The sequence below is a fragment of the Camellia sinensis genome, chromosome 13, assembly GCF_055761805.1.
Source record: "Camellia sinensis isolate YWXY chromosome 13, ASM5576180v1, whole genome shotgun sequence".
Classification (NCBI taxonomy): Eukaryota; Viridiplantae; Streptophyta; class Magnoliopsida; order Ericales; family Theaceae; genus Camellia; species Camellia sinensis.
This window is the reverse complement of record NC_138973.1, coordinates 5,553,341-5,611,772: the sequence shown is the minus strand read 5'-3', so window position 1 is coordinate 5,611,772 and position 58,432 is coordinate 5,553,341. Positions and strand designations below refer to the sequence as shown.

Sequence of the window (58,432 nt, the reverse complement as noted above, 5' to 3'; positions counted from 1 at the left end):
ATAAAATTAATTATAAAAATAAAAAGCACCTAAGTTAATACCGCATGCTTTTATAATCGATATGAGACCACCTTTTCATGTTTTTCTTTGTGCTTTGATCAATATTTGATGCTTTGCTTGTCATGCTCACAACTGATACTTTGCTTGCAATGCCATCATTTGGGGAAAAAATGTGGACTCTAAACAAACTTGCCGTCAAATAAGGTAGTGGTGTGGACCATATAGATGGTTAAATGTGAATGGGATGGAATAACATTAGGAATGAATGATAAGAAGATGCATGATAAGAAGATGCGTACAAAAATTAAGGATCTATTTGCTTATTTATTTTAATATTTGTCATTTGCTTTTACTAATTAATACTTTGAGCTTGAAAATCATTTTTGTATTTTAAACATACAATGGAAATGATATAAACTCAAAAAGCTACTAATATATGTATTGACGTTAACAATGTATCATTCATAAATTATAATTCACATTTAAATCAAACGGAAGATAGTGATAATAACAAAATATTTTTTCTTCACGAGTTAAATTGATACTTGGCATGAGTCAAGTTGTTAAATTAATAAATGAATGAGCTGTTATAATTGTATTTGAGTTTGAAGTTTTTAGTATTTTTTTTTTACTCTCTGTTACAAAATAAAAAATGATTAATGTGTTTAGAGAGTCGTTAAAAACAAATTTATATTTTTTGTGAGTATAAAATTTAAGTTGTTTTTTCAACTTTTTAATAGACTAAATTATTTAGAAGATATATATTTTTTTAATTGCATCTCAAATATCCATAATTGAACTGTCCACGTAATTTTATGGACACAAAAAAAGCCGTCAATGTAATTAATCACGATCAGTTTAAACTAATTATTAAAAAGGTTGACTTTAGGTTCGTTTGGCATGTAAGGTTTGGGTTGTATTGGGTTTGGATTATTTTAGCACAAAAAAATAAAATATACTTTTTAACTCAATAAGATAAAATGTCACATTCAAACTATAATCATTTTATTTTTTCTTTCATAAAAATCAAAAAATACATCCCAAACGAGAGTTTTTAACTCCAGGTTAAAATAGTTAAAATATCAAAAAATCAACTCACATCCCAAATAAAGGAGTGTCTCTATCCACACACCACATTTTATCTCAAGGCAAACCATTACTCAAGACACACCTATAATAATTTAATAAATTTATATTTTACTCAATACACACAACCTTCCACCTTTATCCTCACTCACTCACACACCCCATCCAAAATTTACCCACAATCTTCCATCTCTACCCTCACTCACACACCTCACCCACCCACGATATTCCATCTCTCCCTCCATTCTCTGTTCAAACGGTGAAGACCCATTTGTTGAATACACTTTTTTCCTCATCAAAGACGTCGTTGGTGGTGCTCAACACAGCTTGAGACAACTCACATTAGAGATGCAGTAGGTGAGTTCTCATTTGGCTTAGTTGTAAGGTTTTAGGTAGTTTTTTCCATTGCCATGAAATTTGTATTTACATGATTTCGTTTTTGAACCGTTCGACATTGGAATTTCGAACCCCAAACATATGTTCGGTCAATTTCTGTCGAACAATATGGAGTTTGGCACTTGACTTTCGAACAAGAGTAGTTTGTCCGGTTCATTTTCTATCGAACAAGAGCAGTTTGTTCGGTTCATTTCTTTTGAACAAGAGTAGTTTGTCCGATCATTTATGGTAATTATACAAATGGTGTTGTAGTCATTTCACCTAAGGTTAAAATTGTAATAAAAAATAAATTAATTAATGGTGTGTCTTGAGAAAAAATGTGGTGTGTAAATAGAGTCCCCCAAATAAAGGCTTTAAAGGTTGTTTGGCATAACCTATATATACTTGGTAGTTGTTTGGCATGTGCTATTTTAGCTCATTATCTTATTTAAGTCACATCATCTCTTTACCACATCACTTCAAGTCCAATTCATATTTCATATTTTTTTTTTTTTTATAAAAAGTCAACAAAATATACTAATCTAACACTTTCCAAACAAACCCTTATTTAGGTCGCATCGGGTTTTTTTGGTTTGTATCTCAAGATATAATTTTTGAAAAAAAATTATAAAATTTTGTTTGGTTCAAATTTAAAAAAAAAAAAAAATTCAAAATCACTTTCTCTCTGCTACACATCAATCAATCACTTTTTGTTTCTGCTTTTTCCTTTTCAATTGTTTTTCTCTCACACGCATCTACTCAACTACAACAAAATCTCAAATCATTCTAAACTCCAAAACTCCAAAACTATTTTCAAAATATACAACCAAACAAACAAAAAAAATTATAAACTCTCTCCCAAAAAATATTTTTAAAAATTTATCTCAAAACACAAACTAAACACACTCATCATCCCTCTATTTTCTTATAATTTTTTTATAAAAATATTTAAAAATACATTTATTTAAATTATTCCAAATATCATTTTAAAAAGTTACGGGGATCCGGTTGGAAAACACTCGACCGGGGAAACTGGGTGTCCTTCTTGGGCCGCCAAGTGGACACAAACGTGTCAGTCATTAAAGCCTCCAGATCTTTTTTCTCGCCTCCAATCAGACATTGCTCCTCTTGCTCTCTTGCGCATTTCATCGAACACTTGGTTAGCGTTTACGCTGATCGCTCTTACACCCCAATGCAGTCTCTGAAGCTTCATTCAATGGCTTCGTGAAATCTATCAAGGCTCTCGTTTTTCAAAATCTCTCCTCATGAGGAATGTCGTCGCGGGTCTGAAACGCCATCGTTTTTCAGTTCCCGCAGGAGGTACCTATCTCTTACCCTTCCTATCGCTTCCACTGCGTCTCAGTGTGTTTTTTTTTTTTTTAGTGTTACTCTTAAATTCGTTTGATTAATTGTTGTTTCAATTAATTAAATATTTGTATTTTCGATGATCTTTTGCTTTAATTTTCATTTTAATCAGTGAAACTGCTCACTTAGATTGGATTTTATTTTCCTGTGGCTCCCTGTTTGTTTGTTTAGAAAATAGAGGAAAATGAGATGGGAATGGGAACATAAATCCGTGTTTGTTGACTTAGAAAATAGAGGAAAAAGAGATGGGAATGGGAACAGAATTGGGAATTTTATGCCTTCTGTCGTGTTTGTTTCTTTGAAGTGGAAACACTTGAAACCAAACGTAGCGAAGATTAGTCGTGTTTGGCTCATCCCTTCTTGTGGGTTTCTCATATATATATATATATATATATATATATTTGGTAGGGTTAAATTTTGATTCAAGAAACAACAGAAACACAGCATTTACATGCCCAAGAAGAGGCAAAACCATAAGCAAGAAAACCAGAAAATAGCCAACTAATTCCTACTACTGCTACTCAAGATTTTCAATGCAAAATTCCAAGCTTGACAAACATCCCAATTAGGTTGAAAATTAACCACCCCAGTCCATGAACAAATTATATCTCTTAAATCTTTCTCGATAGCTCTAAAGATAGAACAGGCATCAGAAGTTTTATCACTAAACATCCTTGCATTCTTCTCTATCCAAACATGATATATGGCAGTTGAAAGAGTGCTTTAAAAAGTGGCAGGATGATAGAATTGAGGCAAATCTTAAGAGCTATAAATTGGCTAATAAGGAGGGCAAAAAAGTAGTGAGAGAGACTATGATAACCGATACACTAGACTAGATAGTAAGGAGGGAGATAAGAGTATATACAAACTTGCTAAAATAAGAAAGAGGAAAACAAGATACTTTAATCTGGTTAAGTACATCAAGAGTGAGAACTTTAAGGTGTTGGTGAAGGACGAAGAGATTAAGGAGAGGTGAAAGAACTATTTTGAGAAGTTGTTAAATGAGGAACATGTAGGTAGGTCAAAAGGGGAGAAAGTAAGTAGTAATAAAATAAATCAGGATTACGGGTTCTATTGTAGGATTAGGAACTTTGAAGTGGAGATTACATTTAAAATGAAATCGAATAAGGCTTTAGGAACTGATGATATCCATATTGAAGCTTGAAAATGTTTGGATAAGAAGAGGTGGTTTGGTTGACTAGGTTATTTAGTAAGATTTTGTTGATTAGGGAAATTCCATAAAAGTAGAGGAAGAGTATCTTAGTGCCAATCTATAAGAATAAAGGAGATGTCTAGAACTGCAATAACTATAGCAGAATCAAGCTAATGTGTCATATAATGAAAGCGTGGGAAAGAGCGATGGAACGTCGATTGCAAGATATAATAGAGGTGTCAGATAATCAATGTGGATTTATGCCTGCTAGGTCAACAATGGAAGCGATCTATCTTTTGAGTAGAGTAATAGAAAAATATAGAGAAAAGAACCATTCATATTGTTTTTATCGATATTGAGAAAATATATGATAGTATCTCGAGATATAATCTGGTGGGTGTTAGAGAAGAAAATGGATGACAAAATATTATATTGATGTGATTAGGGATATGTGTAAAGGTATGGTACCACTATTAGATTGCCGGCTGGAGAGACAAGTGAATTTTCAATTACTATAGGGTTACACTAAGGATCAACATTAAGTCTTTATCTTTTTGCTTTAGTTATGGATGAGTTGACAAGAAATATTTAGGATGATGTGCCATAATGTATGTTTTTTACAGATGATATCATGTTAATGGATGAGACTAGAGAAGGAATTAACACTAAATTGGAGACTTGGAGAGAAGCACTTGAATCTAAAAGATTTATGATAAGTAGAACTAACACATAGTACATGAAGCGTAATTTTAGTAACAGTAACAATGGAAGTAGAAGAAAAGTGAAGATTGAGAAACAAGCACTACCTAAGAGTGAACATTTTCATTATTTAGGATCAATTATTACAATGGCTGAGGAGATTGGAGTGGATGTGGTCCATAGAAGTAAGGCAGGGTGGCTTAAGTGGAGGAGTGCGTCTGGGGTATTGTGCGATAAACGAGTACCCACTAGACTAAGAGAGAAGTTTTATAGAACGGCTATTAGACCAGTGATGTTGTATAGGACGGAATGTTGAGGCAACTAAGAAACAACATATAGATAAGATGAGTGTTGCGGAGACGGGGATGCTTAGGTGAATATGTGGCAAGACTAGAAAAGACAGAGATAGGAATGAGTATATTCGAGAATGGGTAAGAGTAGTACCGATTGAAGATAAGTTGAGGAAGAATAGATTGAGATGGTTTAGTCATATACAATGGAGACCAACAGAGGCAGTAGTGAAGAGATGCGACATAGTGACGGAAGATGAAAGTGTTAGAGTCGAATGGAGAAGAAGAATTTATATAGCTGACCCTATTTGATGAGATTAAGGCTTGATTTGGTTTGGTTATCCATCCCCAATCATATATCTAAATAGAGGCTTAGCAATACCCCTTAATTTGAAACTTCCTAACTGTCCAAGAAGAATCCTAAGGGAGCATCATATGCCACAAGTTTTTGTGCTTAATAACTAGCATATGGATCCGTTTTACCCAAAAGAGTATTTGTTTTCTTGCTAATGGCCCACAAATGTCTGAGCTTGGATGCTTTATTCCAAAGCTTGAGAGGTTTGAAACGTAGGCCTCCTTCGAATTTCAGAGAGCAAACAAAACCCCGACTAATGTTAGCACCAGTTTTCTTTTAAGATCTAATCACTCCTTCCATTTCCTTTAAAGTACTTTGAGGCAGGATGAAAGGTGGCACCAATAAACCTGCATACTCCATACAACGGACTGAGCAAGCTGTGATCAACCACTAAAGGACAACAGCTTATTGGACCAGCTTCTAATTCTTGGAAGAATTCGTTCTTTGAGTTGTAAGTAGTCTTTATAAGACAATCTAGTAGAGGTGAGTGGAACCCCAAGGTATTTCACAAGAAAGGTACCAACAGGGATAGGCAAAATGGCACACAGGACTTCTTGTAACTAAACACAAACACCAGAGAAAAACAAAGAACTCTTTTGCAAGTCAGCATATCTGAGCTCAAATAATCTCTTTCTCTAAATTTTGATATATAAAGTCCTAGTCTTTCTAGAGTTAGAAATTATGTTACATGGACTATGGTACTAGTGTCATCGGGTGTGGGTGCGTATCTAGAGCTCAGATCCATCAAATCATAAATTTAGGGTATGCGGGCTCAACAATAAGAGTTATATTTTTATATTTTTAATCTAATGTGTGAGATAAAATGGTGTTATATCAACATACAACGTGAAAAAGGCATTTTACTCGTTTATAGTAATTATGCCAAAATATATAAGTATAATGATAGTATTAAACACAAAAATATACGAAGTGTTGGATAGAAAGTTTCTGACACATATCCCACACCCTTGTCCAAGTGTTGAGTGTCTGACATGGGTATTTGATTTATTTTGAAGAGTCCATGTAACACAGGTTAGGAATGCCTAGAATCCTGTGTATGACAATGTAATTTTTTTTAAGTTAATAGAGATTAGTTTGGTTATTTTTCCAGTATAACAATGTTAATTTTTTTCAATTGATTTGTTGTGTTAGCGGGTCTAATTTGTATTGTGTCTTTCTCTGTGCTACATTTTTTATCCTAACTTCCATGTGGGCTCTTCTTGCAGCTTCACTCAATGATAGTTCAGTTGAGATCATTTTGTGGAGATGCTTATCAATAGGGGGCCAGAAAACTATAGAAATTGGAAGAAGGCATGATAACATTATTCCGTTACACTTGTTACATCGAAATCAGTAAGTGAACAATTATCCATGTTGCTGCATTCCTTTGCATGATGCATTTATAAATGGTACAAGTTTTGCTTTGGAATATCTTCACTGTTTGTTTGTTTGTTTTTTTTTTTTTTGTAAATGATGGATATGCTAAGCATTTCTCCTATGAAAATTTAATGAAAGATTAATCCATACCATTCAGTGAACTCCTTTCTCATACCCTTTTATAATTTTTGCACTATGACTTACATAGTGCTTTTGGTGTAGCTTCTCTACTGGCTTCACCAGTGTGCATGGTGGAAGGCCATCTGCTGAATATGCAAAGTTGAGAAAGGAGTCACTAGAAAGTGAATTTGGGCATGCACTTGGAACTTACAGCTCCAAAAGTGTTTCAATGTTCCACCGCTTTGGTCCATTTTTGGCTTTGTATAGAGCTGCAATTATTTCATTCCATGTGTTGAAGCTAACGGTTTGGCAATTTTTTGTTCGTGACATAAAAAAACGGTCAGTTAAGGTAATTTGTAGCTAACTTCTTTCTTTCTTCATTTGTTTTTATCTTTCTTATTTTCTTTTATTATTGCTATTTTGGTGCCTTCATACTCTATATTTTCTATCTTGGTAAGTAAAGCCTCCAAGGACAGTATAGAGGGCAATGGTGATTAATTGCTGCCACTCACAAAGTAGAAAATTTTAAATTGTCATAAAAATTATTTTTAATTTTAAGGGGAAAATCAGTCAAGTAACTATATGATTTGTAAAGTTTCCATGGAAGTTAAGAATGCAGTCAATGTGTAAAATAAATTGATGTATTATTGATTGATGTATGTTGTTGATTAATTTCTGTCTATTACAAATGGTTCCTTATATAGATGTAGGTGTAGTGGATGGTGGTAGTGGTGTAGTGGGTTAGGTTTAGTGGAGTAGGTGAGGTGGTAGTGGTGTAGTGGGTTAGGTTTAGTGGAGTAGGTGAGGTGGTAGTGGTGTAGTGGGTTAGGTTTAGTGGAGTAGGTGAGGTGGTAGTTGATGGTAAATTCTAACAGCCCCCGCAAACTCAAGGAGGATAGAAACTAACCAACTTGAGTTTGAAGAGAGGAACAAAACAAGAAAATACATAAAAATAAAAAAGGATAGGAGACACTGTATGGTCGTGTCAGACCATTGGTGAAGACACTGGATGGTGGTGTCATAACGTTGTAGAGGACACTGTATGGGGGTGTCATAACGTTGTAGAGGACACTGGATGGCGGTGTCAGACCGATGTAGAAGACAGTTTATGGGGTTATGTCGGACCGTTGTAGAAGACAGTTTATGGGGTCATGTCGGACCGTTGTAGAAGACAGTTTATGAAGTCTTGCTGGACCCTTGTAGAAACTAACCGGAATTAATGTCGAGACAGTTTACAGAGTCTTGTCGGACCCTTGTAGAAACTAACCGGAATCTATGTCGGGACAGTTTACAGAGTCTTGTCGGACCCATAAAGGAGCTAACCGGAATCAATGTCGGGACAGTTTACAGAGTCTTGTCGGACCCTTGGAAAAGTCGCACCCTCAAAAGGTGTGCCCAATTTTGTCAAAAGGCGTGCCATCAAAAGGCGTGCCCAATTCATCAAAAGGCGTGCCATCAAAAGGCGTGCCATCAAAAGGCGTGTCCACTTTATCAAAAGATGTGCCATGAAAAGGCGTGCCAGTTTGTCGGGCGGCAAGAGGCGCGCGATACGCGTGGCTGCCGCGGCTATTTAACCAAGACGAAGGCCGAGGCTGAGGCATACCATTCTGAAACCTCTGAAACCAACCCTTCGCTGAAAAACTCTGCCTCTGCGGAGAGAGAAACTGTGGAACACTTTGTTGCCATTCTGTCACCAACCCTTCCGAACATTAGCAGTCTGAAATTGCTATTTCGCTGAAACACTTAGCAACCCAAAAAACATGGCCTCTTCTTCCCGTCCAGTTACCCAGAACCTGCTCACGCTCTTTCCAGAACTGAACGAGCCCACAAGAGAAATAACTGGTGCGGTGGCCAGTGAACCGCAACCAAACACCTCTGGTTTTGCTCCATTGAACTTTCCGATGCGGTCGGTGGAGCAAAAAATGGCGATGCAAACTGATATTGAGGCTAATCAGTATACTCTGAAGTCATGCGTGGAAACCATGACGGCGGTCACAAATTTGTCGAACCGGCTGCAGAGTAGGATAAATGAGGTGCAGCATTTAAATTCCCAGCTGGCTCTGCTCCAACGCATGTATAAGGATGCGCGAGCAGAGATAAGCGTGCTAAAGGCGGAAAATAAGGAGCTGAAGCGGAAGGCCACCGTGATGTTCCGATTTGGAGGGCCGCCATATGCTGCAGTGGAGGAGCAAGGAGTAGTGATCGTGCCCAGTGGAGTGGGAAACACGGAGGTAGCACCGTCAAGGGCCTCTCAAGACGGAGGCAAGAAGAAGAGACCGGCGGCAGAGTAGAGAAGAAAAAGCCCACCTGTGAATGTGGTTGTTTGTGTGTATTTTGTGTTGTGTTGTTTTGTTTTGTTTTGTGTTTTTTTTTTTTTTTTTTTTTTTTTTTTTTTGTGTAAAATGGTGATCGGGGTTGATCCCGGAGATGAATAAAATATGGGTGTTGTGCAAATTTGTAAATTGTTTGATTGTTTTTTTTTTTTTTTTTTAATAAAAAAAAAGATATATATATATATAAAAAAAAGTGAGGAACAACATGATGTCTGAGAGCATCAATGAAGGTTTAGAATAAAAAAATAAAGTTTGATTGAAAAATAAAGTGGGTGGTGGATGGGTGTGATTAAACAAAGAAAAGTGAATTGGGTGTGTGTGCCCTACTAAATGTGAGAGAATGATGTCTGAGAGCATCAATGATTAAACAAAGAAAAGTGAATTGGGTGTGTGTGTGGTGGTGACTTTGTTGACCAACCATGTCCAAAGCGCCGAGCAACACAACCAAGATGTGAACTCTTTGGGCTTAATCTCTTCAAGAAAAACAGCTGAAGCTATTGACATACTAAAGCTCATGTCTTCCACTTACTTGGTAGCCCTATGCCAAGCCATAGACTTGAGGCACTTGGAAGAAAACAGTGGTGGATCGTGAACACGTCTTCACATACATCGATGATCCGTGCAGCAGTACTTACCCATTGATGCAAAAGCTGAGGCAAGTCCTAGATGAGCACGCTTGGAAGAATGGCAACATGGAACAGGACTTGAACACTTCTATTTTCCAAAAGAGTTGCGCTGCTATAACTGGAGCTTCCTTCCAGTGTCTTAATGGCTGAAGCGGTTCAGCCTTTGACAGAAAGCAGCAAAGCAGTTCCTTGCTGCCCGTTACAAGGACATAACCAAGTTCCATGACGAGGTTTATGAACTTGCCCCTTGCTGGAATTGAAGCAGTTTTCAATTGGTTGAGATCCGGCGGGCGGTCAAGGCAAGGTTGCCGCCCGCCGGAAGGCGAAGAACACCAAGATCTTTAACCTATGGCTCTGATACCATGTAAAATAAATTGATGTATTATTGATTGATGTATGTTGTTGATTAATTTCTGTCTATTACAAATGGTTCCTTATATAGATGTAGGTGTAGTGGATGGTGGTAGTGGTGTAGTGGGTTAGGTTTAGTGGAGTAGGTGAGGTGGTAGTGGTGTAGTGGGTTAGGTTTAGTGGAGTAGGTGAGGTGGTAGTGGTGTAGTGGGTTAGGTTTAGTGGAGTAGGTGAGGTGGTAGTTGATGGTAAATTCTAAATGAGACATGCCTCACAATCTAATTATTACAAAATCTGTATCAGTCAATCAACCATGAATTTGAAATATTGATGTTCAACTTGTTTGATTCAATAACATCCATGCATAATCTAACACGGGAAAAAATCCTCATATAGTTGCAATAGTAGATTGTATAGCGCATGCAAATTGATCAAAGGCATCAAATTTATGTTGTTTGTTGCAATTCTTTTTTACTTATGCAGCCCTTTTTTTTTTTTGATTTTATTTTTCAATAAATAGGAAACTTTCATGAAACTTTGTTAATATTACAATATCTCTATGCAACTCATTGCAGTTTCGTGAGACATTAATCAGCTTGGGACCTTTTTACATCAAGGCAAGTTGATCTTCTTTTCCTGAAATGCTGCTTTATTGTTATTTGGTATCCTACAAACTGTGAATTTGATTTGATTTTTTTATTTTTTAAAATTTTTATATTAATGTTTCATCCTTACATTGCAGACTCTAATATGCATGTAATTTCCTTTAGATGTATTATCTTATTCTGACATTTGTAGTCAGTTGTGGCAGAATTGAATAGTTTAACCATTTCTAGGATATGGACACAAACATTACATGTGTTATACTACTTGTGTGTCTTCTATGTGTTTCTTTCTGGATGTTCAGGTTTGTTTCAATTTCAATTTCATGTTCAAATTCCTTTAGCTGGTGTTGAAGAAGTGCTTGAGTGGATCATATTGCTCATTGTAGTGAAAATTAAAAGGGACAAACATCTTCTACGGAGAAAGGAAAGAAAATAAAAAACAAAAAGAAAGTTTTATGTTTCACTTTATCATACAGATTTAGATATACTGAGTACTGACTGAACATTTTGAATTTTGTGGTAACACTTATGTGGCTAGGAAATCCAAGTAAGGCCAGCCATCACAAAATTCATTTTTGTTTTGAAAAGCTTAAGTGTTTCCCTTCTCCACAAATAATTTGTTTTCTACATTTGTATGTTGGGAAAGAAGTGGGAACAAAAAACCTATATTTTACTTTTAGAAGCTTCAAGTATTTGCAAATAGATTGTAAGTTGCAAGGACTAAGGGCTTCGAGTATTAAAAGCCGAAAGAGCTAATTAATATGTATAAGTTCATAGTATTCTCTCCCTTAATTGTTATCTTTGGTTCCCATTTCATTTCTTTTAAACTTTCCAAGATCCTAGATTGTTACACACGTCTCCTAGCTCATGTCCTGCCCTGGGTGTTTGCTAATTTAAAAAAATCTAAAAAATAATAGGACATGGGTGGGCTCAAAGGTGTCCCTGTCTTGGAGGGGTTCCTTGTCATAAAAAAAAAAAGAAGTTGCAATGTATTCAATGTACATCTGTTCAATTTTCTGTATCTTATTTGCAAAACAGGCTCTGGGTGCAATGCAAATAGTTTGTGGTTCTGTTCTCCCATCTGGCTGCAAACTTATGTCCCAAAATCTGTTTTGTCTTGCTTGGGTTTTAAATGTATTGGTCCACGACTGTTATAAAGATTCTGTGTGTTAGATTTGAACTGATTGTCAACAAATTGATTACTGATACATACCTTAAGTGCTGGCATGCTGTTTAGTTGCACGAGGAAATTCCATTGTTTTAATCTAACATTCACTTACAGCTCGGACAAGCTCTGAGCACCAGACCAGATATACTTCCTACTGTATATTGTCAAGAACTTGCGAAGTTGCAGGTATGCCATCTTTGTCTAACATGAGCCTAGGCCAGCTTTTTGAATGTCTTGTGAACACTACTAACATCTAGCACTCTCACATCAAATGGGGTCTGTTCTGTTTCCCTTTCTCTTTTGATTCTCAAAGTTGGAACTTTTCTATGTGTGCCAGGATCAAATACCCCCATTTCCAACTCATGTTGCCATTAAATCTATAGAATCCCAATTGGGTGTTCCTGTTTCACAAATATTTGCAGACATCAGCCCAGAGCCAATTGCTGCAGCATCCTTAGGACAGGTGTATAAAGGTTAGATAATTGATGCTGTGGATGGGTATATCACATATTTTATTCCTGTCCCACTATCTTTTCTAAGCATCTATTTGGATTTCTTGCAAGTGATCTACATGTCTGATAAAAAAACAAAATGTTCTATATCTCAGCTTAATTCAATATGGAGATTTATTGCGTTTTGTATAACTTGTGGATTGATTTCTGAGAGGTATTTATATGTTTGATTCAAACTCAGACCAAATGTTTTCTCTTGTTGCTTCAAGTTTTGCAGCTCACTTGCATTCTGGAGAGCTAGTGGCTGTTAAAGTACAAAGGCCTGGTATGTCAATATCATTGACCCTTGATGCTTTGTTATTTCATATGATTGGAGGCCAATTAAAGCGATTTGCCAAAGCTCGGAAGGACCTATTAGTAGCAGTAAATGAGATGGTGAGCCTTATGCATTATCAGTGATAAATATCATGGCTATTTGATGAATGGTAAACGTCATGTTTGTGGCTTCTGTTCTTATTATTGAGAGTAACTCTGTTTGACCACACTATGAATCTGTATCTGATATCACAAATGGGTTGACAAAATATAATTGCCAATTAGTTATGGGAAATATTATGCATTCTGACATTAAATAATTACATTTTTTTTTGATAACTTGGTATCCGGCCTACTGTTTCCTCCGTTGGTGGCTTCTGAAACTGCTTAGGGCTCCAGTTATGTTCAGAATCCGTGTAGCACCTGACTGTTGCAGGATTGTTTTATGGCTCATACCTCAATATAAGTTCCATGGATTTTTTATTTTGAAGTGCCGTGTTTACCTGTACAAAATAACATACATTATGCTTTGCTCCATCTGTCAAAATCCTGCCATACTACGTTACTACATAATGTTTAGAGCTGCTATCAATGACAATTCACAAGACTGCAATTAGACATTGCAGGACTGTGTTGGGCCTTTAAACAGAAGAAAAATGGTGCACTAATTCATAATTGTTCATAGAAAGGGTTTCTTCCATAAGGTATATGCCACACCTTTTATTTTTATTTTTGGCCCTGGACATATGTTGCACAGAAAATGATTAATGTGCCTCTGTGGAGGAAACATAGCATTTACAAGAAGTTTGATTAGTGAATTTGCAGTTCATTTTGTTTGTGTAGCTCCTTTATCTTTGATCAGATTGCCATACCTGATTGCTGATTCCTTAAGTTCTACTGGAATGAATAGGTGAGACACATGTTTGAAGAAATTGATTACGTTCTAGAGGGACAAAATGCAGAGCGATTTGCTTCTCTCTACAGTTGCAACTCCCGTAAGTTCATACCCCTTGTAACTTTTGCACGAATGCATATGATTTATAAGTGACCATGTGGAGATGATGTGGCAGTGCCATGTAATGGACATGGACACATGTTCCGACATACAATAAATGTGCATAAAAGATGTGCATCATATGTTGATAACAATTTGTTTTACTTGATTCCCATGCCAGCCTTTCATTCTGGATTATGGCATGCTGGGCACTATCAATTCTTCTAGAGTTTATTTTTTCTGTTCCTCTGTTATGCATATTAAGCTTTTTCTTTTTTCTTTTTGATGTTAGCTCATGCTTGTGTATGTGAATTTGCAGTTCTTGCTGGTAATTTTGTTTGGCCTACTATTATGCCTAACATTTGTCATGTATAAATCCTGATAGTTAAAGCATCTTGATCGGCAGATAATCATCAAAAGAATTCGGAAGGTACAGTTGACAATACTACTGAATACAGGGATGCAAATTGTGTTAAAGTCCCAAAGATATACTGGAATTTTACTCGTAAAGCTGTCCTCACGATGGAATGGATTGATGGAATTAAGCTTACAGATGAAATCGGCCTGAAGAAGGCCTTCTTAGACCGCAAGAAACTTATTGACCAGGTTTAAACAGTAAACTCAGTGAAATTTGCATTAGTAATTTGTAATTTCTTCTTCTTCTTCTTTGTTTAGTCTTCTTTTTATTAGTTAGGAGAGAATTTTCTTATGTTTCTTTTTTTTTATTTGGCTTATTAGGGATTGTACTGCTCTTTGAGGCAGCTGCTGGAGGTGGGATTTTTCCATGCTGATCCTCATCCAGGAAACCTTGTTGCTACTAAGGATGCATCTCTTGCTTATTTTGATTTTGGAATGATGGGTGATATTCCACGCCATTATCGTGTTGGACTTATTCGCATGGTAAGAAGTATTTAAGTGATTATTTCATGAAAGTCATGATGTGCCATTGGCTATGGTGTGCCATTGTACTCATGTTCTTCCTACACTTCCTCTCTATATTTTGATTCGACATCTTTTAGGGATATCAATCAACTAGTGTGATTGGATGTGCTATTTCTTTTTCCTTGTCTATCTACGACTTCTCTCTCTCTCTCTCTCTCTCTCCCTCACCCTGTTTATTACTAGTTGAAAATACCATATTGACCATGAGTTTAGCCATCTTTTGTAGGGCCCAGTCATATGAAGCTCCTCTTCTTTCTTTCTTTCTCTATGTGAGTTGTGCAATTTGCATGAAATCCTGCATTTGTTGATAAGTTCTATTTCTTTCAGCTTGTGCACTTTGTTAATCGTGACTCTCTGGGTTTGGCAAATGATTTTCTTTCTCTGGGATTTATTCCTGAAGGGGTTGATACACAAGCAGTTTCAGATGCCTTGCAAGCATCCTTTGGCGATGGGACAAGACAATCCCGAGATTTTCAGGTTTGCAGTATTATTTTCTTCCTGGCTGTGTACATACAGTACATTATTTTATCCTTGCTGACAACTGTGGCAGCTATGGAATCTGCTGTTCGGCCGGACATTTTTCATTATTACTTTCTGAGTCCGAGAGACAGCTTTATTTCTTAATATAATGCATTCTGGGTTATTCTTATACATGAATACTAGTTAAAAGCGTCTTTCTTGGGCTTCGAGAGCAGCTATTGTGCTGCCCTTTCTGTCTTATGCTCCAACAATTGGGCATGAGTTAGCAAGTAAAGTTTGGGAGGTTATTCAGTCTTGTATTTGTCAATAACTTGGAACCACCACCTATTTGATAGATCTCTATGTTGGGTCAAGTTGAATTTTTAGAAAGAAAATGAGCAAAATCATGAAGGCATATAAATCAGAAGGATATAAAGGCTGAGAAGGATGAGGAAGCTGTGCAACCTGAACGATCCATTTAACAACTGTATAAAATGAAGCCTAACATCCTAATTCTCTAGTTTCTACAGAACAAGCTGATGCTGGTGCGAGGCCATCTGCTGGGGCTTTTGATTTGGGGAGTTTTTTTGGGAGTGGGGAGGAGGTGGATTTTTTTACAGGTCCCAGGAAGTGGAGTTATGACAGATTAATTCTTGCAGAACTTTAAAGGATGGGGCGTTTTTGTTAAAGGCAGTTGTCATTGTTTGACATCTCCCTAACGACTTAAGGTTTTAGATGGGTTGGTGTTTAGCAAGTTAACATGGTATGAGAGCAATCAAGATCTTGTGTTTGAGTCTCACTGTCTGATAATCATACTAGTTGCACTTGTTTAGCCCACTCAAGGAGGAAAAGTCTGGCCACACATAAAAGGGTGTGTTGACAATGAAAATAATTAAATTACACATTCTCTAACAGCTTGTGGAAAAATCAATCATTATCAATTATTTTTCCAATTAAAACTTATTACTTATAGTGGCGCAATGAGAGAGGTATGAACCAGTACTGGAATATATATCCTCGTGAAATTATCATGCTTATGGTCACATTTCAAGTGAATTTGTTTTACCAATGCCTAATAACTTCCTATAATAACAAGTTTAGATATAAATCACTGTATAATTCTATCCAATTAGAATTTAATTTGTCCAAAAATCCTATATGAGTGTAAGGCCCTGTAGTTTTTATCAGTACAAGGTACCCTATTTCCCATATGCTTAATATCACTACATTAAAACTTGTCTAGTAATTGTTGAATGGATTGTACAAAATTTTAATTAGTTTCTCGTGTTTTTTTCAGGCCATAATGAACCAACTATATGATGTGATGTATGAATTTAATTTCTCTCTCCCCCCAGACTATGCCCTGGTGATAAGAGCACTGGGATCGCTTGAAGGGACTGCAAAAGCTTTGGATCCTGATTTCAAAGTTGTTGAGAGTGCATATCCTTTTGTCATTGGGAGACTTTTGGCAGACCCAAATCCTGATATGAGGAAAATACTGGGGGAACTTCTTATCTGCAATGATGGCTCCATAAGGTGGAATCGGTTAGAACGGCTGGTGTGTTGTTTTCTTTTCTCTTTTGGTTCTCTATCAGGCCAATGTAGTTTTATATTTACCCTTCTATATTACATCTGCATGAGGGCAAGATGTGAGGTATTAGCTCAAATCACCTTCAGCTGCTGTGGTACCTAGCTTTTACAATGAGTTCGGAAGTCTTGGTGGTTTTGCATTGTTGGGTTTTGGGGAGAGTGGGTTCGGAATTTAATTTTTTTGTGTGGATTTTATAGATTCTCTATGTCTAGAAGTAGGTTTTGATTGGTGGAAGGTGTATTTGTTAGCATCGTCTTGATGCTTTTCTTTTAATAATATTTACTTTTTACTCATCAAATCTATTCGATTTGTTTAATGGGCTAAGGAGGCATTGGATTGGAGGGTAAAAATTCTTTGTATTGGGTAGTATCTAAGAAGGGGAGGTTTGGGGTGAAATCTTTGTATGGAGCTCTGATTGGAGATAGGAGGGTGACTTTCCATTGGAGAGGCAATTGGACCGTTGGGGCTCCCTCCCAAAGGTTGCTTTCTTTGTGAGATATGCAACTCATGAAAAGATCTGGAGTATTGGTTATTTGATTTGGAGAAAATGTTATCGTAAATTGGTGTTGCCTTAAGTGTGACTGGTATATTGGTTGCATTCCCTTTTGATGCTCTCTTCATGTATAGTATTTAGGAATGAAATAATGTGCAAACACCATCTCTATTTTGTTTCAGATAGCAGCAATATCTCAACAGGCTTCGGAGCCAACTGGTGAAGAAAAATCATCAAATCCATTGGAATGGAAATCCTTTGATATGCGTGCTGTTGTGTCTGCCACCGAAGATCTTTTTAAATTCATATTGTCTGATAAGGGTTTGAGGGTACGTGTTTTCCTGGTCCGGGACATAATTAAAGCAGCTGATATTTTTCTTCAGGATGAAGTAGTTGCAAGCATTTTTGATGAGACGGTTCAAGCTAGAGAGACATCTGAATCTGAGGTTTGTTTCAATTCCTCCATCTCTCTCTCTCCCCCCTCGTGTGCTGGTGCATGTTTTAGTTAAACTCTACAACTTACAGATAATAGAACATCATTTTGATGTGGTTTAAAAGAAGCAGGAGAGCCAAAACATGAATTAAGAAACCCAAAAAAGTTGTTTTCGAAAAACTATTTTCATGCAAAAATTAAAGTGTTATATGAAAACGTTAGGTGTTTTCGAACTTTTTATTATCTTGTTTTTGAAAACACCAAAATGAAAAAACAAGAACAAAATCACAACTGAACATATTTCAGTTGGTAATATTGTCATGAGATCAACTATGAGAATTAATGTTGTTGTTTTGCAGGGACATGCAATGCTGATGAGAGTGGTTAATGGGCTTAAATCTTTCCGGCATGCAGTGAAGTTGGCCCCGGAGGTGTGGACTGCTATGCTAATCCGCATGACATTGAAACCCGAGGTTCACAAATTTACATTTGACATCATTTCAGCCTTATTGATACATTTTAGCCGAAAAATTCCAGAGACCTTTTGGATTTGTATAGCTAGAATTCTTCACAAGTTGGTGAAAAATAAAAGCCATGTCAATTTATGATTTAGTTGGATTCTTCATTTGCTCCTTTTTTTTTTCTCTAGCTATTTATTTATTTGAGTGAAAATATTTGTCTGATGCAATTTTAAAGATTATATATCTGAGTTTGGCTCCGAAAGTTGAGTGATTACTCCCTGAAGTATGCATGTCATACCGTCCGGATTACTCAGGTGGATGTGATGATTTACAGGAGCTTTGTTTGTCTGAATTAATATGTACCAGTGAACAATATAATTGAAGTCTCTGCGTGGCAGAAAAATATTTTAAAAATATATTATTTATATTTTTTTATGTATAGTATGACAAAAGAAAAATGTTTTACCACGGTCATGCTATTGGCACCACCACCTCATTGCAACATACCACCACCTCATTGCAACATACCACCACCACTACAAAGAATGTTTATTTTAAGGTTTTAACCAAATAAAGCCTCCGTTTGGAAATTGGGTTAGTTTTTTGGCTTTTTAATTTTTTTGACTATTTTAGCCTGGGCTAAAAAGCTTGGTTTGGGAAAGGATTTTTTGACTTTTTAATTTTTTTGATTTTTTTTGTGAGGGAAGAGTGTAATAATTATGGGTTGGATGTGATGTTTTGTTTGTTACGACTAAAATAGCCTATTTTATCTTTTGAGACTAAAATAGCCTGAAACTAACTTGCCAAACGAATCCAAAGTTGTAGAAAATGTTTTCTATTTTTTTTTCCTTGAATTTTATACATTAAACCACAAACCCGAAATATTAAAAAAAAATATATATATATATAAAATATAACGCCTCAAAAAAAAAAAAAAAAAAATCCTCCAGAACTTTTTTAAAATTTCCTTTTAAAAAATAGCACCTTAATAAAAGTCAACGCACTAATTTGGATGTTAATCATGATTATTACCTACCCAAAAAATAATGTAAGGTACATCCGCAGAGCATGATGCACCTTCTCCTGCATGTCCACCACGTGTCCACCCCTAATCAAATCTCAATTTTCAATCTATAATTTTCCCAGCATAAATTTCTATCTATATTTATGGTTTTTGACCGAGTCTTTTGGCTTAAACAAAAAAACCCAACCCAACTACCCCTATCTTTTTTTTTTGTTCAATCTAATCTAATCACCAATTTGTTTAATCCAATTTTTAATTTTCATTGGATTTTGATTTGAGGATTTGATTTCCATTTTTCATTTTCACCAAATCCGAAGACAAAAAACCAACTGAAAACAAATCGGTACAGAACCCTTTCCCCCCACCCCCTCTCTCTCAATTTTTCTCTCTCTAGAAGCTGTCTCTCATGGCGTTCCATCCCCTTCAACTCCCTCCTCCAGGTGCTCTCTCTCTCTCTCTCTCTCTCTCTCTCTCTATATATATATATATATATATGATGTTGAGTTTGTATATATTTGTGATTTGATGATTCCGAGTTCTGAAAATTTCCCCAATTTAATTGTCTATTCATGTAATTGGATTGAAGAGAGATCTGCGGCTATGTTTTTTGAGTTTTGAATATGAAATTATTGCTGTTTTTACACTTTTTATAATATAATTATTTGCAATGAATTTTGTTGTTTTTACAGGTTGGATTCGATAATCCATAGGCTGTATTGTAGGCCCGTCCCTGGATGTGGATATTGTGATTCTTCTTCTTCGTCTTCGTCCAACAATAGGCAATTTCGTCAATACATATATATACGTATATTCATATCATTTTGATTTTGATTTCAAGGAGGTAAAGGTTTGGGGCTTTGAAGAGAAAACTCAAGCAATAACTATGGGATATCTCAATTCGGTTTTGTCATCTGCTGGCCAAGTTTATGCTGATGATGCACCTGTCAACGGTGGTGGTCTCAGGTAACAATTACTCTCTCTCTCTCTCTCTCTCTCTCTCTCTCTCTATTAATATAAATATCTATTAATATGTTCATATAGATCTTGATTTGCATGTCAATCATTAGTATTGATCCTTGTAGGATTCTTTAGTTGAGAATTTGATGCAACTTTAACAAATTTAAAAAGTTTGAGTTGGAAATGAGATTTTCAATGAAGAAGGCCTGACTAAATGCTAAAAGTTAGCTAAGATAGCAAACTAGTCTCTAATTTTTCATGCCAGTCACAGATAAACTAAAGCTTTGGTTTACAATAAGCTTTTCATCCATGTTAGTGAACACTTATGGATGTTTAAGCGAGTACATATCCCCTGAGGACATATTGTTGCAAGTTTTGTATGCTATTTGATGAATTTCCATGGTGATCAGATTTATCAGTTCTATGACAATGTTTTTTTTTTTGGCTTTGTTTTCTTAAGCTTGATAAATCTTTCTTTAGTTCTATGTTAATTTTGCTACGATCTTCTGTGCTGATGGACTGAATGAAATTCAATGATGCAATCATCTTCCTATTATGGTGTCAACATCTATCCACCGAGAATGATAAATTGGCGTTATTTAATTTAGAGTGAGTAACAGTTTGCGTTCTTTGCTGGTTGCTTGTGGTCATACATGTCCACGCATATTGGCAAATATGTTGTTTCATTCCTATTTTACTTCTTCTAAATCTTTGATGCATCAATATTGAAGTACTGATAAAGGATTCTACATACAGTTCCTCATGCAAATATGTCTCTGTCTCTGTCCGTCTGTTGTCTGTTCTCTCTTTCTCTCTCAATGATTGAATAAATGGATTACTTTTATAAAAAAATGTTTCTGGTGGTTGCATAAGTATTCACCCATTGGCTTGTGATCAATTTAAATACTGCATCGGTTCAAAAGTTTTTGTTGATGTTGTATGGTGACTGTGGTTTTAGTAATTGAAGGAATTTATACTTCTTTGCAATGTTTATAGTTCTCTTCGAAAAATGAGAGTGCAGAAGACTGAGTCTAACATTGTGCTTAATTTGTCACCTGAAAACAGTCAGAATGGAAAGTTCAGCTATGGTTATGCAAGCTCCCCTGGAAAAAGGTCTACAATGGAAGATTTTTATGAGACAAGAATTGATGGTGTGGATGGAGAGATAGTTGGTCTCTTTGGAGTTTTTGATGGTGTGTATTTCTCTCTCTCTCTATGCCATCCACATAACCTTTGGTTTCCTTGAAGAAATAATGTTATTGATGCATAGTAGACTATGTTTGCTAAATGTGAATAATTATAAGTTATATTTGTTTTTCAACATGAATGATTATGGCTTCATCATAGAAAGGTCAATTTTTGCACTTTCTAATAGCCATTCATTTTTTATTTTTTTGTGTAGATGTTTCCCCAGTTTCATTTTGTCGAAGTATTATAATAGCAGTTAGTTTGCTTTATCCATCTGAACGTAGGTTTCATTGATTTTTTATTTTGTAGAGATAGATGACTTCCTTTAGGTAGTTGTGTACCTTTATTTAGTTTTTATTCTAACGTTTCACGAAAATCTGGAATGGATGTCTTTTATATGCTAATAAGCACATTATGTACCTCTTGTTATGTTGTATATTTGTGTTCTATGGCTGTTTCAGGTCATGGGGGTGCTCGAGCTGCGGAATATGTTAAAAAAAATCTTTTTAGCAATCTCATCAAGCATCCAAAGTTTATTTCGGATACCAAATCTGCCATAGGTTTGTCTCTCTTGGCAGTACAATATGGTTTCCTTTCTTGATGTTGTACAATTATCATATTTAATTATTGTTATTATTTTTGACCTGGATTTCTTCCTGTTTGCAGCTGATGCATACAGTCATACAGACTCAGAATTTCTGAAATCAGAAAATAATCAGAACAGAGATGCTGGATCAACTGCTTCCACTGCCATTCTTGTTGGTGACCGTTTGCTGGTTGCAAATGTTGGGGATTCCAGAGCTGTTATTTGCCGGGGGGGAAATGGTAAGATTTGAAAGCTCTCTTTTTCTTAGCAGACTGATGTTAATAGAGCATTGATGGATGTTTGCCTGGATGTCAAGGAGATTGTGTGTGTGTGTGCGTGTGTGTTTTAGCTTTTTAGTTCTTCTGACAGACAATGCATCTTATAGTTTCTTTCAGAAGTCGGCAATTGTTAGTGTATCTTTTGTCTTATGTATGATTAAGGTTGTTTCCATTGTGCTCTCTCTCTCTTTCTCTCTCCAATTGTTGGGTTCCCTTATTCCAATATTAATACCCAAGTAAAGAGATGAAGTTCTATTTTGTTTTTCTGTTGGATATATGCTATTTGTTGCTGTTGTTGTTGTTCTTGTATAATTTATTATTATGATCTTGTTGTCCTAGACTTGGGTGGTTATGTGATGGATTAAATACCTGAGGAGAAAAAAATTAATGGGACATGCCTATACTATTTAGATGTAGTGGGGATTTTAATAGCATGCCACTTTTGGTAGGATTTGAAATAGTAGGATAAATGTACGAGGGAATTGGTTAGTAGTGGGAGAAGTGGAAGATAGTTTAGAAGGCTTGCATGGGTGGCCTTGTGGGTAAGCGGTTGAACATGGGAGCTCCGCTATGAGGTAATTCTCGGAGTTCTCATATTTGAAACCCATTGGGGGGAAAAACACTTGGGCTTCTCGATACGCATGGTTTGTGGATTGCGTATCAGGAGTTTATTCATAGAGCCTTGTATTGGATAACAGGGTGGGTCTGTTGGAGTTCTCGGTCATTTAAAAAGAAAAAAAAGAAGCTTAAAAGAATTAGGAAGGCATTTGGTACTTGGAGGAGTGGTTAAGATTCCAAATTATAAAACATAATCATTATTCATCTTATTGGGACACAAGGCTTAGTTAGGTTAGGTTTGGTTTGGTTTGTAAACTTTTTTTTGCCTTTCTGTACTTGTTCATATATAGTTTTGATGATTAAGGAAAAAAGTAAACTGTATGAATTTCGACAACATTACATTTGAAGTAGGTTGCCTCCCAGAAACTCAGTGGACTTAAAGGATGCCTTTTGGTTGAAAATTTGCATTTTGGAGCTTACCCTGTATCTATTCTTAGTGCTGCCTAAATAATTTGGTCCTGAATTATGGTTTTGCAGTACATTCTGTTTTTTTATTATTGTCATGAAGTGGTCTCATGAATTTGTTAACAAGTAGGAAAGGTGGATCGAATTTTATTTTTTGGTTCCTTACTTTCATTAATGTGGTACTTAGTAACATGAGATTGTTTTCCAGCAGAAAATATGTGGTTGATGTATGTGGCTTGTTTGTGATGACCTGTGCAATTATGTAATGATTGTTCATCATTTTGTTGTTAAAATAATTTCTTGAAGTATGTTTTACTTGCTATGCTTCTTGCTGGTTTCCTTGATCATGTGTTGAAGGTGCTATGTTATTTCCTGCAGCTATTGCTGTTTCTCGAGATCACAAGCCAGACCAAACAGATGAGCGACAACGGATTGAAGATGCTGGAGGGTTTGTAATGTGGGCTGGTAAAGACATCATAGGTTTAACTGTATCTGTTTTCTATTCTAAAATCATTTTGGTGATTAATTGCTGGTGTTGCTTGACTGTTATTTTTTTCAATAGGAACTTGGAGAGTTGGAGGTGTACTTGCCGTTTCTCGTGCATTTGGTGATCGGCTTTTGAAGCAATTTGTTGTTGCTGATCCAGAAATTCAGGTCTGGTTGATTGTTGATATTGATTGATTGAGTGAATAATGTGCATTTTCAAAAAAATGCCAGCATGATCCACACATATCATGAATTTAAATGATGCGTTGTTTTCGTTCATGACTGATAACTATTATACTTCATAAATAGATCAACATGTACACACAATGTTATATGGGCGTGGGCGTGGGCGTGTGTGTGGTTGTGGGTGGCTATTTTTCTATTATTTGAATTTCAAGGACACAACCAATTATTGCCATTTATCTTCTGTACTCTCAGTCAAAACAAATGTAGCTAAAACAAGAATGTTGCGGTGGATGAGTTAAAAAAAAAAGAAAAAAAGAAGACAAAATATGAAATGAATCTGTTAGGAACAAGATAGAAGTGACACCAATTGAATATAATGGGAGGGAAAGCCATTTCAAATAGTAAGGTTATGTGCATCATAGACCTATTAATGCGCCTATATGAGGAGTGATTTGATTCACAAGAAGATGGGTTGAGGCGATTAGAAGGGACTTAACTACCTTAAAACTTAACCGAGTTGGATGAAATGGATCCATATAACCGGCTCCAAGTAATTGGGACAAAGGCTTTGCTGAGTTGAGGTCCCTAGGTCAAAACGAAGTACCTTTAAACATAGCATGTCTGTTTTGGGTGGTTCACTACTAAAATATCTGTCTGATAAAGAAGCTGATTAGGAAAGTATGGCTCCTCTTTTCTTTTGTTGTGACACATATGGATGCATAGGCGACAGTAGTGTCATAGCCTCATAGGTAGTATGATGCCCATACACAAGTTGTGGAAAAAGGTTATGTTACTCATTTGAAATGTCTGTAACACGCCTACATGTTATGTGTGTTTTTGCTTTTGAAACTAATTCCCTTCTCCATCTCTTTTTAAGTTTTATTGTCTTACTGAAAAGTAGTGTGAGAGGTAGTCTCCGATGCCCGTATTCACACACGTTGCGCAACGTGGTTATACTCTTTGAAGTGAATATGGTTATGTTAGCAATTTTTTAAGTGTTGTGTAACATAATGTACATGTTTGCATTTACTTTTGAAACTACTTCCCTTCAAACTGAAAATAATTTAGAGAAGCCGTTGAATTTTGTTGAAATACTGAAATTTTGTATTTCGCTTATTAGTGTAATCCACTAGTATCAAGTACTTCACATGGGAACCCTTTGTAATTGTACGAGTAAGCATCACATTAAGGCCATGTTTGTTTGGGCGGACTGGATTAGCATTCCCATGACTAATAGTCCTAGGACTACCAATTCGTTGGATTATGTATCCGATCTTAACTAATAGTCAAGTTTAAAATAATTAATCCGTACTTCAATTGTTTAACCAAATATCGGATTAATAATTTTATTGGACTATTAGTCCAATCCCAAGCTCATGTCCATCCAAACAAACATGACCTAAGAGATATAGTACAGGAACTTTTTTAGTATGTATTAGTGACAGTTTATTAAAAGTCCCTAACTAATATACAATTCATGGTGCAGTCTTTGGGTTTTCTTTAGAGAGTGGCCCTCAGCCATTCTTCATTCCAAACATCTATCACCTTTTTTGTAATAGCCTATTTGAATTGTTGACATTTGAATAAAAATTGCAGGAGGAAAAGGTTGATAGCTCTCTCGAGTTTCTTATTCTTGCAAGTGATGGACTATGGGATGTTGTAACAAATGAGGTTTGCCAAATTTTCAAATTTTTGTTTTTTTTCATTTTTGTATGCCTATTGATGCTCTGCCTCGTAAATTGTCTTGCACAAATTTTCTAGCCTTCTATTACCTGTATATGAAGTTATTGGATTACTTGTTCTTTACATTCTCTGGAAGATCAGTACCTTTTAAGTCAAAGAAAGTTGCTTTAACAAGATAATCACCTTTCTCCAGGAAGCTGTTGCAATGGTTAAACCGATCCATGAGCCAGAGGAGGCAGCAAAGAGGCTGATGCAGGAAGCATACCAGAGAGGTAGTGCAGATAATATTACTACTGTTGTCGTACGTTTCTTGACCAGCCACGGGGCATCTTCTCGTAACAGCTCCGGTTTCTTAGCCAACCAAGGGGCTTCTTCTCGTAACGGCTCCGATTTCATGGCTGGTTAAGAATCGTCTCCTAGCCTTAGTGCTAGGGCCCAGTTCCTTAGCCCCATGAAAGCCGAGGCGGGAGGAAAACTGTCGTAGCTGCACTTACCTAAGAATGACCACAAACTCGGGCTGGCTATCGTGCAGTACAAGTTGTCAGCCTTTAGGATAGAACTGTAATCTGAAAATGTAGCTAGCTCTAGAAATGTGCATGCTTGAAATTTGTAAAGATAAGATTCTGATTTCAATTGTTGTATGTGAGTTTGAACGTCTTCGTTGGTAATTCTATGTGCACATTACATATCTGCTTCATTTTGTGACGGTGATTCGTATTTCTGTCTTAATATGGGTTTGAGATTTTGTGACGGTGAATCCTATTTGTGTGTTAATATGGGTTTGAGATTGTGTATGTATGCCATCAACCTGAAACTTTAAGCCTTTGTTTGCAATCTGGGTTTTAGTTGAGGCATGTTTAAGTCCTGGAGGTTGGCGAATGTGTGAGATAGATATGCTTGTATATGTGAGTACGGTTTAGCTCAACGGGCCAGGCCAACAAGCAGGCCAGGTTCGAAATCCTAGGCCCAAATTCAACCCAAGTTTTATATGGGCTGGGTCAACTCTTTAGGGCTATTTTGAGAAGTGGGTTAAAAGTCACTTCTCAGCTTTTAATCTATTTTCTTCTCTCACAAAAAAACTAAAAAAAATCAAAAAATAACTCTTAATCATTTATCAAAACACTTGGATCACGTAAAATCCTACCGGGCTGAATTGAATCGTCTGGGCGGTGGACATATGGCCAAATGATGACTCCTACATATCAGGGAAATTTTATGACACACGTACTATATATTAGTTATGGTGTTTTGTAATATTTGGTTGTGGTTCAAGTGGTTTGTAGTAACAACTAATTGTGGTTGTGGGGCTCAATTTGTTAATCGTTTTTTTGTTTTTTTTGGGTCAATGATTGATCATGACTTATTGTAGTTGTGATTTTAGTAGGAGTGGGTAATGATTTATCCGACTCACACAACTTGTTTAAATTGATCTTACCCGCATAATTCCGATCCTACTTGCATGCATAAACAGGACGGGTGCAAGTCTATTTTTACATACAGAATCGGGTTCGGGTTAAATCCGACCCTACCGGTACAAATCTGTATTCGCCCACAAATTATGTTTAAAATAAATAAAAAATTCCCTCACATATTAAACTAAAAAATCCTCACTCTCTCTCTTTGGTCCTTCTCTCTCTCTCTACCCAGCTCTTTCTCTCTCTTATCTCGCACTTCTCTCTCTCTCTCTCTCACATCTCGCCTACCTCCCTCTCTTCTCTCATCCCCGTCGCCGTCACCACCACCATCTCTTGTCCCCTTGCTCGCCGTCTCTTTCCTCTCATCCCCATCGCCATCTCTCTTCTCTCTTCTACTGTCGCCGTCGTCTATCGCAGATCAACCCCTGCGCCATCACGTCCAGCACATCAATCCAGCCATGCCGTTGGTTGCTCGCCACCGTTCCCTCCTCTTCTCCCTATTGCCGTCGCCCAATCGCAAATCAAATCTGGAAGATGTACAAACTGAAAAAAAAAAAAAAAAAAAATCATTGCTCAAAGTAACTTTTTGTTTTATTTAATAAAAAAATGTTTTCATTGTTGCTTGTGTTAAAGCTGGGTTGAATAATAACAATAAAAAAATTATTTCTCCATTTATTTATGGTTTGCTGATTGTGAGTTTTGCTTTGTTCCTACGCTTATAACTTTTTACTTTGTTTATTGATGACAAGTAAAAAAAAAGTTAAAAAGTAAAAAATTTATTTAAAAAATTTAAAAATTATCATTATTTATCAAAAGTCAAAAATTAAGACAGTATAATTTTCAATTTTAATTTTTTCTTACACACTAATTTATATAATTTTTTAATATATATTTTTTTATAAAAAATTAAAAAATTAATTCAAATATTCATATTTTTTTTCTTAATTTTTAATTTAAAAAAATAAAAAATACACTTATTTAGAATATCTCAATAAATCATTAATAATAAAAAAAATGTGTTCATTGTTATATGTGTTGAAGCTGAGTTGAATAATAATAATAATAATAAATTATTTCTCCTTCATTTATTTATGGTTTACTGATTGTGGGTTTGCTTCATTCCCACCCTTATAACTTTTTACTTTGTTTATTTAATGAAAAAAAATGTTTTCATTGTTGAATGTGTTAAAGCTGGTTGAATGATAATAATAAAAAAAATTATTTCTCTTGTTTTTTATGTCTTTATATTCAAATTGCAAAACAAAATATTTATGTTTGTTTTTCTATGACCCAAGAGAATGTCTGAGAAGGGGTAGCCCCAAAGCAAAGCTGAAGAATGAAATTTCCAAAAAAAAAAGAAAAAGAAAATAAATCTAATTCACAAATCACTGTAACTGTCTGTACAACCGCATGACCCATTTGCACAATCTGCAACTCGCATTGCGGGTGAACAGGATTTCATTTTTTTCAACCCGCACCCCATGGGACAGGTCGAACTCGACATCCAAACTGAGAGGGTAATTTTTGGAGAGAATTGGACCGAGCTGTAAGATGGACTTTATAGCCCAAAGTGTGAAGGACTCAGTAAAAGGCTGTAATGATATTCCGGCCCAGAAGAAGTATAGTTACTCCGGCCCAGGAGAGGTATGGTTACTCCGGTTAGGAGAGGTGTAATTGCTTCGGCCCAAGATGGTATAAAGCTACTCCGGTCTGGAGGTAACTTGATGTTAGTCCGGTCTCAAAGTTAGTCCGGTTGCGGTGTATTATGGTTAGATCGGTCGTAGCTTGCTACTTAGAAGCTTGGTCTCAGCATACCATGGTTGAACGGGAGAAAACCGAACTAAGGATAGTTCGGCCTACTCTGTGGCTCAGCATAGCCAGTGTTATTTCGGTCACATAGAAGTTCGGCCGTGGTAAAAACCATCCCACTTGGTTTAAGCAGTGGGGGAGGGTGTAAAAGGATAAGCATTATCCTTAGGAGTATGAATCCTAGGAGGACTCTGCATGGAGAAATAAAAGTCCTACTAGGATTATGCCATTCGAAACCTATAAAAGCTCACAAGCACCACCTTGGAGGAGGTAATTGAACACAATTCTTTCTGAGAACATAGAGCTTTGTCTATTTGTCAAGTTTTCTGACTTAGGCATCGGAGAGGTTTCCGGCACACACCCGCCGGCTAGCTCACGTTTGTGTTTTCAGGTGATAAAGCGACGTCGTAAGGAGGAGCGTGGACTTGGTCAACAGGATTATACGAGGAGAATTATTTCCTCCCCGTACAATTGGCGCCGTCTGTGGGAAGAACAGACAAGAACAAAAACCTCTTGACTAAGCTTCTCCTTTCTCTCAAATCAATGGCACACATCGAAGACTTGCCGCAGTCCGCCGTCGACGACTAACTCCAGAAGGGGGCGTAAGGCGAGAAGGATTACCCTCTGTCCCTCCTATGGCAGATCTGGAGCCCCAACAACATAACTCCAGGAGAAGTGGCAGGGGAAGGCGGAATAACAGCCCTCGTCATTCTCAAAGTCCTGACAGGCAAAGGAGGAGGATTGACCCTCAAGCCCTGGAAGATCGCGTAAAGGAGCAAGATGAACTAATTCGGAAGATGGCGGCGGACATGGAAGCATTAAAACGCCAGATGAAGACTAAAGATGTGGCAACAGGAGAGGGGCGCAAGCACAAGACGCCCCCTCGCCACTCAGAGAATCGTAGTAGGAATACTACACCCTCCCAAGGAGAGAGCAGAAGCCTCAGGACAGGCGACACTCATTCCTTATCTTCCAGAACTCGTCACTCCAAGTCTGAGAGGACGAGATCCGAAAGATCATACACTGAAGGAAGCACGTATTGGCCTTCGCACTCACATCAAACCAGATCTAGACAAACAGAGTTGCCCAGGTCATCCGACTTACGAACCGTGCTCGAAGAAAAAGCACGATGCAAGGAGGATGCCAGGGCAAGGGATCCACACCGAGTCTCGGCCTTACAACGGTTGGCTCCTCGGACGCATGGAAGCGTCGAGGTTGGAATGCCAATACCGCAACCGGCCTACGAACCAACGGACAAAGCATTGGCAAGACTACAGACTTCGCTGTTTGTTCCAGCGATCGAAAACGCGCCCCTACCATCGGGCTTCCTTCAGCCGAAATTCACTACCTATGAAGGGAAGACGGACCCGTATTCGCACCTGAGCCACTTTCTCCAAGTCATGGCTGTGTACAGGCGAAACGAGGCCTTAATGTGCATACTCTTCCCGTCAAGTCTTGGCGACCTAGGCTTGACTTGGTTCGAAAAGCTCCCAGAGGGCAGCATAGCCTCCTGGGCCCAATTGGCAGAAGCGTTCGTAACGAGGTTCCGAACAAACACTAAAACGACGGTGGAGATAGACCAGTTACTCTCCATCGACATGGGTGAAAAAGAGACCCTCAGATCTTACAACAGTCGCTACTGGGAGACATTCAACCAGATTGGGGACTGCCCCACCAATCTGGCCATTGCGCAATATAAAAGAGGCCTACCAGTAGGGAACAGACTAAGGGATTCGATTACCATGACACCACTCCTCACCATGGAGGCCCTGATGGAAAGAGTGCATCAGCACATCAGGGTAGAAGAGGATGGCGCACGTGCCAAAACAAAATCTAGTGCAACTACAGTACCAGAAAAGAAGGCCTCAGCAAAGGTCAATGCAGTAGATCGGCAGAATAAAAACGGGCGTAGCAGACGAGATAACGGAGAACACCCAGACAAAAGATGGTTGAGAATCCGCACTGCCATAACAACGGTGTTCAAAAAACCAATATATCGGATTCTGAGCGAAATAAAAGACGAGCCTTTTGTCAAGTGGCTAGCCAAGCTAGGGGAAGCTCAGAAAAATTACGACGACAGATCACGGTGCACCTTCCACAAAGAAAAGGGGCACCGAACTGAGAATTGCACGCCACTGAGACAGCACTTGGAAGAATTGGTGGCAGCAGGCCACTTGGACAAATACATTGAAGGAGGAACGCAACCGGCCCCCCAAGATCATAATGACCATCCCAACAGAATGCCAATCGATGCACCGCCTCAAGATATTATCAATGTCATACATGGAGTTTTTGAACCTAAGCGCGTATGCGAGCTCAGAGGGTCAATCAAAAAAGCTGAGCACTTTAGAGAAGTGCTAGGTGCCCAACCTACCACCAAGAAAGGGAGGACGGAGGCAACAAACGTCATGTCTTTTTCGGATAAAGACCTGGATCGAATATACTGTCCTCACAATGATGCTCTGGTTGTCACTCTCCGAGTCAAAGATTTTGACGTCAAGCGGATTCTGATCGACCAGGGTAGTTCATGTGAGATCATGTACTACGACACATTCAAGCAACTGAAGCTGCAAGACAAAGACTTGGCGCCTGCAGTTTCTCCCCTGATTGGATTCAATTCCATGCCAGAGTGGCCTGTCGGCAAAATAATCCTTCCAGTCAGAGCAGGGAGTGTAACAAAACAAGTGGAGTTCTGGGTATTGAAGGTCCCCTCCACATACAACATCATCTTGGGCAAAACATGGCTGCATGTCATGCGTTCGGTAGCGTCATCATACCATCAGGTAATGCGGTTCCCCAACGACACCGGCATAATCGAAGAAGTCTATGGTGATCAGATCATGTCAAAACAATGCTTCGCCACAGCGAATGGAAGCTAAGCTGCCAAAGGATACGTTCATTCGGTGGAAGAACCAGAAAGTAATGAACTATTCGCGGACGTCGGCAAAGAGGCTGATCAGAAAGCGGTGGAGGACTTGGTGGAGGTAAAAATAGATGAGAAGAACCCGGATAAGTTCTTCTTGCTTGGCTCATCGTTGTCCAGCACTGAGAGATTAGAGGTCCTGGAATTCTTGACCTCTAATATCGAAGTGTTTGCCTGGACACCCTACGACATGCCAGGTATTGATCCAAACTTCATCAGTCACCAACTCAATGTCCACCCATCCGCCAGACCAGTCATCCAACGCACACGCAGATCGGCACTCCACCACGCCGAAATAGTGGCAGAAGAGGTAGGCAACCTGTTGGAGGCAGGAGCAATAAGAGAAGTGCACTACCCAAGATGGATCTCCAACACAGTTGTAGTGCCAAAAAAGAATGGTAAATGGCGTGTCTGCGTCGACTACAAAACAGTCAACAAGGCATGCCCAAAAGATAGCTTTCCTCTACCAAGGATAGATCAACTGGTGGACCTAACGGCAGGGCATAACCGACTTAGCTTTCTGGATGCATACAGAGGCTACCACCAGATCGCCATGCATGAACCAGACCAGGAGGTCACATCCTTCACAACACCAAGGGGGTTATATTGCTACAAGGTCATGCCCTTTGGCCTAAAGAACGCAGGGGCGACATTCCAAAGGATGGTCACTAAGATGTTTGAACCATTGTTAGGCAGAACAATGGAGGCTTACATCGACGACATGGTGGTCAAAAGCAAGGATGAGAATGACCATCTTAAAGATCTAGGCGAGATGTTCCAGATCCTGAAGAAACACAAGTTGCGCCTCAATGCGTCCAAATGCGCATTCGGAGTTGGATCTGGCAAATTTTTGGGCTTCCTGGTGACCAACCGAGGTATAGAAGCAGACCCCTCTCAGATTAAAGCAATCCAGGAATTGGAGAGACCAAACTCAGTCAAAGAAGTGCAGTATCTCACTGGTATGGCAGCTGCGCTCAACCGGTTCATAAGCAGGTCATCAGACAGACTACGACCATTCTTCCAAGCTTTAAAAGCCAAGTTTGAGTGGGATGAAGAATGCGACCGAGCTCTAGAGAGCTTGAAGGAGTACATGTCTTCCCCACCACTACTTGTTACTCCAGTACCTGGTGAAGAACTCTTTTTGTACCTAGCAGTCTCTCAGCACGCAGTCAGCGCAGTGTTGGTTCGTGCAGAAGGAATACAACACTTGCCCATCTTTTATGTCAGCAAGACATTGTTGGGAGCCGAAACAAGGTACTTGCCCTTGGAGAAACTAGCATTAGCATTAATGATGGCATCCAGAAAATTGGCGCACTACTTTCACGCCCACACCATAGTCGTCCTCACAGCCTTTCCACTAAAAGCTCTGTTTGAAAGGGCAAACTTTAGCGGGCGAATTTTGAAGTGGGCAGTAGAGTTGGGACAATTCGACATCAAGTTCCAACCCAAGACTGCAATAAAAGCCCAATCTTTGGCAGACTTCGTCGCAGAGTTTACTCCTGAAAGTCATCATGTCTGCCCAGTCGACCTAACCGACACAACCGAACTAGGGACGGAAGTTGACGCCGGAATAACGCAACCCCTAGTGGAAGGTAGTCAATCAAGCACCAGGGTAGACCATACTAAGGACAACAAGGAAGAGACAAACAAAGGCTCGCCAGCAGTTCAAACAGAGGACGAAGGGCAGACAGCCAACATGCACCTTGAAGAAAACACCATTCTAGACCCCACGACATCATCTGATCCTTCCACTTACTGGAAGTTATTCGTTGGAGAGATGTGGAAACTCTTTGTCGATGGAGCATCCAACCGACATGGTGCAGGGCTTGGCATAGTCCTCATCTCTCCAGACGGCCTGGTTGTAGAGCAAGCAATCAACCTTGGCTTCCCAACATCCAACAATGAAGCGGAGTATGAGGCGCTTCTCGCAGGACTCAAGTCGGCATACTACATGAAGGCCACCGAACTAATGGTATACAGTGACTCTCTTCTGGTGGTAAACCAAATTTCTGGCGAATACGAAGCAAAGGACGACAGAATGGCCAAGTACCAAGAGTTAGTCAGAACAGAGATCAAGAAATTTGATGTAGTAAGGATAGAACAAATTGGCAGGGAGGAAAACAGCTGAGCGGACGAACTAGCAGGCCTTGCCTCAATGGCAGATACATCAATCCCTCATCCATTACTCATCGACTTCTTACCAAGACCAAGCATAGAAGACCCCGAAGCAGAAGAAGTATGTTGCACAGAATTAGGCCCTTCTTGGATGGATCCCATCATCCTATTCCTAAAAGACGGCATCCTACCAGAAGAGAAAAAAGAAGCCAACAGAATAAGAGCAAAGTCGTAGCGATTTTGGCTATCTCCATCTTTGGCACTTTACAAGAAGTCATTCTCAGGGCCTTACCTAAAATGTGTTCATCCCAGCAAAGTAGAAGCATTCTTGTTCGAAATACACGAAGGGGTGTGTGGAAGTCACCAAGGGGGAAGGTCGCTCGCTTACAGGGCTATTTCGCAAGGATATTGGTGGCCCTATATGCAAGCAGACTCAGAAAAATATGTGAAGAGGTGTGAGAAATGCCAAAAATTCGCGCACCAAATACATCAACCAGCAAGAGAACTCCTACCATTAACTAGCCCATGGCCTTTCGCAATGTGGGGCTTGGACATAGTAGGACCACTTCCAACAGCACCCGGCGGCAGAAAATTCTTTCTCGCAGCAACAGACTACTTCACAAAGTGGGTGGAAGTAGAAGCATTGGCATCAATCAAAGAAAAAGACGTGAAGAAGTTTGTTTGGCAGAATATCATCACTCGGTTTGGCATACCAAAAGCACTGATCTCAGACAATGGTACTCAGTTCGACGGCAGAATCTTCAGAAGCTTTTGTGAAGAGTACAAGATAGAGTTCTACAATTCTACACCGGCATATCCTCAAGCAAATGGGCAAGCAGAAGCATCAAATAAAGTCGTCTTGGATGGACTAAAGAAAAGGCTAGAGAAAGCAAAAGGCAAGTGGGCAGATGAACTTCCTCACGTCTTATGGGCTTACCGCACCACGCCTCGGCGATCAACTGGAGAAACACCATTCTCCTTAGCCTATGGAATGGAAGCAGTAATCCCACTAGAAGTTGGCCTCCCCACAATTCGAAGCGAAAATTTTGATCCAAACTTAAATGGAGAAGCCATAGCCTTAGAACTCGACCTTGCAGAAGAAAGAAGAGAAAGAGCACTAGTCCACATCGCCTCATACCAACGAGAGTTAATCAGAAAATACAGCAAAAAGGTTCATCCAAGACAATTCAAGATTGGGGATTGGGTACTACGCAAAGTAATGGGAAACACCTTGATCCCAGGAGACGGCAAGTTAGGCCCAAATTGGGAAGGTCCTTATAAGGTGGTTGGGTTAGCAGGCAAAGGGGCATACCACCTAGAAGACAAGGATGGCAAGGCAATCCCTAGGCCATGGAATACGGCCAATCTCAAGTTATTTTACTTTTAGCCTTTCTTTTTCAAACATATGTAATTTTTTCTTCCTTCAATAAAATGAGAAATTCTTTTTAGCAGAAGTTGTTCCTGGTAAAAGTTAGCTTTAGTAAAGATTAGGCGCATTGCAAGCATTTTATTCTAAGTTAGCCGGAAAAACTAACTTAGGAGTTGGCTGGAATAAACCAACACCCTTCCTAAGCCCAGGATAAGGATCCAGGCTGCAGGACATTTGGTCGGAATAACCAAATACTATAAGTTGGCTGGAAAAACTAACTTCGATGGTTGGCTGGAATAAACCAACACCTGTTACTTTTCAGCCGAAGTAAGTGCAAGGCTGAAGAGTGGTTGGCTGGAATAAACCAACACTTGTTACTCTTCAGCCGAAGTAAGTGCAAGGCTGAAGAGTGGTTGGCTGGAATAAACCAACACCTGTTACTCTTCAGCCGAAGTAAGTGCAAGGCTGAAGAGTGGTTGGCTAGAATAAACCAACACTTGTTACTCTTCAGCCGAAGTAAGTGCAAGGCTGAAGAGTGGTTGGCTGGAATAAACCAACACTTGTTACTCTTCAGCCGAAGTAAGTGCAAGACTGAAGAGTGGTTGGCTGGAATAAACCAACACTTGTCACTCTTCAGCCAAAATAAGTGCAAGGCTGAAGAGTGGTTGGCTGGAATAAACCAACACTTGTTACTCTTCAGCCGAAGTAAGTGCAAGGCTGAAGAGTGGTTGGCTGGAATAAACCAACACTTGTTACTCTTCAGCCGAAGTAAGTGCAAGGCTGAAGAGTGGTTGGCTGGAATAAACCAACTCTTGTTACTCTTCAGCCGAAGTAAGTGCAAGGCTGAAGAGTGGTTGGCTGGAATAAACCAACACTTGTTACTCTTCAGCCGAAGTAAGTGCAAGGCTGAAGAGTGGTTGGCTGGAATAAACCAACTCTTGTTACTCTTCAGCCAAAGTAAGTGCAAGGCTGAAGAGTGGTTGGCTGGAATAAACCAACACTTGTTACTCTTCAGCCGAAGTAAGTGCAAGGCTGAAGAGTGGTTGGCTGGAATAAACCAACACTTGTTACCCTTCAGCCATAGTAAGGGTATGGCTGAAATTGGATTGATTGGATTAAGCACTTTGTACTCCTCAGCCGAAGTGATTATATCGGCTAAAGGAGCGGTTGGCTGGTAAGCATAGTTTAACCAGCCAAAACCGAAATAACAGTTGGAGTAAATAGAAGACATTACAAGTGCAAGCATATGAATTAGAAACCGGAATAAGAGTCGACAAAATCTTCATTCATTGAAAAGCAAGTACAAAGCAAGGACCGAAGCCCGGTTACAAAGACGAAATAACAAAAGAAAAAGTACAAAGTCAAGAAAAGAGTTCTTGTATTTCGGCGTCAAAAGCCGCATCTCCATCAACTTGAAGACCGGTCTCAGGAGGAAGTTCACTCTCGACTGCCAGGATGGTTTCGGTTGGAACCACGGTTTCATTTGGTTGATCAACAGGTGGGTCCTCTACCATGGGCTCCAACCGAAGTAATGGGTCTGCACTAACAACCGGAATGTCTTCAGGAGCAGAGGAGTCATCAGAATCTGAGTCCTCCAGAAACTCTTGCTGCAAGGCGTCTGCATACTCCGCAAGGGACTTCGGTATAAAGTAAGCTGGAGGGTCGAAGACCTCGGTCTGTTGATCATGACCGAGCTTCTCCACAGCCGCCCTCCAGCCACACTTAAAGAACAGCTCCTTGGCGGCGTCGCATTGTTTGACATAGGCGTCTTCTGCCTCCTTATAACCTTGCTTGTGCCCCTCCTTTTCGGCTTCCTCCACGCCCTTTTTTAGTTGGCTTATTTCGGTATCTTTTCTTCTTTCAAGTTTTACCAGCTCACGCAGGTATTTGTCCTTCATAGCAATGGCCGCTTTCTGCCTTTCTGCCTCCGTCGAACTAACCAGATCGGTAAGACGGCCGTTCTCCGCTTGTAGTTCGGCCACTCTCTTTTCGGCTTCTTCTAGCTCGGCTGCTTTTGCTTCGGCTTCAGCCATTGCCTGCCTTGTGGCTTTTCTGAGTTCTTGGACTTTCTTGTAAGTAATGTTGTTCTTCTGTAAGGCCTAACAAAACAAAGACTTCTCTTAAGCCGAAGTAAAAGTTGGAAATTAGACAAAAGAAACGGACAGAGCTATACCAAGATCATGGACTTCGATGCGGACCGAATTGACTTCATTTCGGTGTTTAATTGTTTTAAGTGGTGCTCCATGTCCTTGGGGAGGCACACACTTTTGGCCAGGTTAAAGGCCAATTGGTGATCTTTTTCAGCCACAACCGAGTCAGTAGCTTTGATGTCTCGGTCGTTGAAGGTCAGCGGCGGAGCCCATTTCGGAGATTCAGCTCGGTCAGTTTGCTTCGGTTGGAGGGCTGGTTGAGGACTTTGGGGGATGGATTCAACCTCATCGACAAGTTGCTGATCGGTCGATGTAGATCGGGCACGTTTGGAAGGACGAGATGAAGAAGGCTGCTGAGAAGGGAGGGCCACAACGGCAGGCTGCGTTTCTAAGGATGGTTGCACTTCGGCCCTGGTTGTTGCGGTCAGGAGGGCCCTCACTCTGCTTTTCTTCGCCATCTCTTCTTCAGCTGTTAATGGGACAAGTCGTATTTCGGGCAAGTTTGGGTCCGGTTCAGGTGCTTCCTCTAAAAGGAAATCGGTCACTCGGGCCTTTCGACGACCGCTATATCGGTAAGTCGGTTCAAAGTTTAGAAGCTTGGCCCAACTCCTTTCTTTACACCGTAGTGCGGCTCGCAAAATCGCAAGGTTGGGATAGCTATAAAGGGAACGGAGGTGGGCGAAATCTGCAAAAAGAGAAGTGTTAGTTCGGCTAATAGACTAAAAAAACCGAAATAACATACAAAGAAGAAGACCGAAGTTAAAATTACCGGGCTCTCCCTTTTTCCAATTTATAGGTCGGCCAGGAATTTGGGCTTGGAAATCCTCAAAGTTCCCAGAGACCCAGAAAAAATCATCGTCATTAAGGTCTTTGTCCTGTGTGTGTTTAACTATCTTCTCTCGGCGGCGGCGAATCCTAAGGTAATAGACCCACCCAGCATCTTTTGAGCCGATGGAGTATTGGTGGAAAATTTCGGCCAGGCCGAGGTTTAGTCCGGTTTGGTGGTTCAGTGCGGCTATTCCCATTATAATGCGATATGTATTGGTGGACAGTTGGGTGGGGCATAATCTAGTCTGCCTAAAAAATTCACAGATCAATGGTTGGACAGGAAACCGTAGTCCGGTTTCTATTATGGATTGGAGGGTAAAAGGGACGAAGCCTTCTTTTTCCCATGGAATAACATCTTTTTCAGCCAAACTCAGATGAACGTCTTCAGGAATATGGTAATCTTTCCTAAATTCGGCCATACCACCAGGGGTCTCAACTAGATACCTATACTTACCCATCTGATGTATAATTTACTTATAATTTATATCGGTGCAAAAATCGTGCTCAGTAGCTCGGTTGAGCGCACGCAGGAGTGCCTGGGTAACCTAAGTCTGCAAAGTAGAAAACAGAGGGGGTTAAAGCACTGATCGTTGGACCGTGCTACAATTTAAAAGCAAGATATAAGAGCCCTACTTCGGCCTCAAAAAACTGGTTCTATCTCGGTTCATCAAAAGGTTTGGTAGCTCGGTTTGGGCAGGTTGCTCGGTAGACCGGTTTAACGTCTAGGGGCAGCTTTCTGATTTCGGTCTAAAAAAACTAAGAAAGCTGGTTTAGCCCCAAGGCCAAAATCGGTTGCAGTATGAATAAAGTTACTTCGGTTAAGCCTCTAGGGGCGGCTTTCTGAGTTCGGTTTAGGAACTAAGAAAGCCTGCTTGGCCCCAAAAGATTAGTTCGGTTGAAATCCAAGGTTCCTAGTTTGATATGTTTGAAACCCGGTGATCTAATTTCGGCTAGAATGAATCAGGCGTTGGTGACTCTTTGAGTCTCTACAAGTTGTAGTTCGGCTATTAACTGAAGTGATCTACCAATATTGGACAAACAGTATCCTAGTTCGGCTGTTATGAGATTTTGGATCTAAGAGTGGTTTTTCTACATAATAGTTCATACACACTTGAAGTTCTACTGGTTTTTTTTATAAAAGTGCAGAAGCAAAAACAAAAATATATAAATGTGTTTTGCAAAAAACATACAAAACAAGATATACAGATGCGAAAAGCAAAACAGAGCAAGAAAGAAAGTAGATTTGCTTACTAGATTAGAGAAAAAGGGACTGAAGATGAAAACTGTTGCAGTAAAGGAAGAGCACGAACGGCAAGAACACAGAAAGAGAAGACGAAGAATAGTGAAGGTGAATGGTTCAGAGGCAGAAAGATTATTTTGTGAAAGAGGAGAAAGAAAAAAGCGGCAAAAAAGGGCGGGACTGTTCAAAAAGTTCGAAGTACGAAGGCGGCGTGATAACAGCTCACGGCCTATCAGAGCCCGCCACGTGGCAAGGGAAAGGGAAGCGTTACAGTCGTGATTGAAGAGACGTTTTTGACCGAACGAAGTAAAGCCCGAAGTAAAATTAGCTCGGTCGGAGAGCTCGAGGGTTTTTTCGCTCGGCTGGAGAGGCTAAAGGGTTTTTAGCTCGGCCGGAAAGGCTTAATAAACTCTAGCTCGGCCAGTAGACTGGTAATCCCAATCACGCTGTGCAGATGGAATTAAGGGGCAATTGAGAGGGTAATTTTTGGAGAGAATTGGACCGAGCTGTAAGATGGACTTTATGGCCCAAAGTGTGAAGGACTCAGTAAAAGGCCGTAATGATATTCCGGCCCAGAAGAAGCATAGTTACTCCGGCCCAGGAGAGGTATGGTTACTCCGGTTAGGAGAGGTGTAATTGCTTCGGCCCAAGATGGTGTAAAGCTACTCCGGTCTGGAGGTAACTTGATGTTAGTCCGGTCTCAAAGTTAGTCCGGTTGCGGTGTATTATGGTTAGATCGGTCGTAGCTTGCTACTCAGAAGCTTGGTCTCAGCATACCATGGTTGAACGGGAGAAAACCGAACTAAGGATAGTTCGGCCTACTCTGTGGCTCAGCATAGCCAGTGTTATTTCGGTCACATAGAAGTTCGGCCGTGGTAAAAACCATCCCACTTGGTTTAAGCAGTGGGGGAGGGTGTAAAAGGATAAGCATTATCCTTAGGAGTATGAATCCTAAGAGGACTCTGCATGGAGAAATAAAAGTCCTACTAGGATTATGCCATTCGAAACCTATAAAAGCTCACAAGCACCACCTTGGAGGAGGTAATTGAACACAATTCTTTCTGAGAACATAGAGCTTTGTCTATTTGTCAAGTTTTCTGACTTAGGCATCGGAGAGGTTTCCGGCACACACCCACCGGCTAGCTCACGTTTGTGTTTTCAGGTGATAAAGCAACGTCGTAAGGAGGAGCGTGGACTTGATCAACAGGATTATACGAGGAGAATTATTTCCTTCTCGTACACAAACCATACAGAATCAATCCGTGACCATTTCTAATTTTTAATTATGATCAAAGTAGTTTTTTACTATGACTCAAGTAATATTTGATTATGATCTTTGTAATTCCTTTGATTATGACTAAAGTGCCTTGATTATGGTACAAAATAATATTAAAATTATAAAATGTTGTAACTTGCGCAGATACAAAAATTAAATGTGGATAGTAGAATCTCCCTAAACCTTTCATAATATACTTGGCCTTTAAGTATATATATAGAACTTTAAGCCTTTGTTTGCAATCTGGGTTTTAGTTGAGGCATGTTTAAGTCCTGGAGGTTGGCGAATGTGTGAGATAGATATGCTTGTATATGTGAGTACGGTTTAGCTCAACGGGCCATGCCAACAAGCAGGCCAGGTTCGAAATCTTAGGCCCAAATTCAACCCAAGTTTTATATGGGCTGGGTCAACTCTTTAGGGCTATTTTGGGAAGTGGGTTAAAAGTTACTTCTCAGCTTTTAATCTATTTTCTTCTCTCACAAAAAAACTAAAAAAAATCAAAAAATAACTCTTTAATCATTTTTTCAAAACACTTGGATCACGTAAAATCCTACCAGGCTGAATTGAATCGTCTGGGCGGTGGACATATGGCCAAATGATGACTCCTGCATATCAGGGAAATTTTATGACACACGTACTATATATTAGTTATGGTGTTTTGTAATATTTGGTTGTGGTTCAAGTGGTTTGTAGTAACAACTAATTGTGGTTGTGGGGCTCAATTTGTTATTTTTTTTTTTGTTTTTTTGGGTCAATGATTGATCATGACTTATTGTAGTTGTGATTTTAGTAGGAGTGGGTAATGATTTATCCGCCGAACGCAACTTGTTTAAATTGATCTTACCCGCATAATTCCGATCCTACTTGCATGCATAAACAGGACGGGTGCAAGTCTATTTTTACATACAGAATCGGATTCGGGTTAAATCCGACCCTACCGGTACAAATCTGTATTCGCCCACAAATTATGTTTAAAATAAATAAAAAATTCCCTCACATATTAAACTAAAAAATCCTCACTCTCTCTCTTTGGTCCTTCTCTCTCTCTCTACCCAGCTCTTTCTCTCTCTTATCTCGCACTTCTCTCTCTCTCTCTCTCACATCTCGCCTACCTCCCTCTCTTCTCTCATCCCCGTCGCCGTCACCACCACCATCTCTTGTCCCCTTGCTCGCCGTCTCTTTCCTCTCATCCCCATCGCCATCTCTCTTCTCTCTTCTACTGTCGCCGTCGTCTTTCGCAGATCAACCCCTGCGCCATCACGTCCAGCACATCAATCCAGCCATGCCGTTGGTTGCTCGCCACCGTCCCCTCCTCTTCTCCCTATTGCCGTCGCCCAATCGCAAATCAAATCTGGAAGATGTACAAACTGAAAAAAAAAAAAAAAAAAAATCATTGCTCAAAGTAACTTTTTGTTTTGTTTAATAAAAAAATGTTTTCATTGTTGCTTGTGTTAAAGCTGGGTTGAATAATAACAATAAAAAAATTATTTCTCCATTTATTTATGGTTTGCTGATTGTGAGTTTGCTTTGTTCCTACGCTTGTAACTTTTTACTTTGTTTATTGATGACAAGTTAAAAAAAAAGTTAAAAAGTAAAAAATTTATTTAAAAAATTTAAAAGCTATCATTATTTATTAAAAGTAAAAAATTACGACGGTACAATTCTCAATTTTAATTTTTTCTTACACACTAATTTATATAATTTTTTAATATATATATTTTTTATAAAAAATTAAAAAATTAATTCAAATATTCATATTTTTTTTCTTAATTTTTAATTTAAAAAAATAAAAAATACACTTATTTAGAATATCTCAATAAATTATTAATAATAAAAAAAATGTGTTCATTGTTATATGTGTTGAAGCTGAGTTGAATAATAATAATAATAAATTATTTCTCCTTCATTTATTTATGATTTACTGATTGTGGGTTTGCTTCATTCCCACCCTTATAACTTTTTACTTTGTTTATTTAATGAAAAAAAATGTTTTCATTGTTGAATGTGTTAAAGCTGGTTGAATGATAATAATAAAAAAAATTATTTCTCTTGTTTTTTATGTCTTTATATTCAAATTGCAAAACAAAATATTTATGTTTGTTTTTCTATGGCCCAAGAGAATGTCTGAGAAGGTGTAGCCCCAAAGCAAAGCTGAAGAATGAAATTTCCAAAAAAAAAAAAGAAAAAGAAAAAGAAAAAAATCTAATTCACAAATCACCGTAACTGTCTGTACAACCGCATGACCCACTTGCACAATCCGCAACTCGCATTGCGGGTGAACAGGATTTCATTTTTTTAACCCGCACCCCATGGGACAGGTCGAACTCGACATCCAAACTATACAGAATCAATCCGTGACCATTTCTAATTTTTAATTATGATCAAAGTAGTTTTTTACTATGACTCAAGTAATATTTTATTATGATCTTTGTAATTCCTTTGATTATGACTAAAGTGCCTTGATTATGGTACAAAATAATATTAAAATTATAAAATGTTGTAACTTGCGCAGATACAAAAATTAAATGTGGATAGTAGAATCTCCCTAAACCTTTCATAATATACTTGGCCTTTAAGTATATATATAGAACTTTTTCACATTGAAAATGCAGAACACTTGGAAAAGAGGAGTCACTATCAAAAAGAGGAGTCGTGCAAGGATTGAACACTTGTTAAGAAAATAGAACAAATAAAACCATGAGTTCAAAAAAATAAAACCATAGTCAGAGATCCATCTTGCATTCTTTTAAACTTGAGATTTCTTTCTTTTTATTTTTATTTTTATTTTTTAAAATTTTATTTTTTCTTTCTATAAATGCGCAATTCTTCCGTTAGTTTACTGTAAACTCTGCCAAATTCTCAGCGTTAGATCAATGCATTTTTTACTTGCCAGGGAAAAAAAATTGCAAAAGAATGGTTGAAAAAAAATTAAATGCAAAGGAAATGGAATTTACTTTATTGAAAAAAAGTTGGGCCAAAAGCCCCTTTCCTTTTTCTTGAATTTACCATTTTGTCGCTTTCTTCCCTCTTCCTCCTCATCTCGTCCCCTCTTCCTCCTCCCTTTGCAACTTCAGTGGTCGATGACCCGCTGCCGGCCGCCACTTCCATGCCTCTTCCTCGCCACCCCTCTCCTGTCATCCCTATCACTGCCCTACCCATCAACATTTTTCATACAAAAACTAGTCACCACAACCCTCTCCAACGTTCTCCTCATTATGATCCCAAAACTCCCAATCCCCATTGCTATGAAACTTGGTTTGGTGTAAGTGCGACTTGTGCTCAGTGTAAGCAAAACATGTATACGGGTGCATGTGCGATCTGTAATACATAGGTTGCACGAGGAGCAGATGGGGTTTTTTTTTCACATTAGATTTAAAGACTTTTGGTGATGTTAGAATTATTGGAGACATCACAATCAAAATTAATTGGGAATATGGAGGGGCTACAAAAATTTTGGTTTCCAAAAGTGAAATTTATTGTAGTGATTATATTAGCCACCAAACACTTCCTCCCAAACCAATTCCCAACACATACATACACACACTCAGAGAGAGAGAGAGAGAGAGAGAGAGAGAGAGAGAGAGAGAGAGAGAGAGAGAGAGAGAGAGAGAGAGAGAGAGAGAGAGAGAGAGAGAGAGAGAGAGAGAGAGGACTCTGAACAATAAAAGTTGTATAATCATCAAGGCAAAGATGCCATTATGAACGACGAGCGAACCAACTAAATTCTCTTCATCATCCTCTTCTCTTCCCAATCTAAGGAATGCAAGAATTGAAATGGAATAGACTATATAGTATTAGTAATTAAGAATAAAAACGTCTTGCATATATATTAACAAATAAACACACAAACAAAGGAAGAGAGGACTTAAAATAATAAAAGTGATATATCGTCAACGCCAAAATACCATTAGAAATGACAAGTGAACCAACTAAATCCTTATTACTGTCCTCTTCTCTCCCCAATCTAACAAATACAAGAATTGAAATGGAATAGACTACAGAGTAATTAAGAATAAAAACCTCTTACATATATATTAACATATAAGCACACATAGACTTAGGAGAGAGGATTCAGAATAGTAAAAGTGGTATATTGTCAAGGCAAAGATGGCATTAGGAACGACGAGCGAACCAACTAAATCCTCTTCACTATTCTCTTCTCTCCCTAATCTAAGGAATACAATAATTGAAATGGAATAGAAAAACACACACACATAGAGAGAGAGAGAGAGGCGATTCAAAATAGTAGAAGCGGTATATTGTCAAGGCAAAGATGCCATTATAAACAACGAGCAAACTAACTAAATCCTCATCACCGTCCTCTTCTCTCTCCAATCTAAGAAATACAAGAATTGAAATGAAATATATTATAGAGAGTAATTAAGAATAAAAACCTCTTACATATACATTAACAAACAAACAGATGGAGAGATGAGTTGCAGAATGAGAGAGGTCTGCTTATATGGCTTCTTGGCTGCCTTGTCAACAAAGGCATGGAATATTTTAACAAAAAGAAAATAATTGCTTTGGTCCAAAGTTGGACTATCGCAGCGTTGAAAAATAATAGTATTACTCTATGGAGCATGCGCACAATTGTTTATTTAGAAAACAAAGCTTATCAAAAATAAATATATATATATATATATATTATGAGAGTAGTTTATTTTTATTTATTTTTATACTCTTTATAAAAAAGATATGTATTGAATTTTATTGCATATCTCTTTTTTTTATTATAATATGACTTATTCAAAAAAAAAATAATAATAATAAATAAATAAATAGTAATAGCTCTCCTCTATCTTCAATGACATTTTACTTTGATGTGAAAGATAATGAGTTATATCGTTATGTATACTTTTTATTTATTTATATAACATTATTCATAATAATTATAAACAAACAAAATATATACTGATGGTTTGTTTGACCTGTAAGTTTTGTTGTTTTAAAATAAAAACTCGTCTGAATCGTAATGTCCAAATTGCCACCGACATCTCATTTTGTTGAATGATACCATATAATTTTTATTAAAAGAATAACATTTTCCCAATGTATATACATATACATGCTTTCGTATGCTCCTATTTTGGCTTCAAATTGCTTGTATTTTTATTTATTTATTTTAGTTTTCTTTTTAATTTTGGGTTTCAAAGTCTTTGTTTGGAATGTGAGTTGATTTTTTGACTTTTTAGCTATTTTAGCTTAAAATTAAAAAGTCTCGTTTAGGATTTTTTTTGAGAGAAAAAATAAAATAATTATGGTTTGAATGTGACATTTTGTTTTATTGACTTTTTAGGCTATTTTGGATTGTTTTGAAAAGTTAGTTAAAAGTTGACTTTTTAACTTTTTTGACTTTCTTTAACAAGTGTAAAAAAGTAAAGAGATAATGTAACCCAAAATAAGTTAAAAATCGAAAAGTAATTTTTTACTTTATTCTTTTTTTTTTTTTTTTTTGGTCTTTTTATGATTAAAATAACCAAGTAACTCATGCCAAACATAATCAAATTTAGTTTTTGTGTGATGTGCACGCATGTTAGGACCAAATATGCAAAGTATGCAAACTGCCCAAGGCAAATCTGAAGTTCAACAATTGAATATTATACATGTTCACGACGTTTATGTAGAAAATAATTAAGCATATAATAAAACAAGATGCTTGTGATAGCCATTAATGTTAAAAAAATATATTAAAATGTGTAAAAATATATAAAAATATGTTGAGATGTGTAAAAATTGTATTGAGATTTTAATTATTATTATTATTTTTCATCATTTTATGCTTCTTAATGACTGTCCAATGGGTTGTCAGCATGGCCATATAACAAAAACAAGCTCGACTCTCATAAAAAATTGCCCCATTGTCTCCTTGAAAATAGATAAATTCAAAATTTTAAACAGGCTAATTATAATAAGAATACTTTTAAGTATATAGAATCCAATCATAGAATTGGACAAACGCTCGCACATCGGGGTTGGATATATGAGTATGACAGAATTATATTTAATTCTATAATTGGATCTTATGTTTATAATAGAACTATTACAATAATTGTAGAAGAAGTTCGGCTGAAATTCTTTAGTTGATAAATACTGTTTTTCGTCCATCAGGCTGAGTTTTAGTTTGTGTTTTTTTGTTTGACAAATATTTTTGACTAATTTAGCCAGTACTTTTAAGCTTTTTTTTTTTTTTTTGGACTAAAAAAGACAACAAATGACCAAAAAGACTAATTTTTTAAAAAAGATTATTAGAGATTTATCCGGTCGTTATCTTCAAGAATTAAAGATTAGTTGAAATGCGTACAAGAAGGTCTAAATGCCCAATTACCATTAGGTTGGCTTTGACATTTATGGGGCCTAAGTGAACTATGAAAATGGAGCCCTCTTATATATATATATATTTAATAAAAAATTTATGCATAAAATGTCAAATATCAACAAATTTTTTATTTAAGTTTACTTGCACATATAATTATTAAAATTATAAACTAAAATTTACTTTTACATATTAAAATAGGAAGAAATCATTACAAATACTCAAAAATATTGAAAACTTGGCCAAAATAGTACTTGTGTGTATATGGTTTCATTTTAATTAGGCTAAATCACACTGATAAATTTTTTTTTTCATATGAGCCCAACAAATTTTTTTGGGCCTTCTAGACTGGCCCTAAAGCAACAAAAATAAATTGGGCTGATTTGAATTTGCAATACAACCATGCTATATTCCATCAATATAACACTCTTAATTTATCCCTAATGACGTGAAAGAGAGAGAATAGAAAGAGATGGAGAGAGTGTGGATCTATTCCTTCACGTGGTCCATTCGATGTCATTAGGGGTGAATTGATGGTGCTAAATTAGCGCTCCTAAGTATTTTTCTTTGTAATATACTATAAGAAACTATAAAATTTGGAAGTCTTATTTTGAACCAATTTTTGAAACTTAAGACACACACCTTAATGGTCTTAGCCCAAGATTGATTCTGATTACCCCAAAAAAAAAAAAAAATTATTGTAGAAACAATTGTTGGGATATCACCCCATGTGAGAAACTTAAGACACACACCTTAATGGTCTTAGCCCAAGATTGATTCTGATTACCCAAAAAAAAAAAAATTTATTGTAGAAACAATTGTTGGGATATCACCCCATGTGAGGGTCATCCTTTTTTCTATGTGTTGGCTTATTTTTCCTACGAAGGAAAATATCATAAATGCGAGCGTGCCAGCAAGGATTGAAAAATCCTTACAGATTAAATTCAAGCCAATTATCAAGCGATTGTGTTGACGGTTCTTTTGCCTCAACGAAGAGGACTTCAAAATTGTCAAGTGTAGAGAAAAGAAAAAGTAAAAGAAGAAAAAGGGACGGAGAAAGATGATTGAGTGAACAATCAAAGTGATAATTACTTACCTCTACTCCTATGCTTCGAAAAGGAAGTGCATGAAATGCATCGAAATGGAAATACTGAAAATAAATGCTTCGAAATATAAATCTATGTTAAACTACTCCTAAGATAAGGAAAATGACAAGAAATATTGAAATCAAGTGTCTTTAATTATGAATTCTGGCTCCTTTACAATGTAGCCATTAATGGCTATTTATAGAAGAAAAAATACAGCAATAACTACTTAGTAACTACCCATTTCTTCCATCTTCATTCTTGTCTTGCCATGTGTCCTTCCACTCATCCACTTTGTCCTCCCACTCATCCACTTTGTCCTTCATATTCTCCATTATCTCTATAACTTCTTTTAACTTCCAAATGAATAAGAGGATGCCACGTGTCCTGCAATTATATAAATAATAAATAATAATAAAAATTACAGATTTATGGTGCTAACATTACCCCCCGCGGCCCTTAAAAATGATGTTTATTTGAATTTTTGAAGGGCCGAACCAAGCACATGACTAATCTAAGCAATAAAATGCTTCGAATAATATCAACAAAGTGCTTCGAATGATATAATAGCACCAATGAAGTGTTTCGAATGAGTATGGAATTATGACTAAATGTCTCGAATGCTAGCTATTACGGACTAGTAACAAGCTTCGAAGGTAGTACAAAGGACCAAAATCATATTTCGAATGTTGAAAGTGCCGACAAAGGATAAATTACATCCTTAGAAATACTCAGTAAAGTTTCGAAGGTTCACAACCACCATCATTGTTTCTTCGAAGCTGTTAATGCAAGATGGAGTGCTTCGAAGCTTATAAAATTATAGCAAAAGAGCCTTCGAAGCAGCTTTTGGCCAACATTGTAGTTATTCACATTTTGTATGTTCTGGTTCATACATAATTAATGAAAATATTAATTTTGTGCTTCGAACCAGTTATTAATTCTTCGAAGACATCAAAACTGTTGTTCTTCGAACCAACTTATCATGCCAAAAACAGGCATTATTCGACAACTAATTAATTGTCATTTTACATATATTTGAAGAGATGTACACATTTCGAAAGTTTTCAAAGCTCTATACAGTTTCGAAGGTGAAGTAATCAACCTTCGAAACAACTCTTGATGTTTCGAATGTATCTTCAAAGCTTTATACAGCTTCGAAGGTGAAGTAATCAACTTTCGAAACAACTCTTGATGCTTCGAATGTATCTTTGATGCTTTGATTGTGTACATACAAACAACTGGCCATCAATTTGAAAAGATAAGCCATTCTAAACCATTTATTTAAATGCACAGGCTTTTTCTAGCCAAATTCATGCATTTTAAATGGTCATCCCTTGTTCTTAGTGCTTCGAACTCATAAGAACAATTTGTTAATTTTATTAGCCACATCATCAAAATTATATTTTGATGTGAACCACAAATCCAAAAAGGATTTTGAACACCAAAAGTCATAGTATAGTGTGACCATGAAAATTCATACTTTTTTACATTTTGAAAAATGTCAAAAATTTTGAATTCATGAACAGCAGCTTGTTCATTATTCTTGACCATGTTTGTTTTAAAAACATGACTTTTGCCGAGTAAATTTTCATAATTATTTGGCAAAGTGGGTTGTTTTTCCATGTTAGCCATTAATAGCTTATGAAAATCACCCATAAATATGTTATTTTCATGACTTGACTCTCTAAAATTTGATTTTTGGACCTCCCGAGCCATGTATAAAACATCATTCTTAGCCAAATTTGGCTCAAAAACATGCTCTTTCGTTATGTTAATTTCATAATTTGGCTCTTTAAAAACGGACTCTTGAACCCCCCGAGCCATTGATGAAATCAACTCTTTACTTTTGCTATTTTCAACCATGGAAAAATTCTGAAAAAATTCACCAATTCCGGCCATTAAAGCCTTAGTTAAAGACTTGGTAGTGAGAGTTGATAACTCATCATTCCATTGGCGAATTTTCATATCAAGTTGATGAATTTCTCTAATTAAATGGTGTCTTTTTTCTTCCACCAAATAATATTGTAATGGATGAAAGTTTATTTCATCAAGAAAATGGATCTCTTCTTGAAGATCCAAAATTTTTCTTTCACGCCAATATATTTCAAATTGACAAGTTTGAATGGCGAAATCCAAATCGTTTGTCATTTCTTACACTTGGCAGTCCCACCGGGCGTGCCAAAAAATGTTGGCTTATTTTTCCTACGAAGGAAAATATCATAAATGCGAGCGTGCCAGCAAGGATTGAAAAATCCTTACAGATTAAATTTAAGCCAATTATCAAGCGATTGTGTTGACGGTTCTTTTGCCTCAACGAAGAGGACTTCAAAATTGTCAAGTGTAGAGAAAAGAAAAAGTAAAAGAAGAAAAAGGGACGGAGAAAGATGATTGAGTGAACAATCAAAGTGATAATTACTTACCTCTACTCCTATGCTTCGAAAAGGAAGTGCATGAAATGCATCGAAATGGAAATACTGAAAATAAATGCTTCGAAATATAAATCTATGTTAAACTACTCCTAAGATAAGGAAAATGACAAGAAATATTGAAATCAAGTGTCTTTGATTATGAATTCTGACTCCTTTACAATGTAGCCATTAATGGCTATTTATAGAAGAAAAAATACAGCAATAACTACTTAGTAACTACCCATTTCTTCCATCTTCATTCTTGTCTTGCCATGTGTCCTTCCACTCATCCACTTTGTCCTCCCACTCATCCACTTTGTCCTTCATATTCTCCATTATCTCTATAACTTCTTTTAACTTCCAAATGAATAAGAGGATGCCACGTGTCCTGCAATTATATAAATAATAAATAATAATAAAAATTACAGATTTATGGTGCTAACACTATGTGAATGCAGCTTAATGAAGTCAAGGAAGACGGGCATCTAGTTGGCCGTGTGCAAGGCTCAAGCTCGCTGTCTACCCTCCATCAGTGTGTATGAATAGAGAGGATAAGGAGAGTTAAAGCGTGTGAGCAAATCGTGAGAGAGCTCAGTGTGAGCAAGCTAGTCTCCCTGTGTGAGAGAGGGGGACGTGTGGCTATCATGAGAGAGTGAGGCAGAGAGAGGCTACCTCTAAGGAATCAAGATCCTCTTATTGACTTTTACTCTTTGACTTCTTACTTGCTTAGATCATTGAGCTCACTTTTAAGCCAAATTTCGATAATTAAAATCGTTCATATTTTAAGATTTGTTAAATATATCATACCTGTAAAAAATTAAATTGATCGGATATTAAGAAGCATGTACTATTTTTTTAAAAAATTTAATAAACAGTTTTCCGAACATATATTTTTTGATATCCGATCAATTTAATTTTTTATAAGTATAATATACTCAACAAATCTTAAAATGTAAACGGTTCGAATTATCAAAATTGAGCCTAAAAGTGGACCGAATAACTTATCAAATAAGAAGTCAAGGAAAAAAATTTAAGGAGACGATCATGATTCCCCTCTAAAGGGGAGGAGCTATGTGGGAGTTGAGTGAAGATGAGTGTTTCCTCTTCTATTATAATCTATTTTTAATCTCTTTTTATAGTGAATCTCCAATTACCGCATTGTTGATATAGATATTAAGTCGAATTATGTTAAATATTGTGTCTTGTCATTATGTTTCTGATTTGTAATGATTTCATGAAGATGTTGGGCGGGATCCCGATCCTATCAACAATTAGATGTCTAATTATGGGTTGTTTTGGGAAGATGGTAAAAAGTGATTTTTTGACTTTTAACTAAACTTTTGACTTTTTTAGACAAATGATTTGAAAAATTGGTAAAAAGTGACTTTTGACTTTTTTGATTAATATTTGTTTAGGATGTCAAATCATAATAAAATGACCAAACTACTCCCATTTATTTAAAATATTTACAACTTCACCTATGTAACACATTTTGACCCATGAGGGATAAAATTGTAATTTCACCGTTGACTAAAAACAAACTTCCTAAATGAAAAAAAAAAAATCAAAAAAGCCAACTTTTAACTTTTACTACTAACCAAAAAAAGTGACTAAAAATTATGTTGCCATCACACAATAGACTGTAGATTCACGGTTGATTGTTTAAACTAATTTCTCAGCCTAGACTGAGAGGAGAAACCAACTAATAATTCTGAGGGCCTTGCCTAATCCTACAGAAAAAGTAAACCACATTAGCAGTGGGGATAGGAACAAGAAAAATTATAAGATCAATTTTGACTATTTTAAATAAATATATATTTTTTATCTTTTTATTTATTTTTCATCACATCATCTCTTTATTTTTCTGAATAATTTTTCGTAAAAAGACAAAAAATACACTTATTTAGGTCATCCCAAATAACCCCTAAATCAATACTACTTTTACAAAATATGTATTAACTTTAATTATTAAAATTGATAAAATTCACATCAATTTAATTTTTTTTACAAAATCATGCTATGAATTACAATTTCCTTTATGAGAGATTGCCACTTCTCCCCTCCCACACTATCTAAATGGCGAGAAAATAATTATGGTAAGGCATAAAACATACCTCAATAGACAATAAGTGACAAAAAGAAGAATAAAAAATTTAAATACTCTGATTAGATATACAAAGCACTATTTATATGAATTTAAATATTAATTTTAAACTCTTTAAAAAAAGATCAGAACCCTCTCTAATCCTTTCTTTATTATTAGACTTTGTACTTAACAATTTTTTTATCCATTAAACTAATCAACTACTAAAATAATCACATCCCACTCCACGAACCAATGGTCTTCCACATTCTGATACGCTCTTCCCTTCCCTTCCCTTCCCTTCTCTTCTGTTCTCTTGTCTACCATCAAAAGATTCTCCAATTAAAAATTACATAAAACAAAACAGTACACTTGAGCTGAGCTCAACACTATCCAAATCCATCGCATTACAACAACTTCAACAATTTCAAGAAACGACGATGGAAATTTGAAAAACAGTTTACAAAATAAACAACAATTTCTTCTACAAAATCGACGGGCAGCAATAACAACTACTCCATCGATCATCATCATCATCATCATCGTCATCGTCATTTATATATACAGATCGTTGATATGAAAACAGAATTACAAAACGCTAAAGAAGAAAGAGATTTGAAGTTACTTAGAAAGAAGGAACGACGCCGTATCCAGCATCGGCGGCGATGAAGGCGGCAGGGGAGGAAGAGTTGTTGTAGATGCTATCGAGCTGGATCTCGGCGCGCTTCGCGAACCTTCCTTTGATTCGAGGTCTGGTCTCTGCGTAGGCCTTCCTCGACGCGTACCGTATCGTCTTCTCGAACTTTCTGTTCTTTCGCTTCTCTCTGTACCTCAACACCCTCGCTTCTCTGTCGATCCCCGACACCGGATTGATCGGGACTGTGTCTGCTGCGTTTTGGTGTCCGAAAGTTGTTGATACGTCCGCCATGGCGTTGTGGTCTGGAACTACTCCTACCTCCAGAGACGACGACGATACCTGTTTCAGTCGTGAATACAATCTTATTAGCCGGTTCATAGATCTAATTTTCTGTTCGGTTACTGAGAAAATATAAGAAAGTTCTATGATCTATTTCAGTTTTGAATTTCTCGGAAGCCAAACAGAGAGGGAAATGATTCGAGATGAGGATCGAATGCATACACTATGGCTGAGAGACTGATGAGAGTTGAAATTGTACAGAAAAGGCTTAGATCCAGAGTAGTCTACGTCGTAGCAAGGTAGACCTTCCACCAATGAAGGAGGTTGTGGCGGTTGTTGAATGTTCTTGATCTGCACCGGAACAACTCCATCGGCTGGAGTGATGTATTGCTGCTGCTGATGGTGCTGATGAGGTTTCTGATCTCCGGCCATGATGTCGAGATCCAGATACGGATCAATATCAGAGAACAGATATTCCGAAGACTTGAGATCACTACTGTCGTCGACGATCTTATGGTTCGGATTCGGAAGCAGCCACGACGCCGCTTCGGCCTCCTCAGCCTCTCCACCTTCATCATCAAAGTAGCGGTCGTCGGCGCCGCCGTGGACGGCGGATGACTTGGCGGCGACGGTTTCTGCGGGCTCGTAAAAAGGAGTGACAGGGAAGCGCTCGTGCCGGCGGGCGAGGGGGTTGGCAGAGTGGATGTCGCGGTCGCAGGTGACGCAGAGAGAGGCGGCGTCGGCCTTGCAGGTGAAGCTCGCCGGAGCTTGTTCGCAGACGTCGCACATCCACACGCGCGCGTGCCTCGAAGCCAGCTTGTTGGCAGCATGGATCTTGGAGTCGCAGCCGACGCAGAGGAACGCCGTGTCCGCCTTGCAAAATAGGGTCGCCGGCGCTAACTTGCATGAGTCACACTGTTTCGCTGCCATACTCCAACTCTCTGCTCCCATGCTTTCTCTTTCTTAAAACTGTGAGTTATACTCTCTCTCTCTCTCTCTACAATTGCTTGAGCTGGTAATTGTCAGCCTCTGCTCTCCTTCCTTGGCTGGTTATTGGTGGGTTTTCTTTTTTTGGTAAATTACAGTAAATTCCCTAGACCGGGAGAAAATACAAAACATTGCCATATTTTGTTATAATTACACTTATTACTCTTTTAGTAAAATTAAAACAATAATTTTGTGAAATAGGTTAAAAATTAATTAAATTTTTTTTTTTAGTTTTTTTTTTATAAAAATATGTAAAAAAAATAAAGAGGTGATGTGACTTAAAAAAATCAAAATTTCAAAAAATTGACTTTTAACTCAATTGCTAAATAAGCCAAAATATACATTTGATTAAGGTCGAATTGTACAATATTGAGGCCGTTAATTAGGATTTTTTAACTTTATTTGCTTGACAAACTATATATTTTATGCCTGTTTAATATCATTCAGATTTGTATAGAGTGGAAGCATAAAATGAGCATAAAATTTCTTTCCGTACGTGTGGAGGCTCATTCCATCACTTGCAGCCTTTATCTCGCAGCCAAATAGAGCCTTAGCTTACCATACATGTGACACCCCTTCCTGCACGTGCGGTGACCACTCCCGCACGTGCCTGTTGTTTTGAATCTGTTGAAAGAGGCTAGAGGTATAAAAAGATAAAAAAATAAACTGGATTAGGCCTGAAAATTTTGAGAAGGAGAAGAGGCTAGGATTTGGAAGAAAAGCTTTCTCAAGCTTGCTATTTCATGGATGATTCTTCTTCTTGTACCTCTTCCCACTCCTCCATGAGAAGCTAGGTTCTTCATTTTTAGGGTTTTGATAAAACCCTACCCATGTAAGTGTTTTTAATCTTGATAAGTTTAACTCTGAAACTTAACCACTCTACCCATCTCTTTAATTTTTCCTACTTTGTTTCAATTCTAATAAAGTATTATGCAATGATGGAAATGTGAGACTATACATCTGGTTCATTTTCGTTTCCTTTTTCGTTGTTGTCTCATTGTTAATGATTGTTTTGATAAAGATTAAAATAATTAAAAAGTCAAAAAAGTGCTACATAAAGCCCATTATTCTTTTTATTTTTTTACAATTTTTTCATAAAAAATTTAAAAATTAATTAAAATAGTCAATTCTGAAAATAATCCAAGTATTATATGTGAATTAAATTTATTGGGAGCTTAATATAATATTCCAAATTTATGAGCTTTATTGTATTTGTCTTAAACGTTGGAGGGGTTTGTGTAATTTACTTTTTTTTCCCTCTCTCTCTCATCGTCATTCAATCTATCCACTTGGTAGAGGCGATCTGGGGATTGACGAATGAGGGATTGACACGTGGAAGACTGTTAGCCAGAATATATGTAACGTTGAAAGTTAGGGAGTTGTCGTTTGGGAGGAGGATAGGTGTCGTTTTAGGGGGGTGGGGGTCTCCCACGTGAGACGTGCTGGGTTGGATTGAAGTGTGTTTGGCTTTTTGCAATCTCCCATCAAAAAGAAGTGAGAACAGAGTTCATCACGATGGTGAGTTTGGGTCCCACATTGCGGGGACCTATTAAATGTTCCAGGTAGTCTCTGCCCTACTTGGCATGACAAAAGCCAGGTAATGTAATGTAATGTAATGTAATGCTAGAGAAATTACCATTTAGGTGAGGTTTCATTTCATAGTTGTCGATTTTATTTATTTATTGTTTTAAAGAAATGAGTTTTGTTTTTTTAATAAAAAAATAAAATTATTTGGTGTATGCAAATATTTTTAAAATAAAAAATATATATGTTTGATTGTTGCTTGAAGTGGTAGCCGGTGGTGGATAATGTCTTAGGCCTCGTTTGGGAATAAATTTTTTTAATAATTTTTTAATTTTTTGACTAAAATATGATGTAAAAAAAGTTAATATATTTGGGATGAATTTTTGAATTTTTATGAAAAGATGTGCAAAAAGTAGAGAGAAAATGGAATCTTTAGCTCTGTTTGGTTGTGATTTCAAATCACGATTCAACACCTTAATTCAAGTATGGTGTTTGGTTAGAGTTCTCAAATGATATTTCCAAAACTCTGCAGAAAACACCCTGTCTGAGGGCGCAGTTTTCTGTATTGACAGACGCGTTTTTCAATTTTTTTTAAAAAATTTGGCCTAACGAAACGTCCAGCCGGTGGACCGACCGGTGGACCGGAATAGTAATTTTTTTTTTTTTGCAATTGATATATTAATTTTTATATAATCGAAACAAATATTTTCTGAAATTTTTAAAATTTTTTATGTGTTTTAAAATAATTTTGAGTTATATGTTTAGTTATAAGTTGTAAATTTTTGTATCAAATATCAAATGTCACATCAATAATTTCCCACTCAAATCAAAACTCTTTTCAAAACTCTTTACTAAATAAATTTTCTACACTCAAATCATAATCTCAAACCCCACAAACTCAAAACACAACTCATATTCTCAAATCATAATTACAAAGCACAACCAAACGCAACCTTTGACTTTTTAATATGAGTTGTTGACTTTTTAATTTTTTTAATAACTTTTTAACTAAAAAAATCACTTGCCAAACGAGGTCTTAAATGACGATTGATCCTCTCAGCTTGTTGAAATGAGAGGGAAGAGAGTGAAAATTTATTTTTAAAAGAAGTGAAAACATTTTTTTTTTCTTTTTCTTTTGGTACTTATCAAGTTTATTTTTTTTTAGAAATAATAACAATATACCAAACAACTATTTTCATTTTTAATTTATAAAAATAAATAAATAAATAAATAAATAAATAAACCCCAAACAATCTGTTTTGGAGTACATTTATTCCAGTGTTTGACTATCTGCATAATGCTGGCTTGATGCTGATCAAGAAACAGTAGGTGAGTGTCATAGTCACATACCAAAAAACGAGTACTGTAGTAATAAATTTTGAATTTTTAAATTAATTAGTATTGAAATAACTCCTAATTTAAAGGGTTATTTGTAAAGTAATTGTTAAGAATTTGAAAAATAATTTCTAAAATAATTTGATTAAGAAAGAAAATTAAATTGAAAACCTTAAATTATGAGTTCATGTTCTATAATTGTCCCAAGAAATTTGGAGTAGTTGACTATGATTTTTTTGTTAAAAAAAAAAAAAAAAAAAACCTACGATAGAAATCATACATATCATATTATAATTGGCTAAAACATTAGCACTTTGTCTCCGTAAATTTGGGTGGTATTAGGTAACATTTATACTTTCAAGTTTTATGAACATCAAATAAGAAACATTTTTTTGCTAAAAAAGAAAAAGAAAAAAGAAAGAAAGATACCTTTGTAAACAAAATTTGCATTTTCCAAGTGTGAACTTCTGACCCAAAGATACCAGAGGAATTGTGAATCTTTCATAAAGGAGAAATTAGTGGCGTTTGTTTCAGCTTTTCAGAGTTAATTTATGGTTTTTAGCTTTGAAAAAGTTATTTTGGACTGTTTGGTTAAACTTATTTCAAACAGTTTCTGATTCTAACAGCTTATTTTAACTCACTGAGAAGCTGCTCACCCCTTACTTCTGATTATCAGCTTCTGCTGTAGACATGTTAATTTATGGTTATACTCTTAAATTTTTTTATTTTTTATTTTTTTAAAAATAGAAAAAGACTCAAATGGACTATAGATTATTATTATTATTTTTTTATGAGAAATGTAGACAAAAAAAAAATAAAAATTAATTGAAAAAGCTATTTCACAGCTTATTTAACAAACACTACTCAGCAACTTAAATCTATAATCCAACAGTTACACCAAACATATTAATAACTTCTGATTAAAGTCATAATCTATAATCTGTTAAGTTATAATCTATGAGCTGTTTTAACAGCTACACCAAACGGGGCCGTTATTTGGTAGTGTTAGAGTATCTTTAATGAGGATAAATATTTTGGACTTGTTTGGTTTGTATTTGAGAAACATGTTTTGAGATAAAAAGTACGAAAATTTGTTTGGTTTGGTTTTTTTTCAAAAGATGTTTTGAAAAATTATTTTGAGAGAGAGTTTTAGAAAAAGTGTTTGATTTGATGTGTATGAGAGAAAGATTTGTTTGGAA

General features: G+C 37.2%; 3 protein-coding genes and 2 long non-coding RNA genes across 5 annotated transcripts; 3 read left to right on the top strand and 2 right to left on the bottom strand.

Annotated features, from left to right (window-relative positions):
- The first annotated feature begins 2,478 nt into the window (after positions 1-2,478).
- LOC114256672 (Protein kinase superfamily protein) lies at positions 2,479-18,326 on the top strand. The gene is made up of 14 exons (XM_028196340.2): positions 2,479-2,781; positions 6,550-6,676; positions 6,923-7,169; positions 10,706-10,747; positions 12,018-12,089; positions 12,241-12,376; positions 12,633-12,790; positions 13,581-13,665; positions 14,071-14,270; positions 14,403-14,564; positions 14,934-15,083; positions 16,363-16,623; positions 17,332-17,595; positions 17,942-18,326. Exons 1-14 carry the CDS (start codon positions 2,727-2,729, stop codon positions 18,188-18,190), a joined length of 2,208 nt encoding a protein of 735 aa, XP_028052141.2. The 5' UTR covers positions 2,479-2,726; the 3' UTR covers positions 18,191-18,326.
- Positions 7,516-7,897, top strand: LOC145805901 (uncharacterized). Its single transcript, XR_014348177.1, has 2 exons — positions 7,516-7,635; positions 7,669-7,897. It is a non-coding gene; the product is annotated as an uncharacterized LOC145805901 (long non-coding RNA).
- Positions 18,327-19,045: 719 nt separating the features above from the next.
- Positions 19,046-26,142, top strand: LOC114256670 (putative protein phosphatase 2C 59). The gene is made up of 9 exons (XM_028196339.2): positions 19,046-19,507; positions 19,757-20,030; positions 21,090-21,217; positions 21,674-21,772; positions 21,879-22,037; positions 23,478-23,564; positions 23,662-23,753; positions 25,368-25,442; positions 25,648-26,142. The coding sequence occupies exons 2-9, from the start codon at positions 19,951-19,953 to the stop codon at positions 25,858-25,860; spliced, it is 933 nt and encodes a 310-aa protein (XP_028052140.1). The 5' UTR covers positions 19,046-19,507; positions 19,757-19,950; the 3' UTR covers positions 25,861-26,142.
- Positions 26,143-41,385: 15,243 nt separating this feature from the next.
- Positions 41,386-45,013, bottom strand: LOC145805900 (uncharacterized). Its single transcript, XR_014348176.1, has 2 exons — positions 43,534-45,013; positions 41,386-41,946 (listed from the first exon to the last, which is right to left on the bottom strand). It is a non-coding gene; the product is annotated as an uncharacterized LOC145805900 (long non-coding RNA).
- Positions 45,014-52,805: 7,792 nt separating this feature from the next.
- COL4 (zinc finger CONSTANS-like protein) lies at positions 52,806-57,494 on the bottom strand. The gene is made up of 2 exons (XM_028196337.2): positions 53,610-57,494; positions 52,806-53,447 (listed from the first exon to the last, which is right to left on the bottom strand). Exons 1-2 carry the CDS (start codon positions 54,336-54,338, stop codon positions 53,097-53,099), a joined length of 1,080 nt encoding a protein of 359 aa, XP_028052138.1. The 5' UTR covers positions 54,339-57,494; the 3' UTR covers positions 52,806-53,096.
- Between the last annotated feature and the right edge of the window lie 938 nt (positions 57,495-58,432).

Bases quoted from the DNA above. Each gene is read 5' to 3' on its own strand.
- COL4 (XM_028196337.2), bottom strand. From the start codon at position 54,338: ATGGGAGCAGAGAGTTGGAGTATGGCAGCGAAACAGTGTGACTCATGC. The intron at 53,448-53,609 runs GTATGCATTCGA...CGACTGAAACAG, and splicing joins ATCAGTCTCTCAGCCATAGT to GTATCGTCGTCGTCTCTGGA.
- LOC114256670 (XM_028196339.2), top strand. From the start codon at position 19,951: ATGGGATATCTCAATTCGGTTTTGTCATCTGCTGGCCAAGTTTATGCT. The intron at 20,031-21,089 runs GTAACAATTACT...ACCTGAAAACAG, and splicing joins GTCAACGGTGGTGGTCTCAG to TCAGAATGGAAAGTTCAGCT. The intron at 23,565-23,661 runs GTAAAGACATCA...TTTTTTCAATAG, and splicing joins AGGGTTTGTAATGTGGGCTG to GAACTTGGAGAGTTGGAGGT.
- LOC114256672 (XM_028196340.2), top strand. From the start codon at position 2,727: ATGAGGAATGTCGTCGCGGGTCTGAAACGCCATCGTTTTTCAGTTCCC. The intron at 2,782-6,549 runs GTACCTATCTCT...CTCTTCTTGCAG, and splicing joins TTTTTCAGTTCCCGCAGGAG to CTTCACTCAATGATAGTTCA. The intron at 10,748-12,017 runs GCAAGTTGATCT...ATTCACTTACAG, and splicing joins TGGGACCTTTTTACATCAAG to CTCGGACAAGCTCTGAGCAC.